Source organism: Hemiscyllium ocellatum, chromosome 51 (assembly GCF_020745735.1).
Source record: "Hemiscyllium ocellatum isolate sHemOce1 chromosome 51, sHemOce1.pat.X.cur, whole genome shotgun sequence".
NCBI lineage: Eukaryota > Metazoa > Chordata > Chondrichthyes > Orectolobiformes > Hemiscylliidae > Hemiscyllium > Hemiscyllium ocellatum.
In genome coordinates, this window is record NC_083451.1 from 2,568,094 (window position 1) to 2,640,182 (window position 72,089).

At 44.1% G+C, this 72,089-nt stretch overlaps 2 long non-coding RNA genes across 7 annotated transcripts; one reads left to right on the forward strand and one right to left on the reverse strand.

Annotated features, from left to right (window-relative positions):
* Positions 1-21,138: 21,138 nt before the first annotated feature.
* Positions 21,139-38,279, reverse strand: LOC132805667 (uncharacterized). 5 transcript variants are annotated; one of them, XR_009640940.1, is made up of 7 exons: positions 37,533-38,279; positions 28,657-30,025; positions 26,955-27,129; positions 26,256-26,341; positions 25,437-25,588; positions 21,816-21,981; positions 21,139-21,660 (listed from the first exon to the last, which is right to left on the reverse strand). It is a non-coding gene; the product is annotated as an uncharacterized LOC132805667 (long non-coding RNA). The 5 variants fall into 5 exon arrangements; XR_009640942.1 differs by lacking the exon at positions 26,955-27,129 and adding an exon at positions 32,424-32,520; XR_009640941.1 differs by lacking the exon at positions 26,955-27,129 and having other exon boundaries at positions 28,657-29,261; positions 29,863-30,025; positions 37,533-38,276.
* LOC132805668 (uncharacterized) lies at positions 37,792-45,647 on the forward strand. Of its 2 annotated transcripts, XR_009640945.1 has the most exons (4): positions 37,792-38,538; positions 43,156-43,221; positions 44,124-44,328; positions 44,504-45,647. It is a non-coding gene; the product is annotated as an uncharacterized LOC132805668 (long non-coding RNA). The 2 variants fall into 2 exon arrangements; XR_009640944.1 differs by lacking the exon at positions 44,124-44,328.
* Positions 45,648-72,089: the final 26,442 nt, after the last annotated feature.

A 72,089-nucleotide genomic window follows, 5' to 3' on the forward strand; every position in this document is an offset into this window, starting at 1 on the left:
CTTTTTTCTGCCTCTCTCTCTTCCTCTAGCGCCCTCACTGTCTCTTTCTCTCTTTCTGCCTCTTAGTCGCACACTAACTTCCTCTCTCGCACACATATTCTTTGTCTCTATCTGTCTCTCACTCCCTTTCTCACTCTTTCCTTCTCTGCCTCTCAGACTTCGTTTTTTCTGTCTGCCACTGTCTCTGTCTCACCTCTTCTCTCTCTGTTCTTCTTTCCCACTCTGCATCTTTGATTGTCTGTCTCTCTCTGTCACACACACACACAAACTGTTTCTCTCATTGTCTGTGTCTGTGTCTCTTTCTCTCACTGTTTCTCTACGTCTGTCTGGTTTTCTCTCTCACTCTCTCAGCCCGCCTCTCTCTCTTCCCCTCACTCCCCCCCCCCCCCCCCCCACCCACCACCACCACCACCCAGCCCATTTGTCTCTCTCTATCTGAAGCAGGTTGCTGAAGGCATAACATTATATTTATAATTACTGGGTTTCACAAGGTAATGTAAGAGGAGTGTGGAAAAGGTCCTGTTTGAACCAATTAATTCTAATTCTTCAAGCACAATATTTGGATAGATGGTAAATGATATTTTCCAGCTGTATTGTGGGTAGGGTGGTGCACACCAGTGTGATCGATACCAACAACACTCAGAGAAAATGCCTGCAGGTCAAGGAACATCAGCTCTGTGCTAATGTAATGGAGTCTGAACTTCGATCATTCTGATGTCTCATTGAGGGGGTGATTATCTGGACATTGTTTTCCAGGAGGCAGAAGCATATGCTTGGATTTGCACTTTGGAAGTATCTGTGCTCAGAGATAGTACGGTGTCTGGAGGGAAGTGCAGTTTTCGAACCTCTGAGGTAGCAGTGGAAAAACCTCAGCTTTTGCACTTTGGTGTATTCACTGGCTAAATCAACCTTTATTATCCACCCCTAACCACCTTTGTAATGAATATGGTGAATCGCGAATTAATGGCAACATTTGTGGGATGACACCAGAGTTAATGCTTCCAATCTGTTGACCCTTCATCAGAACTGATAGCAGCAGGGAATAAGGGGTATTTATGGTGAAGAATGGGTTGGGTGTGCTGCGGGGAGAAAGGGGAGATCTGATTGGATAGATGGAGATGAAGCCCAGAGGGAGAGAGAGAGAGAGAGAGATGTGTGTGATAACATGCGCATTTAAGAGGGATTGGTTCTGTTCTGTTTCTTTTCAAGAGATGTGTTGTAAACACGAGGGTGGGATGTCTTCTCCATGGAAAGCAGAGTAAGTAGCTTTTATTTTGTTACAGACCAGGCCAGAACTCCTCAAAATGTTTTAAGAAGGTAGCCGAGACCCTAACTTCATCCTGTTTTAAAGGCAGATGTGAAGTGGATATTCCCGGTGAAAAGCAATTGCTCAAATAACTGAGCTTTAAGCAAAACAGAATTTATTTAAATCCTACAGTTGAAACACAAACTAAACAAAACGGAATTTAAAATAACCGAACTATGGAAAACATTAACCGACACAATACAGTAACTCCTACTAGGTAACTAGTCCAGTACAGCAACACTTCGTTAACACACCCCTTGGCAAAAAGGTAAATTGCAGCACAGCTTCTTACAGAGAGGAAGGAATAACTTCCAAAGCGATTTCAGAGAGAAAGGCAATCAGGAATCATCTGCCGAAGTTTTCAATCTTCCCTGGAATCCATCATCTTCAGACTGCCTGCTAAACAAACTCGAAAAAAAAACCCTGAGCTGAGAGAACTGGCCACTTCCCAGCCGTTGTTAAACTCGGCTCTTTCCAGACCCATCCACACCTCTGCCTTTAAGACGTCTCGTGAAAAAAAACCCGAGGACACAACGACCTTGTGAAAGTGAGGGCAGTGTCACAGTTTAAGGGAAAGGACAGAAGCATGAATGAGCCTCATGCACAGACCCCGGATTTTAGGGGTTGCTTTCAGTTGTTGAAGTTGGGGGTTTTGGAATTGAAGCTGCCAGATACAGGTCTCCCTCTCTCCCTGCTGCCAGATTCCTGCTGTTACTGTTCCTTCTCCTGGACTAGAATCTGCTTGATTTGCCTTGTCCAAGGCTGCATTTATGTGATGTTGCTATACTAGGACGCTGATGAGTATTCGTTAAATAATACATTATTTTGTTAAGTATTTCGACAGAATTAAAATGAGCCATTTTTTTGTTTTGCAGTTTTTCTAACTGTGGTTAAGAACGAAGTGTCTTTTGCTTAAATCCGATGAGATTGACCACTCAAATCCGGAACGAAGCACCTTAAACTAGCCTTAAAATAAGACAACAGTTACGGTCTAGGCTATCTCCTTGATAGTCTTCAGGGCATTTGGTCTGTTCCATAAAATACGAAAGGGCTGGGTAAACAAGGAGATAACGGAGAGCAGGCCAGGATAGAAGAAAAGTTGAATATGTGATAATAGATGCTAGGAATAGGAGAGAATGGGCAATGAAACAAAGGGTGACCTTCCCATCAGCCCTGCTCCATCTTCCGATATGATTCTGGCTGATCCTTTATCACGCAGTCACATACCTGTTCTTTTCTCAGACCCACTGACACTGTTAGCTCCTGGAAATCAATATGTTTCTTTCTTTAAAAAAAACAGTGACTTTTGCGGTAGAGGTCTCCAGATGGTCACCATTGTCTGAGTGAAGACATTTCTCAGCATCTCAGTCAGAAATGGTGTCCCGTGTATATGCTGTGACCCTGGCCCCTTTCTCTGGATTCCCAGGCCGGGGAAACATCATCATTGCATCCTGAGCCCTGTCAGAATCCTATACACATCAGTGAGAGACTTCACCTTCTGATACCATCCACTGAATGCCGGCCCACCCAACCCCAACACTCCTCATAGGACCAACCTGGTACAGCAACAATTATTCTGATAAACCCTTACTGCTGTCCCCTCGCAGTAGGTATCAATTTCCATAGGTACTTGAATCAACAATGTACAAAATACTCCAGCTGTGGTCTCACCAACTGTATAAGCTTTCAAGCTGTACTGAAATCCACAGCCAATGAAGGCCAACATGCCGTTTGTCTTTCTAACATGTTGCTATCCAGCTGCACCTTCATTTTGAATTTCAGTGACCTCTGGAAAAAGACGTCCATAGATTCATACAGCATGGAAACGGACCCTTCGGTGCAATGTGTCCATACTCATCAGGTTTCCCAAACTAACCTAGTTCCATTGTGCTGCATTTGACCCATATCTCTCTGAACATTTCCTATCCATGTATCTGTCCAATTGTCTTTTAAATGCTGCCACTGTACATGCATCTCCCTCTTCCTCCGGCAGTTCAATCCACACACGAACTACCCTCTGTGTAACAATGTTGCCCCTCAGGTCCCTTTTAAATCTCTCTCCTCTCACCTAAACACTCTGCCCTCCAGTTATGAACTCCCCATCTTCAGAAAAAGACCGTTGCTATTTACCTCATCTACGCCGCTCATGATTTTTCAACCTCTCTAAGGTCACCCCTCAAACCTCGTACATTCCAGTGAACAAATGTCCCAGCCTATCCCTCCTCTCCTTATGGACGCCAATATTGCTCCATTCAATCACTATTTGAATAATACTCTACAAATATGTATCTTATTTCCTATTGACGTGGACAATTTCCCATTTGCACCTTCCATGTGTTCCCCCATTTACTGAAATTGTTCATATTCTGAAGCCCTCTTACCTCCTGTCACAATGATGCACAAGTTTGAATTGTCATCACAGAGAATGTTTCACCTGAAGTCCGTCCCTTGACTCACACCCTGACTTTACCCATTTCAGTTTCCGCTTGGTCTGGGCACTGGGCATCTGATTATGGGAGAGAACACTTCGCCTTCCTGGTGGCATTACCTGCTTCCCAGTGCGGAAACTCCAATAGATATATAGACTTGAACACCAGCATATCAACACATCCTTTCATTACCTCCGATGTGAACTATTTCCAAAACTACCCAGGTAGAAATTACCTCGCTGTCTTCCCGAACAACAGCAGTCGTTGCCCAGAAAGTAAGTTGCTGAACCCCGCCCAGATCAACGGGAACCGCACCGCAGCTCAGCTTTTCCAAACTCTGCTGAATAACAGAACCCAGCACAATAACCAGCTAATGGGCTGTATCATTCTCTACACCACCTACAGCCCATGTCTAGATCAATGCTTCAGTAACACGGGGAATTGTCAGTTCATCCATGCCTTGCAAAAATCCCCATTTCCGGACATATGGACTGAACCAGACATTCACAAGTATTTTGTCTTCAGTAAAATATTTGCACACGATGCAGATCAGAGGTGACACCAGGAAATCCGAGAAAAGCTGGCTGCAGTAGAGAATACCGGGTTTCATGTCAGAAGGTGTGCTATAGAATACCCAATCAGGTGTAAAGAATGCTCCGCTCCAGAATACTGCATCGAACAGACTCCAAGAATTGACTTAACATACTAAGGGATTTGGGAATTTCTGTAAATGGGTGGAGTGCGTATTCAAATACATCTATCACATTTCAAAACAATATAAAAATCCAAATTTACCAACATATCCTTTCTGCTTAACATTCAATGAATCAAATGAGATGTCATCAGAGAATAAAAGTCAGTTATCAACTCAATAAATTCAAGAATCCCTCACAGTCAAAATCAATTCCATTCACAACCTCTTTTTCCTGTCCAACAACACATCTGCAAATGCAACCCAGTATCAGTCTTATTCTAACCCTGCTGCTCACTGCAGACAGAGATAGAACATAGATACAAAATGTTTGAGAGACTGAACAAGCTTACAGAGATAGGGTGTGTTAGAACATTAGAACATTTCAGCGCAGTACTGGCTCGATATTTTGCCGACGTGTGAAATCAATCTGAAGCCCATCTAACCTACACTATTCCATTATCATCCATATGTTTATCCAGTGACCATTTAAATGCCCTTAAAGTTAGTGAGTCCTGTACTGATGTAGGCAAGGCATTGCATGCCCGTTGTACTCTCTGAGTAAAGAATCTATCTCTAATATCTGTCCTATATGTATCACCCTCTCAGTTTAAACTATGCCCCCTCGTGCTAGCAATCACCTTCCGAAGAAAAAGCTTCTCACTGTCTGTCTTATTTATTCCTCTGATCATCTTGTGTGCCTCCGTCAAGTCACCTTTTAACCTTTTTTTTCTCTAAGGAAAACAGTATTAAGTCCCTAAGCTTTCTTCATAAGACCTACCCTCCGTATCAGACCACATCCTGGTAAATCTCCTTTAAAACCTTTCCAAAGCTTCCACATCCTTCCTATAATGCAATGACCAGGACTATGCACAATAACTCCAAGTGTGGCCACACCAGAGTTTTGTACAGCTGCAACATGACTTCATGGCTCCAAAACTCAATCCCTCTACCAATAAAACCTAACACATCATATGCCATCTTAACAATCCTTTAACCCGGGTGGAAATTTTCAGGGCTCTAACATGGACACCGAGATCTATCTCCTCACCCACACTACCAAGTATTTTACCATTAGCACATTACTCTGTATTCCTGTTACTCAATCCAAAGTGGATCACCTCACACTTTTCTGCATTAAACTCCATTTTCCACTTCCCAGCCCAGCTCTGCAGCCTATCTATGTCTCACTGTAATCTACAACATACTTTGGCACAACTCCACCAACCTTAAGGGCATCTGCAAGTGTACTAACTCATCATTCTATGCCATCATGCAGGTCATTTATAAAACTGATAAACAGTAGTGACACCAAAACAGATCCTTGCAGTACACCACTAGTAACTGAACTCCAGGATGAAACAATTCCCATCAACCACCACCCTCTTCTTCCAGCCAGCCAATTAATGATCCAAACCACTAGATCACTCTCAATCCCATGCCTCCGTATTTTCTGTGATAGCCTACCGTAGATAATCTTATCAAACGCTTTACTGAAACAGAGATGTTGGACAACAGTACAGTAGCGCCTCGACTTACGAACTTAATCCATTCTGGGACCCAGTTCGTGAACTGAATCAATTTTTTCCATTGCTCGCATAGCATAAGAATGCTAGGAAGGTCGTTCACAGCGCACGTGCCAAAGATGAACTGAATGAGATCATGCGGGGCCCGAGAGCTTTTGCGTTCAACAAGCACGTAGCAAAGCAGAATAATGAAGCCACATGGTCGCACACGGGCTTTTTGCATTCGTACCTTGAATTTTGTATGTACGTTGAAGCAAGATTTTACGTACAATCCTGTTCGTAAACAGGATTTGTTTGTGAATGGGGTTGTTCGTATGTCGAGGCGCTACTGTACTTGAAAAGGTTCAGAAAAGATTTTCAAGGATGCTGCCAGGGTTGCAGGGTTTAAGCTATAGGGAGAGGATGAATAGACTGTATTCAATATGAGTCTAGATTAGAGTAGTGCTGGAACAACACAGTTCAGGCAGCATCTGAGGACCTGCTGTGCTTTTCCAGCACCACTCAAAACTAGACTCTGGTTTCCAGCATCTGCAGTCCTTGTTTTTACCCTGTGTTCAATGTGATCTAACCTTGATCTAACAGTCTACGGGTGAGCAGTAGAGGAACCTTGACTAACCTCTGACTGATGCTCATGTAGATCATATTCACTGCTCTTTAAAGGCATCTGAATGAGTATGTGACTAAGAGGGGTTTAGAAGAATATGAGCTAAATGCTGGAAATGGGACTAGATTTATTTAGGATAGCTGGTTGGCATGGCTGTGTTGGACAGAAGGGTCAGTTTCCGTGCTGTATATCTCTGTGTCTCTATGCCTGTGACTCTAAAAGGAAGGGTATGCAGTAATGTTTAAACCCAGTGCTGGAGATGGATGTGAAGAAATCTGCACTGAGGCTTGTGGCCTTCTCCAGGTCCCCCTCTATTTACACATGAACTGTCCTTGACTTTATCACTGCCTCATTCAGAGACCGCATCTCTGACATTGACCCTTCTCATCTGTCAGCCAGGGCTCCCTGCTTGGTCCAGATTAACAGCCCCAATCAGGGAACTCATATTCTGAGGTCCAGCTGGCTGTCCTGGTCACAACCATTGGAATTCATATTTCCCCTGGAAATAAAGCACACACTAAAGAGAAACAGTTACATACCCGGGAAAAAGGAAGGGGTAAGGCCATACTGGAAAGGAAATGGAGTCACACATTTGAGGTGACCCATAGAGTGGAAGAAAATGTAATGGGAAGGAGACCAGTAAAGACAGATTTAATCGCCTGAATGAAGTATTTCCTTTGTGAAATTGATTAAGAGTTTTGGTGCAGAGCATGCCTTCAATTTCCCTTTAATTGATCTGCAGTTTTTGTATCATTTCCAAATGTTCTCTCTCCAATGTTGTACTATTGGAATGGTTTGAACAGCAGAGATATCATTTCTTTGCACAGCTGTATTCAATGAAATGAGTTGCATGCAGAACTACACGTGATTCTTTTGATTTTAATTTATACACATAAAATAAAGTTAATCTCACCATTGAACAGCAATCTGCTTGCAGATGTATGATTTATCTCATTCACCCGCCACTTATTCCTGTCAATGAGTTATGTTTCTGTTTTGTGAAGAAATATGAACGAGCTGGAAGAGTAATGGCAGCGTCCATTGTGGGGGTTCCCGAACATTGCAGCTGGATGGTGGGTTCAGGGAGGGGGTTGGGGTTCACAAAAACTAGTCAGGAGGGAAAGGGAAAGACAAGTGGTATACGTGGGCACACTGAGACAGTGAGGAGAATGAAATGCGGCCTGGAGAGACCTCTGGCTGCATTCTCAAACGCAGGGTCTAATTGGAAGGGGACACAAAGGATTGACTCAAAGGAAGTAAGGATGAGGCTAGGCTGACTGTGAAACAGGCAACAGACACTGGTAGAAGGGTGAACAATACAGGCTCACTGTGAGACTGTTTCCAGTCACCATATAGTTTCTGGGACAAACGTTGACTGAGCCTGGAGGATCATCATCTCAGTGAATGATGCTCTTTAGTCTGCCTAGAACTTGTTGGTCTTCCAGAGTGAGGAGTTGACCCTGACTGAGTATTGCAGACTGACACATCCTAATGTCCAGGACTACGTGCTGAGGGATGGACTACAGCTTGGGGCGACTGCTGCCAAGGTGCAGTGGGGGTAAGACCATTGTCTGAGATCTTCCTGCTGAAGGGAAATGGGGGTCCGTTCAGTTATCGGACCCTCCCAGTGTCTCCCATATATATAATGACGTACGTGTAAGCGACCTTTTTTGGGTTTTTGGTTCGTCCAAAGTCCAATGTTTGTTTACTTGAATAGAATATTCTTTGTTGCATATCACGTGACAATAAAGGATATTGCAACTGGAAAGGACCAAATTCCATTTGTGCCTATGTATATACAGAAAGATATTTTTGATGAATCAAATATAATTTTGAAATTTAAAAAGAAAAAGACAAGCTCAGTGTTAGATTGTTCACAATCACCATGTAGTAACTGAATGGCGTGCAGATGAGGCCAGACTCTCAATGAGACTGTTTACAGTCACCATATCGTAACTGGGTGGTGCGTCAATGAGGCTAGTTTCACTGAGAGACTGTTTTACACTGACATTATACTGACTTGGAAGTGTGTAAACGAGGCCACACTCAGTGTGAGACTGTTTACAGACACAGTACAGTTACACAGAGGTGTGTAGATGAGGGCAGGTTCACTGTCAGACCCTTTACAGTCAGTGTATAGTTACTGGGAGGTGTGAAGATCAGGCCAGAATCACTGTGAGACTCCTTACAGTCAGTGTATAGTTACTTGGAGGTGTGGAGATCAGGCTAGCCTCAGTGTGAGACAAAAACAGAAATTGCTGGAAAAGATCAGCAGATCTGGCAGCATCTGAGAAGAAACATCTGAATTAATGTTTCAGGTCCGATGACGCCGCGAGGGGGAGGATGGACCGAAACGGCAAGACAGCCGTGACATACCGCAAGGAGGAAGAGGAACAGAGTCGCGGCCGCAACATGCTACGAGAGTGGTGGAGGGTGAGGGGAGGGGGTGGGGGTCATGTATAAGTCGTGCCCTGGTTTGCCTAACCAGAATACGACACATCACATTCATCTCAATTAAATTCCATCTGCCGCTCCTCAGCCTATTGTCCTGTTGTACTGTCAGACAACCTTCTTCACTGTTCAACACACCACCAATTTTGCTGCTATCTGCAAACTTATATTCACATCCAAACCATTTTTATAAATGACAAAAAGCAGTGGAACCTGAACTGATCCTGGTCACAGGCCTCCAGTCTGGAAAATAACCCTCTATCACCATTCTCTTTCTCAGGAAAATAACCCTCTATTACCATCCTCTATCTCAGGAAAATAACCCTCTATCGCCATCCTCTATCTCAGTAAGGTGCCCAGCAATCTCTTCTCTCGCTTCCTAAAAATTTCTGAAATTATCTGATCAGGTCCTGGGGAAATATCTATCTTTATTGATGTTAAGGTGCCCAGCATCTCCTCCTCTGTAATATGGATAGATTTTATGACATCACTATTAATTTCCCCAAGTTCCCGAGCTTCCATTTAAACATGGTAATTAAACATCCAAGGATTTACAACTTATCGAAAAGACAGTGAGGTGGGCAGAGGGGGTGGGGTTCCTTGTTCGTTAAGAATGAAATTAAATCTATGGCACTGAATGGCATAGGGTGAGATGATGTGGAGTCTGTCTGGATGGAGGTGAGTAACCACAAAGGCAAAATAAAACAGAGTGGGATTTATGAACAGACCTCCCAGCAGTGGTCAGGTCCATGGATGTAAGATGTACCAGGAAATAGATAGGGCGTGTCAGAAATGCAAGGTCATGGTGATCATAGGGGCTTCAATATGTAGATGGTCTGGGGGAATTATGTTGCCAGTGGATCCAAAGAAAGGGAATTCATGGAATGCTTACAGGATGGCATTTGGAATAGCTTGTGAGAGAGCCCACAAGGGAGCAGACTAATTTTCCGATAATTGGCATTTGGATAATCGAGGTTCCTCTGTAGTCAATAAGCCAAAAGCTCTAAAAATGGGCTACATCGTAGGGTTCTGAAGGAGGTAGCTCAAGAAATAGCAGAAACAATGGTTGTAATCTTTCAAAAATCACTGGAGTCAAGGAAAGTCCCAGATGATTAGAAAATGGCTGTTGTTACCCTCTTGTTCAAGAAAGGATCGAGACAAAGGATGGAAAATTACAGGTTGATTAGCCTAACCTCGGTTGTAGGTAAAATTCAAGAATCCATCGTTAAGGATGAGATTTCTAAATTCTTGGAAGTGCAGGGTCGAATTAGAACAAGTCAGCATGGATTTGTTAAGGGGAGGTCATGCCTGGCAAATCTATTAGAATTCTTTGAAGAGGTAACAAGTAGTTTAGATCAGGGAAACCCAGTAGATGTTATTTACTGAGACTTCCAAAAGGCCTTTGATAAGGTGCCTTTCGAGAGGCTGCTGAGGAAGGTGAGGGCCCGTGGTGTTCAAGGTGAGCTACTGTCATGGATTGAGGATTGGCTGTCTGACAATGTACACTGGGATCCGGGAGTACTAGTGCAGGATTCTCTAAAGATTGACTCGCAAGTTGAGTCCATGGTTAAGAAAGCAAATGTAATGTTGTCATTTATTTCAAGAGAATAGGAATTTAAAAACAGTGAGGCGCTACTAAGATTTTATAAAACTCTGTTTAGGCCCCATTTAGAATACTATGTGCAGTTTTGGGCCCCACACCCAGGCAAGACATACTGGCACTGGAGCGTGTCCAGCAGAGATTCACACGGATGATCCCTGGAATGGCAGGCCTAACATGCGATGAACGGCTAAGGATCCTGGCATTGTATTTGTTCGAGTTCAGAAGGTTGAGGGGAGATCTAATAGAAACCTCAAGATAATGCATGGCTTAGAAAGGGTGGACACTGGGAAATTGTTTCCATCAAACAGGGGTAGTAGGACTCGTGGGCACAGCCTTAGAGTTAGAGGGGGTCATTTTAGAACGGAAATGATGAGACATTTCTTCAGCCAGAGAGTGGTGGGCCTGTGCAATTCACTGCCATGGAGCTCAGTGGAGGCCGGGACGGCATAAGTCTTTCAGGCAGAGATTGGTAAATTCTTAATCTTGCAAGGAATTAAGGGAGATGGGGAGAGTGCGGGTAAGTGGTGTTGAAATGCTCATCAGCCATGATTGACTGGCGGAGTGGACTCGATGGGCTGAATAGCCTAACTCCCACTCTGATGTCTTATCTTTTTATGATGAAATTTAAACTATGCATACTGGTTGGTGTGAAAAGGCTGGTCCTTTTGGAAGCATTCTGGTCACAACAAGTTAACCCGAGGATGGCAGATGTATTCCTATTATTTGTTTGGTGCCCATTAAACACTGCTGAATGCTAACCAGTTGGGTACCCACAGTTACATGCTCTCTGTCATATTGGATACCAAACCCTCCCTATTTACATTGTAAGCGTTCTGCCAGTTAATTCTTCCAAGGAGGAAACTCAACAGAGTTTGTGAAATAATGTCTATCTTTATAAATTTGCGTTGACTCCATCCAATCAGACCATTGTATTTTTAAGTGTCCACTTACATCATCGTTTACAATGCATTCTGATATTTCACTGGGGTTGATGCCATACCAACATCACAGAATTTGGAAAGATAACCAGCAACATATGTACGATTATGCACGATGACTGCAGTCGATAATGAGACATTGGTTTTCAGATTCCAGGATTATTTTCTCCAGTATTACTTCTGTTCGCTCATGACCAATTCGTTTATCTCCTGATTTTGACGAGGGTATTGCTTCTATTGTATTGTTGAGAAACTTAGCAAATTTTCAACTCTGAAGACAGACCCAAAATAATATTTTTTTTCTCTGTTATTCACTTTGTCCCAATTGCAGATTTTCTTCTGCTGCCAAATGAGTGCACATAGTTGACTTTTCTGAGCACATTTTGCTTTATCTATAGAAAGTGGTTTCAAACACATGTTTATATCTCTCACCAGTTTAATTCCATGCATGTTAGTCCCTGCTTTACGGAATTAGAAAATATTCTGAGTCCCAAGGCCCGGTGTTTAACGTCACCTTTATATATTTTTTATACACTTAGCACATTACCACTGCACCAGAAAACGCTCCCCACAGCCCAACATCAGCTTTGCACAACTCTTCTTTGAATTAACAACACTCTTTACCTTCCCCTGTATTCCATGATTGGATCTCTTTCCGGCTTTTGCTCATGATTTGAACTCAAATTTGTTACAAATGATGAAATCTTCAAAATTTTCGATTTAACTGCAAGCTAACCAGACTACAGCGTATACAGACTGTCACATTATCAGGAGCTGGGGGGAGGCAATGCTTCACTGTCAGGTTGTCCACTTGCCAGATGTCAGCTGGGTTATGCCTTTGAGTAAAATGCACAGTATCGCTGATCTTATGAGGGAAGTTATGCTTCCATTGGAGAGATCAACATAAAAGTATTTCTTCAGATGAAGTACTGCCTTCTGACAAGTTCTTATACAGAGGCATCTTATTTCCACCGAATGTTTGAACAATGAACAAAAATGTATTGCTTTAGGACAGTCTGAAACCAGGTAGCAGGTTATAGAAATGAAATGGGTCAGAAGGAAAGGAATATACAACTGCAATCTAAATTATCTTTTGCACTTGGCATTCAAACCCTATTGACGCAAGAGGTGGCTGGATGTTCATGGTTCATCTGGCCAAGATGGTTGTTTTGCAATATGTAAGTGTCTGGCCAAATCAAAAGAATGAATGGGCCAACAGGGGGACAATGACATCAATTGAGGGTTCAAGGGCAGAATCATTTTGCAAACACAAAGGCAGAATGGGAATACTGCAGGGAGGAATAAAATGGAATTTAGAGGGATGAAAAAGTTTTAAAGTGATCCTAATAAAGGACAAACAATAACTGGGAACCAGAAGCAGAGTGCCATGAGTTGAGTCTGAGAGATAAACAGGGAAACAGTGACATGTCTGGCTGCAAATGATCAGGGACAAACATGGGAAGGAACGGCGTCAAATATTCAACAAAAAGGCACATTCTGTTAAAAATCTGTTAAAAATCACACAACACCAGGTTATAGTCCAACAGGTTTAATTGGAAGCACACTCCGAAAGCTATTGTGTTTCCAATTAAGGTGGTAAAAACAATGACTGCAGATGCTGGAAACCAGATTCTGGATTAGTGGTGCTGGAAGAGCACAGCAGTTCAGGCAGCATCCAAGGAGCAGCGAAATTGACATTTCGGGCAAAAGCCATTCATCAGGAATAAAGGCAGTGAGCCTGAAGCGTGGAGAGATCAGCTAGAGGAGAGTGGGGGTGGGGAGAAAGTAGCATAGAGTACAATGGGTGAGTGGGGGAGCGAATGAAGGTGATCGGTCAGGGTGGAGAGGGTGGAGTGGATAGGTGAAAAAGGAGATAGGCCGGTAGGACAAGTCATTAGGACAGTGCTGAGCTGCAAGTTTGGAACTAGTGTGACTGCAGGAACTGTAAAACCTGTGCCCACACCTCCTCCCTCACGTCTATCTAAGGCCCTCAAGGAGCCTTGCACATCCATCAGAGTTTTACCTGCACATCCACTAATATCATTTATTGTATCCGTTGCTCCCGATGCGGTCTCCTCTACATTGGGGAGACTGGGCGCCTCCTAGCAGAGCGCTTTAGGGAACATCTCTGGGACACCCGCACCAATCAACCACACCGCCCTGTGGCCCAACATTTCAACTCCCCCTCCCACTCTGCCAAGGCCATGGAGGTCCTGGGCCTCCTTCACCGCCGCTCCCTCACCACCAGGCGCCTGGAGGAAGAACGCTTCATCTTCCGCCTCGGAACACTTCAACCCCAAGGCACCAATGTGGACTCATTTCCCCTTCCCCCACCTCACCCTAGTTCCAAACTTCCAGCGCAACACTGTCCCCCATGACTTATCCTGCTTCCAATTAAACTTGTTGGACGATAACCTGATGTTGTGTGATTTTTAACTTTGCACATCGCAGTCCAACACCAGTATCTCCAAATCTTTAGCTCTGGGCACTCTCACCATCTGTTCCCCTCCTTCTACAATCCAAACCCCAGTATTTTCCAGCAGTTCCTTCCAGTTCTGAACAAGAGTTAGATCAGACTCTCGACATTAACTGTTTCTCTCTCTCCACACAATGTCCCTCAGCAACTCAATTCCCACAACACAAACTGGTAAACTACATTACCCTGGTAGAGAGCGCCTGCGCAGCAAGGGCTGGTTAGCTGGGTATTGTGGAGGATCGGCCTACGGGGTGTAATGGGAATTGTAGTTCTGACGCGACGTGCGGCGGTTGGTGGCCAACGGCGGGGAGTTCGAATGGGCGCGCATGGGATTCCCCCCTGCGGCTGGATTTGGGGGCGCGCTCCTGTAAATAGCCTGGGGGAGGGGCGGGGTTTATAGACTCAGAGACCTCCCCCAATCAAAAGCCTCCCTCCGAACCTGGGGATATGGGAGAATAGGGAAATGGCACAGATGTTTTCTCTAATTTCTAGGTGGAATACAAAAAGAAAATTACTAATTACTGAGCGCAAAGATCCTCAGAATTATAGACTAGTAAACCTAGCGTCTATGGTGGGTGAATTACTTGATACAATTGCGAGGGATAAGATGTACACGCATTTGAAAAGATAGGGTTTGATTAGGAACAGTCAGCATGGCTTTGTGGATGGGAGATCAGGCCTCACAAATTTGTTAAGAGTTCTTTGATGAAGTGACCAGCAAGACGTAGTCTGGATGGAGTTTGTGGAATGCTTTTGTCAGGGTTTGTTGGAACAACAACATTGTTCACTGACTAGGCATGTACCTGTTTCAGATCCAGCATTGCATCATGAAGCGGAGTAAATGAATCATGTCACACTAAGAGATCCTCCAGGAAATTGGGAATAAGATGGAATTCAAAGGGATGATGAAATTTTGAAGTGATCCCCATAAAGGTCAAACAATAACTGGGAAACAGAAATAGAGCCTTACGGCCTTTGATAAGGTTCTACATGGTAGGCTGTTCTGGAAGGTTGGATCTCATGGAATCTTGGGCAAGCTGGCAAATTGGCTTTGCAGTAGGAAGCAGACGGTAGTAGTCTAGGGATGCTTGTCTAATTGCAGGCCTGTGACTATTGGAGTCCTTCAGGAGTGGTTGCTGGATCCATTACTGTTTATTATCTATATCAGTGATTTGGATGAATGTACAAGCCATGAGCAGTCAGTTTTGTTGATGACACTAAAATAGGTGGTATCGTGGACAGTGAGAAAGATTATAGAAAATGCAGCAAGACCTCGATCAGCTGGAAAAGTGAGCAGAAAAATGGCATACAGAGTTTAATCTATATATCAGTAAATCCCCAGGACCCAATCAGGTGTACCCTAGAACTCTATGGGAAGCTAGGGAAATGATTGCTGGGCCCCTTGCTGAGATCGTTGTCTTATCAATAGTCACAGGTGAGGTGCCGTAAGACTGGAGTTGGCTAACGTGATACCACTATTTAAGAAAGATGGTAAGTATAAGCCAGAGTGAGCGGTGAGCTTCACTTCAGTGGTAGGAAGGTTGTTGGAGGGATTCCTGACGGACAAGATTTAAATGTATTTGGAAAGGCAAGGATTGATTAGGGTTAGTCAACATGACTTTGTGCATGTAAAATATATCTCACAAACTTATTTGAGGTTTTTGAAGAAGTCACAAAGAGGATTGATGAGGGCAAAGTGGTGGACGTGATCTATCTGGACTTCAGTCAGGGTTTGACAAGGTTCCCCATGGGTGACTGGTTAGCAAGGTTAGATCTCATGGAAAACAGGGAGAACTAGTCATTTGGAAACAAAACTGGCTTGAAGGTAGAAGATCTGGTGGTGGAGAGTTCTTTTTCAGACTGAAGCCTGTGACCAGTAAAGTGCTACAAAGATCTGTGCTGGGTCCACTACTTTTTGTCATTTACATAAATAATTTGGATGTCAACATAGGACGTATAGTTAGTAAGTTTGCAGATGATACCAAAATTGGAAGTGTAGTGGACAGCAAAGAAGGGTACCTCAGATTACAACGGGATCTTGATCAAATGGGCCAATGGGCTGAGGAGTGGCAGATGGAGTTTAATTTCAATGAATGCGAAATGTTGCATTTTGGCTAAGCAAATCTTAACAGGACTTATACACTTAACAGTAATGTCTGAGAGAGTGCTGCTGAACAAAGAGACTTTGGAGTGCAGGTTCATAGCTCCTTAAAAGTAGAGTCGCAGTTAGATAGGATAGTGAAGAAGGCGTTTGGTATGCTTTCCTTTGTTAGTCAGAGTATTGAGTATAGGAGTTGGAAGGTCATTTTGCAGATATACCAGACGTTGGTTCGGCCACTTTTGGAGTATTATGTGCAGTTCTGGTCTACTTTCTATCAGAAGGATACTGTGAAACTTGAAACGATTCAGAAAAGACTTACAAGGACATTGCCCGGATTGGAGCGATATGGAGAATTTGAAATAGGCGGGGGCGGTTTTCCCTAGAGCTTCGGAGGCTAAAGTGTGACCTTATAGATGTTTATAAAATCGTGAAGGGCATGGATAGGGTAAATACACAAGGTCTTTTCCCTGAGGGTGAGAAGTCTAGAACTAGAGATCGTAGATTTAAGGTGAGAGGGGAATGATAAAAAGAGACCTAAGGGGCAACTTTTTTACACAGAGGGTGGTGCATGTTGAATGAACTGCCAGAGGAAGTGATGGAGGCTAGTACAATTGCAATATTTAAAAGGCATCTGGATGAGTACATAAATAGGAAGGATTTGGAGGGATATGGGCCCGGAGCTGGCAAGTGGAACTAGATTGGGTTGGGATATTTTGTCGGCATGGCTGTGCTGTACATCTCTACGATTCAAAGTTTGAGGTCTTGCATTTTGGAAAGTCAAATTAAGACAGGAGTTTCATGCTGAATGTTAGGGCTTTAAGGAGTGTAGTGCAACCTTGTAGTTCAGGTGCACAATTCTCTGAAAGTGAAGTCACAGGTAGACAGGGCAGTGAAGGCGGCATTTGGCACACTGACCTTCAACAGTTACAGACTGGATATAGCTGTTGGGAAGTTATGTTGCAGTTCTGCAAAACGTTGATGAGGCTGCTCTTGGGAGTATTGCATTCAGTTTTGATGACCTTGCTGCAGGAAGGATGTTACTAAACTGAAATGTACTAGGATGTTGCCAGGATTCAATTGTCTGAGTTCTAAGGAGAGGTTGGACAAGCTAGGACAGTTTTTTTCTTCAGAGTGTAGGAAACTGAGGATGGACCTTATAGAAGTGTATAAGATCATGAGAGGCACAGAAATGCTGAATGCACTCAATCTTTTCACCAGGGTTGTGGAATTGAGGACTAGAGGGCATCAGTTAGTGGGTAAAGAACGAAAGGGTAACTGAGGGGAAACGGTTTTACACAGGCGGTGGTACGAAGATGAAATGAGCTCCTGGTGAATTGCTTGAAACGGGTACATTAACAATATTTTGGTCAAATACATGGATAGGAAAGATTTAGACGTATATGGGCAAAGAACAGCGAAATGGAGTTAGTTTGGAAGACTAGTGGAGGTTAGTGTTGGTCAGCATGAATCAGTTTGGGCCAAAGGACCTGGTTCCATGCTGAAGGACTCCATGAATCTTTGATATGGTATTGGGTAAATTGATGGAAACAAATAAATTCTAATAAATCCTCATTGCCTTGTGCTCTCCACCCTTAAGGATGTCCTTAAGGAAGTGGCCCGAGAAATAGTGGATGCATTGGTGATCACTTTCCAGCATTCTGTAGACTCTGGAAGAGCTCTAAAAGACATCACAGTGGCTTGGTTGTAGCATTGGTGCTTCACAGCATTAAGAACCTGTGTTCAATTCGAGTATCAAACACTGTCTGTTTGCACATAGTCTGTGTGGGGTTTTTTTGGGTGGTCTGGTTTCCTCCCACAGTCGAACAATGTGCAGGTTTGTTGAATTGGCCATACTAAATTTTTCTGAGATGGGTAGGCTAGATGCGCTAGTCAGGGAAATGCAAAGTAATAGGGTAGGGGAATGGGTCTGGGTGGAGTAGTCTTCAGAGGGTCGGTGTGGACTTATTGGGCCAAATGGCTTATTTTCACACTGTTGTGATTATGACAGGAGGGGAGCAAATGTAACTGTACTCAAAGTTTGGGAGAAGATTTGTAGCTCAGGTGCTCGTTGTTGTGGTTCTGTTCGCTGAGCTGGGAATTTGTGTTGCAGACGTTTCGTCCCCTGTCTAGGTGACATCCTCAGTGCATCGACCTGGACCCAATATACCGACCACTGCAACAGACAGCTGGAAGCGGCAGATTCAAACCACTACAAATGCCGCAGAAAAGATTACAGGAGGCTCCCAAGCACTGAAGATGTCACCAAGACAGGGGACGAAATGTCTGCAACACAAATTCCCAGCTCAGTGAACAGAACCACAACAGTAACTACTTTTCAAAAAAAAAGGACCGAGTGAGAAAATGGGGAATTATAGGCTGGTTAGCCAGAAATCAAAAGAGTGGAAAATGCTGAAGTAAATGTTAAGGACGTGATAACTAAGCATTTGGAAAGAAGTGACAGGATTGGTCTTAGTCAGTATGGAATCACGAAAGAAAATCATGCTTGACAAACTGTTTGGAATTTTTGAGGGCGTGTCTGGTCGACAAGGGTTGACGTTGTGACTTTGGGCTTTCGAAAGGCTTTTGACAAGGTTCCACACAAGAGATTAGTAAGCAAAGTTATGGCTCATGGTATCAGAGGTAGTGACTTGATGTGGATAGAGAGCTGGTTGACAGAGAGGAAGCAAAGAGTTGAAGTAAGTGGGTACTTCTCAGAGTCATAGGCAGTGAGGTACCATAGGGTTCAGTACTGGGACCCCAGCTGTTCACAATACACATTAATGCTGTGAGCGAAAGAATTGAATGCAACATCTTCAAATTTGCAGACAGCACAAACTGAGTGGTAGTGTATGTTATGAGGAAGATGCTGAGAAGTTGCAGAGTGACTTGGATAGCTGGCTGAATGGGTACATACTTACATTTATCCGCATTATGTTGCATTTGCGTGTCTATCCACTTTGTGACAAAGACAGGAAGGTAGATTATGATCTGAATGGTGGCAGTTTAGGAAAAGGTGAAGTCCAACAAGACCTGGGTGTTATTGTGGAACAGTCACTGCTGGCATGCAGGTGCTGGAAGTGGGGGAAAGCTCACAGCATGCTGACCTTCATAGCGAGAGGATTTGATACAGGATGACTGATGTCTTCTTGCAGTTATATAAAGCATTTGGGAGGCTATGCCTTGAGTACTGTGTGCAGTATTTTGGTCTCCTAACCTGAGGAAGGACATTCTCGCTAATGAGGGAGTCAAGCAAAACTTCAATAAACTGATTTCAAGGATGGCAGGACTGACATATGAATAAAGACTGGAACAACTGGGTTTGTACTCACTGGAATTTAGGAGAATGGGGGTGGCCATTGAACCTATGGAATTCTCTACCACAGACAGCTGTTGGGAACAGGTCATTAGATATATATTCAGGAACCTGGAAATGGCCCTGTGGCCAAAGAGATCAAGGCGTTTGGAGAGAAACCAGGAATGGGATACTGAAACTGGATGATCAGCCATCATATTGAATGATGGTGCTGGCTCGAACGTTGGCCAGGTTCTCTCAGCAGAAGCCCTTTTGTTGTCCCCCATGCATTCTTGATACCCACATGGACCACAATATGCAAGGCAATTTCTTTTTATTCACAGGATATGGATATGACTGGTCAGGAATCCAGTGACCCAGGTAATGTTCTAAGATCTGGGTTCAAATCCTAACATGGCAGATGATGGAATCGGAATTTAGTAAAATCTTGGAATGGAGAGTTTAATGATGACCATGAAACTATTATTGTTTCTTAGGAAAAATAAAACCACCAGTTTCATTGACGCCCAGGGAAGGAAACTCATCTTATCTGCATGTGACTTCAGATACACAGCAACTCTTAATTACACTCTGAGCAATTAGGGTTGGACAAAAATTCTAGTCTGGCCAGCCAACCCGTTATCCGTTGTATCTGTAAATAGGTTAAGACACCAAATATCAAACAAGTTGTGAATCCCTGAAAGTAAAGCAATGCTCCAGTAAGAGACACCATCACCAGTGAAGGCTCAGTGAGCCTGCATTGTCTTCTGAAACAAAACTAAATATTTTCCGAAAAGCTCAGCAAGTCTGGCAGCATTTGTTGAGAGAAATCAATGTGAACGATTCGGGTAGAGTGACCCATCGTCAGAACTGATTTCCCTCCACAGATGCTGCCAGACTTGCTGCACTTTTCCAGCAACTACTATTTTTGTTTCTTATTTACAGCATCCACAGTTCTTAGTTTTTATTCTGCACGGTTGTCTGATTGTCACTGGCATGTTGTCTTTTACAACCGGTTCCTGTATTAAGACCACACATCTTTTGACAAAATGCGTGATCAGAATGTTTTGTTTTAATATCTGGTTCTCATTCATGCTTGGATTCTGCCATTTCCAGACACTATACTATCACTGATGGAATATTCTCTTCAAAAGAAAAAGCAATACTGCAAATACTTCAACATAATGCAACAGAGTGAGGAGATCATCCTAACAAAGTATAGGAACGTTCTGTCACTCTGAGAATTTACTCCTGCAGTTACCCAGGAAGCTGAGGTTTTGTGCTCAATGTTCCATGCTCAAGCTTATCCTTTAGTTTTCTCTCTCTCTGGAGCTGCTTGATTGTGAAGTCCAATTCGAGGAATATCCAAAACAAAGCTGTCACTCTGAGTGAATCCAGAGAGTGGATGTTATTGGAAGGGGAGTCCATCTCAAGTGAGAGGCACAGTCCCCTTTCACTCTGACACAGATTCACATGGCGGCACAGTGGTTTGCACTACTGCCTCATAGCGCCATAGACCCGGGTTCAATTCCCACCTCAGGGAACTGTCTGTGTGGAGTTTGCACGTTCTCCCAGTGTCTGCATGGGTTTCCTCCGGGTGCTCCGATTTCCTCCCACAGTCCAAAAATGTGCAGGTTAGGTGAATTGGCCATGCTAAATTGCCTGTAGTATTAGGTGAAGGGTTAAATGTTGGGGAATAGGTCTGGGTGGGTTGCTTTCGGAGGGTCGGTGTGGACTTGTTGGGCCGAAGGGCCTGTTTCCACTACTGTAAGTAATCTAAACCTTCCTTACTGCGTAAGGTACTGAGCAGGAACCTGGAGTAATCTACCCCACAGACACACGAATATTGAGTGTAACTGTCACTGTTCCATTGCAGCCCAGACAGAGTCCAACTCTGGCTCCTTGATGCCAATGTATGTCCCCAGCAGGTCACAATGAGGCAAAGATATCCTGTAGAAGCCACACTGAGTGCTGAGTCCCTGAGTCTAATGACTCTATGACTGGGCCCTCTGACCTCACAATGAGAGATGACCTTAGCTCAAGTGGAGACTGGGAAATCGTCAATAGAATTTCAACCTTGAACACAGCCGGTTGAAGGAAGGGGGGGGGGGTGGGGTGCAGAATCAGCGACAAATATTCAAATAACAACAGTAGTGATGCTATAACTTCCAAGATTCACACAGTCCCTCTCGGTCTGGATCGGAGCGACTTCCCATTTGGAGTGAACTCCATTTCCTCACAATCTGAAACATATTGAAGATTAAACAGAAACTAAAGAGATGGAAACACCGTGTAAATAATGGAGAGACTGGGGTTAGTGCTCAATAATAAATATAGAAGTGTATTGAACATAATCTATATTGAATTTTTAATACTAAAGCAGCTCATAAACACTCACTTGATCCATTGCAGACTGTGCAGTTTGTACACCATGCAAAAATGAGGGGACAGAATTGTTGGTGAAGATGTTTAATGAGATGGACAACTCCATCAGTGACTGGTTTGTACTGAAAGCAAGGGCAAGTTTCTCAGCACAAAGCTCTGAGAAGGCAGCAGCACATACCCTAGGGGAGACAAAGAAAGAACAAGAACTAAAGTTTATTAACAGCAGTATTTCTGAAACAGACATAACTGGAAAATATGGGATATTCTGTTCCAGTAAAGTGAAGAGAAGCAGCAGGTGGAATGTTCCCAGGCCTGACTGACATAGATGACAATGAGAAGCCTGGGACCATTCCATCAGAACTCAAGCAGTGCCTTCCCTGACATCAAGAGCAATAAATCACAATTCCCAATGGAGCTTTTCTCTGTTTTCAGTCATGGGAATTGGCATTGCTGGCTGGGCCAGCATTTATTGCTCATTCCCAGTTGTCACCTTCAATACATGGGGATGAGCTTTTTGAATCGCCGCAGTCTAACTGTCCATTGTGGGTTGACCCACAATATCTTAGGGAGGGAATTCCAGGATTTTCACTCACTGACAGTGATATTTCCAACTCAGGATGGTGAGTGGTTTCGAGTAGAATTTTCAAGGGTAGTGCTCCTATGTATCTGCTGCACTTGTCCTTCTAGATGGAAGTGGTCACGGATTGAGAGCTACTGTCAAAGGATCTTTGATTAACTTTTCCAGCGAATCTTGTAGATAATTCACACTGCTGCTACTGAGCATCAATGATGGAGGGACTGGGGATGCATGCAGATGTGGTGTCAATCAAGTACACAAGGATATAGAAACATGTACTAGGATTTATATTTAGCTCTTAGTCCCACTTACAGAACAAACTGCTTTAGTTCTCCAACCTCAAAATGTTAAAATCAGGGTGAGTTAATATTTGAGTTAAATGCAGAAAATGTCTGCATTACCAACAGGAGAAAACTTTGAAATGTCATTACTGAGGGCCAGGTCAAAGGTTACATTAATACTTTCCTTAAATCTCATCAGATTGAATTCAAAGGAATATTTCAATTTTCTTGATTATTCTGTGCATAGTGAAGGTAACCAATTCTAAAATTAAGTAGACAGCAAAAATATTTTCAGAACTTAGTGCATCCATTAACTTAGAATACATGGGTAAAAGCATTCCCATTGGCGAAAGAATAGAGAACCAGAAAGTATTTATTTCAGGTAAGTGGTAAAAGAAGCAATGGCAACATATGGAAATTATTTTCTGCATTAAATGGCTAGAATCTGGAATGTTCTGCCTGTGGGCATGGTGAGGTCGATACAAATCAGGCATTCAAGACAGCATTGGATTATTTTCTTAAAAGCAAAACGTGTAAATTGACAGCGAGAAGGAAGACAAATAAAACTTTGCAGGTCTTTGTAAGGAAGCTGGCACCGTTTGAATGGCATTCTTTCTTACAGTGACAGGTTCAATGATGCAAATGATGTGGCTCAAATATTAATCTACAACTGTAGCCACCCAGTTGTTATGAATGAATGCCCAGTACTTCTCTCTCTCTTTCTCTCTCCCACCCCCCCACCCCTTATTGCCTGCGTTTTTCAGTTTGGTGTCAACATTTCCACTCCTGAACCTTCCAGTTTATTACTGATCAGCTTCAGAAACGTTAGTGACTGATTTGTAGTGACAGCAGAAACAAGATCATGAGCACCAGAATTTGAGAGGCCAGCATTTGACAGGCTTGGCTTTAGGGATGGAGAGAGAGGAAAGAAATGGAAAATTGAAATTAAAGTGAAGCAGACATGAAATCTGCCATGAGCACTCCAATACAAATAAACATGTTCATTTTGGAAGGAAAACAATAGATCAGTATTATTTAAATAGGGAAAAGCTGCAGAAAGCTGTAAAACAAAAACTGAAGGGAGCTTGCGCAGGAAACACAAAGCTAGCAAACAGGGATAATGTTAATGGAATGTTTGATCTAATTTCAAGTTGGTTGACATACAGGAGTCAGGAAGTCTTACTGCAGCTGCACAAGATGCTGATGAGACTACATTGGGAGTACTGTGAGCAGCTTTGCTTCCTTTCAGGAAAGATTTCATTTCATTGGATGCGGTTCAGAGAAGATTCACTTGGATGATCTATAATATGGGGAGATTGTCTTAAAAACAAAAGGTTTAACAGGCTGGGACACTATTTACTGCAATTTAGAAAAATGAGAGGTGATCTCATGGAAACATTCCAGATTCTTAATGGACCTGACAGGGTAAATACTGACAGGAGGTTTCCCCTCATGGGAAAGTCTAGAACCATAGGACAGTCTTAAATTAGCACCTCTTTATTCTAAGGCAGAGATGAGGAGAAATGTCCTCTCTGAGGGTTGTCTTTGGAATTCCATGCCATAAAGAGCTGTGGAGGCAGAATCACAGTCATCCCTCATGGTAAGAGACCCTTCAGTCCTACCAGTCCATGCCAAACATAATCCCAGACTAAACTAGCCCCATCTGCATGCTCCTGGCCCACATCCCTCCAAACATTCCTTATTCATCTACCCATCCAAATGTCTTTTAAACATTGCAATTGTACCCACATCCATCACTTCCTCAGGAAATTCATTCTACATGTGAACCACCCTCTGTGGGAAAAAAAGTTGTTCTTAAGTCTTCATAAAATATCTCTTCTCCCTGAAAAATATGCACCCGAGTCTCAAAATCCCCCATCCTTGGTGAAAAAAAACTACAAATTAATTCATTATCTTATGAAATTCTGTCAGGTCACTTCTCAACTTCCTATGATCCAGTGAAAAAATTCTAACCTTTCTTTATAACTGAAGCCTTCCATACTACGCAAAAGCCTAGTAAATCTCTTCTGAACCATCTCCAGCTTAATAATATTCTTCCTATAACTGGGCTAGCATACACAGACACATCATTCCAGCAGAGGCCTCACCAATATTCTGCACAACTTCTGAACCCCTCTACTCAAAAGGCTAAGCAATGAAGACAAGCATGTCAAACGCATTTCTAAACACCCTACGTATGATGCAAACTTCAATGATGCAGTCGGGGAATCAAGGATTATGAAGAAAGGGCAGAAAAGTGGAAATCAGCCATGATCTTATTGAATGTCAAAGGCGGCTAAAGGGGCTGAATGGCCTGTTACTACTTATGGACTCATGTCTTAATGACATACAATGTATAACATTTTACAACACTATCACTGACCATAATAATGTACAGTGTCCCTTTAATGTGGAATATTTAAAATATTTTAATTACGGTCACTGACATGAGTACTATGGAATTTATTAAACACACTGGTACTAGCAACAAGCTAATTATTGTTAATGTGTAATAGAACTATTAATGTACAAAATGATTATTATTGACAATTTTGCTGATAAGAATTGTCACAGTGTTTAATGCCATGACTACTTCTGCTGGTTAAGTACTTTGTTTCAAAATACACAATCACTAACACAAATAACGGGCAGCTTAATTAATAAGTCATTACGGGGTCTAAAAATAATGCACTGTTGTTAATGAAATAATTACTGTCAGTTGTCATCACACTGTGCCAGATATTCATTTCTTATAATCACACAATCTGGAACTTACCTCAGAATCTATATTTTACAGTTTGGAATCCCCAGAGCTACAGAAATGACCCAATTTATCATCACTTTGGGCCAGGTCCATCACTGATCAGTGTGCCGTGAGAGCAGAGATGAGGTCCTAGGTCCCAGAATCTGTCACGGACACCATTAATGCTAAATTGGATCAAACAAGGGAAATAATGGAAAGCAGGAAAGATAGCATGCATAAAATTCAGTATGGACAAGGATACTGCAACTACGTACAGTCTTTACAGAATAATGTTACTGATTGGAGTATATTTGTACGATTATCAATTCTAACAAAAGTGCACCTTATTTAACAATACCAATACTATACCATTTTTATTAATTGCAATGTACCAAATTTATCATTCTCACTGAGCACTGTGAATAAAGTATTGTTGATATTTAGAAATGCAGTGCTTTTTAATCGTTGCTGATACAGTACATTGTCTGACAATGTCAAACACAATGCCACAAAGTCTGGTACCTCCTGCAGTGTGTGCATTTTACAGTTTGTATTCCTCAGTCTCACACAGTCCTTTCACTAGTACAGACACAGAATACAGGAGATTGCCCAATTCTTCTGTACCATGCACAGCCGGTTTAGGTTCAATCAATTCAGAGTTTGATTACTGGGTGGGCCTGGAAAAGCTGGCAAATATGATGCCATCTAATTTACCTCTCCACTTTTTTCCAAATTCACTTCCACTGTTTGCTATTAATGTCATTCCTGATATGCTTAAACTTGCACACATTTTATTAAGTGTACATTGTCAGACATCTAGCCATTATAAACATCTCACATTCTGTTACTTACTCCAGTCCCTGTATTCTGCAGTTCGGTTTCCTCTCAACCACAGATGTAATTTTATTTCTGAATCTTCTGGGTCATTACTCTGGAGACTAAACAAAGGTAGCGAGAAACATATACAGTCAAACCAAAACATATGCAAAGTTTGTGTCTTGAATATTACAGGAAACAAGAAAAAGTCAAATAAAATCTTCTTTGATGTAAAAATACAATTTACCAGGACAAATTGGAAGGTTCTACTGTAATTAATAAATGGCAAGTAACAATGATATTTGACTCAAGACCCATCACTGGAGATATACCTCACCCAATTTCACTTTCAATGAAATTTCAAGTTCCCAAGCCAATGGAACAGAGAAACAAGAACAAAGTGGACTGGCTGTCAATTCACTATCACTGGTTTTATGCTGTGTTGAAGTCTGATATCACGCAGAATCACAGAAGTGCAGGAAGAGACCATTTGGCCCATTGTGCCTGCACTGCCTTCTCTATGAGCATCATTACTAGTGTTAATAGCCTCCTTTTCTCCCCCCATATCATTGCACATCATTTCTAGCCAAATGATCATCAAATGCCTTGTTGAATGCCTCGATTGAACCTGCCTTCACCATATTCCCAGACAACATAGTTCATACACCAAATAGGGCTGCTAGCTCAGTGAAGATGTTTTTACCACACTTCACCTTTGCTTATTTTGCAAATTACCTCTTTTGTCATTTATTAAATACTTGGATTTTCTGCAAAGCAATAATCAATGGAGAGCCAACTGCTCAAACGTTTCCATTCCTGGATGTTATTTGGTATTTCTAGGAGTGTCGTTTAAGCCTGGCTTCTCCAGAAGTGAGACGTCTAGCATCCCTTGGACATCTTTGTTGATACGCTGTAGGTTCAAGGGAAGCAGAAGACAAAACTCATTTTGGCACGTGTGTCTGAGTGTCTGCCTGAATGAACAAGTGAATCAGCAAATGAGTGAATGGACTGCAACAGTTCGAAAATGCAGAACACTACTAATCTCCTCAGGGCAGCTAGGGATGGATGCTAAATGCTCACATCTTGTGAGTGAGTTCACAAAAGGGCAAGGTGGGCATGTGGGTGAGGTAAGTGGCTACAGTGGCAGGTTAAGAGGGTGGTGGATGCAGAGGGTGGCAGGTTCCTGAGGTTAGTCAAAACTAGTCAGTTTGGGTCAGGAGATAGTCAGTCCAAGGGCTTGTCAAGACTGATGAAGGGGTGCAGTCAGACTGAGAGTAAGTTTTGTGTGTTTGTGTTAAAGTTCACTCACATTCTTGTCCATGTTGACCTTTCTCTAACTGGTGTAAAGCTCAGTTAAAAGGAGCAGGATAAAATTATCAGAGCTTGCGATCTTCCCTGAGAAGGACCCATCAATCCCTTTCCCTTTCAGCTTCCTTCAACCACCTCTTGTGGGTCCCAGTGCCCTATTTGGACTTGATTCATTTCAGCTCATTGACACAGTCAACTGTTAAATAACAGTTCTGATCCAGAAATGAAAAAAAAAATCACTGCTCATGTGCTGTTGTAAGGGGTGTTTGTGAGGGTGCTGGGTATAAACACTGGAGCATCCCCACTTGGTGTTGGTGTAGGACGCATTGGTCTGGCTGCCTGTGTGTATTTGTTTTTGTTCCGGTCTTACTCAGCTACCTTGCTCCAGCCAGTACTTTCATTACTGTCTTTACGCCATCCCCTTCAATCAGCTGGATATGGAGCAAATTCATTGACCTATTTTCAGTTTCCACAAATGCCCTTTTTTCAATGGACCTTCTATGGTACCTTTCTCCTGTCTTCACTTTCTCCTGTCTCATTTCAGACAATTGCCTCCTTGTCAATTGCATGTATAAGCTCACAGACTCCGATGACTATCATGCTCCCCACCCCATCGCATATCCTTGTCTGTTGATACTACTGCCCATGCTAGTGCTTCAGAAATAGTGCTCAGCCCCTTCCTTACACCACTCTCTTTGTTAGTATGCTCAATAGTGAACGAAGTTATCTGAGACTACAAAGGGATCATGATCAATTGGGAAAACAGGCTGAGGAGTGGCAGATGGAGTTTATTGCATTTTTGTACAGTAAACAAGGGCAGGATTTAATCAGTTAATGGTGGAGCCCTGGGTAGTGTTTCGAGAAGAGACCTAGAGATCTATACAAATGTACCGTCACCTGTAAAATCTCTCAATCCCCCTCAGTTCACTCTAAATCCCTTATCGGAAATACTGTCCAAGATATTAATGATCACGACTGGAAAATTTGCTCTATTTCTGTTCCTTCTTTAATTCCAATCTCTGTTAAAATGAGACAACACAACCCTCCCATCTGGCAGTTCTGGCTACAGGAAGGATACTACTTTACTAGAGAAGATTCAGAAAGGATTTAAGAACCAGCATAGCATTACCTCAATACTTGGCATTCAGGAGCCAGATATTGGAATCCTTCAGAATTGTCTTGCACGTTGAGGTGGTTAATTGTGTCATAGAATTCACTGACATTCCACTATCCACCAGGAGCCAGCCTCAATCCATCAAGCTCGTTTTCCTTGCTATGGGCTTCACTGCAGAGCTTCAAATGTCCCTGGGATCTGGGGCAAAGGCAGCGACAAACTCTTGGCTGGCGAGGTGTGGGAATGTGTTAACCACCCAGTGCACAGAATCATCTCTCTCCAATAGTTCCATTAGGAAAACAGACAAGAATTACATTCCTGAACACAACCTTCCTCTTCAGAATCCTGTGAAAGCCATCTCACCAAGCTTCAGTTACACAACACAGGGGTCTTCAATCTCTCAGCCATGGTTTTTCACAACGTTGTAACTATAGTAAAAATATAGTTGGGTGATAATCTTGGGAAGTTGCTGCAGCTTCCTGTCTTGTTATGTGAAAAAGGGACTCAGTAACAGATCGAGGATCCAGTAGTACAAAACGTTGTAGACCATGGTACATAGGATCTTGTTCCCCTTCACTTGTTTGAAAACAGCGGCTGCCATCATCTGATCTTCAAAAAGCCTGTTGAAATATTCATTCCGCTCATCACCAACAAATCGCAGGATTTCAGCCCAGACATGATCTCAGCTATTTCCATTAAATGGGACAGCTGGCCACGAGCACTGAACATCCCGGGAGCAGCTTATGCTGGATTAGAGTGTACACAATGTCAGACACTGTCACACCAGCATTCAGAATCAGTGCACATGAACTGAGGGTCTACTTTTAAGACCATCAGAAAAATCGATACTGTATTTGATTTCTTACAAACCATCAAATATAAAGAGCAATCCCTCTGGGTTCTTCCAGACCTCTCCCATATCATTCCCAAAATAAGGATACTGCTCCAGCATTCCTGAGTGAATAGCATACAAATCCCGAAATTTAAAACGGAAAACAGATAAAAATTCTGGGTATATTTTCCCAGTGGCCCAATCAGTCTTTTCTACCATTGTTGTTTTTCCAGTCCCTGGGTCCCCAATCACTGCTACCACACTCCCAGATGTGGAAGTTCTCTGGGGAGAAAAAAAAACCTGCTCTTGGACAACTGATCAGTTTGTGTTTTGTCCAGTTCTCTCCAGGGATGTTTCTCTCTACACTCTTCACGGACTCAGCCTCTTACCAGATGTTCATCTTCTCTAAATGTCCAATTTCGTACATTAGCGATTAGCATTAACTCAGCATATCGATCAACCAGCTGGAAACTTGTTTCTTCGGATAGTGATCACACAGCTTTTCAGTTTGTACCTGGAGTATTTCCTTGTGTTTCTGCTGAATACCTTCACCTAGAACAAAGAGATAGCAGTTCTCAATGTTAGCTATATTATCATTACAACAATTTCCAAATACCATTTCATGACTTTGGCAATTACTATTGAATAAATTGGTGCAGATTTTATTTTCACCTTCAATAAACCTGTGAGCAGCAACTGAATCGATTAAGGAAAAAAATTTGAAAGTGGACAAGGATCAAGAACTGTTTCAATAATCAGCTGATTTCACTCTGAACTCAACATGAAGAGTTCAATGTTGGTGCTACTTTCCCTTGGATCTTTAATTAAAACCACCCACCCCATACTCCAGTTATCTCATTGTAAATCGACACATGGTCCTGACAATGCCATAGCAAATACAAGCAAGAAGCCAATTGGTTCTTCAAGCCGTGCCACTATTTAATAAGTTCATATTGAAAGAGTCATTCTCAGGTTGTCAAGGTGTGACCAGAAGGATCAGTGATTGGGGCCCTGTTCTGGGGACTGATTGTAATATTTCCAAGTTTGCAGATGACATAAAATTTCGTGAGATTGCAAATATTGAGGAAAGTGCCAAGAGGCTTCAGGTAGACTTAAATAGGCCGAGTGAATAAAGAAGAGCATGGGAGATGGAAGAGAATGTGAGTAAGTACAAGGTTGGAGGCCTGATAATGCAGACCATTTCTTAAAATGGTAAAAGTTTGAAAATATTGAGGTCTAGAAGGACCAAGATACTGTTCACAAGGTACAGTTCACAAGGTACTGAACGTTAGCATGACAGTGCACAAAACAATTCAGAAGGCAAATTTTGCGTTAGCTGTTGGTTTCCTTTGTACAGGTGAGATCTCACCTGGAGTACTGTGTACACTTCTGGTCCTCCTGCCTATTTACCTAAGAAGGAGTATAGGGATGTTCTCTAAACTGATTGCTGGGTTGGTGGGACTGTCCTATAAATTAGCGATTGAGGAGACTGGGCATGTTTTCTCTGAAGATTAGAAGAATCAACTATGTTATAATGTTCTTAAAGAGATAGACAGATTAGATGTAGAAAGCATCCACCATCCACAAGGCACAAGTCAGGAATGTTATGGAACTTGCCTCGATGAGCAACACTGAAAAAGTTTGACATGTGACAGGTCAAACCAATATCACATGTTTCACGCCATCCACCACCTTCAAAATTCACTCCCTTCACAACCAACACTGAATGGCAGTACCTTCACCATTGACAGGAAACACTGCAATAACTCATCTAGGCTCCTTAGACAGTACCTTCTAAACCTCTAACCTCTGTCATCGTGAAGGACAAGGGCATCAAATGCACGGAACCATCTGCAAGATTCCCTCCAAGTCATCCACCATGAAAGCTTGGAAGGAATTTGCTGTCATTTCACTGTTGCTCAGTCAAATTAGTGCTTGGCGACAGGAACAGTCCTCACCAAGAAGATGGAGAAACACCAAGAGGAAGAGGGACCCAACACTTGAACAGAAGACTGTTGCCACAAGCAACACATCCACACCATATGCCTGTTTATTCTCAGAGATCAGTAAACCACTCTCAACTGACACAGATCATACATTTTTCCTCTCTATGTATCATAACTAAACAGTTGATTTGCCACAAATGTAAGAAGTTAACTGAAAAGGAGTTACCAGTTCTCAATCGCTTACTCCGGCTCCTAATCTTTCCTCTCACCCACAGCACACACTCCTATTCCTATGTTTCTATATGCATCCAATCTCTAACCCTATTGAGATGCCCTCCTTCTCTCCAGTGACACAGAAAAACCACAGCACCACATCAACAGCTCTCCTTCAGATGGCTGTACATGGACAGTCATACTCAACCACTCACTACCTCGCAGCCTCCCCCTGCTCGCCAAATCTCAGCTTCTTGCCTTCACCTACCCAGGTGGCCTCCTGGCCCTCACTCACCTCTCATTGCTCCGCAGCCTCAAGCACTGCTGCACCTCACGTCCAAATCCCAGCCTGACCTAAAGAAGGGAGGTTCATATAGGCCTGATGCTTTTCCAGCCTGAGACCTTTTCTCTCCCACAGTTGCTGTTGCTACTGGGCTCACGGGTAAAAAATGGCCCGAGTGAAAGAGCAACTCCTTTCAGAATCATTCATCTGTATTTGGAATGAATGACTAATAGAGGCTATTGAGAACATCTTGGAAATGGACAGAATGATAAATAAGCAATGTTGTTCTTGGGTCTATTGGTGCAGAGGGAAGTGTCTCTACAGCTGGGACAGAAGTCTACATTTATTCCAGTCATTGGGCCAATTGATAGACAAGCTTATTCTAAATGGCCACTTCCTTCACTCATCCTGCTTAGTACCTAGCCAATTGCCTCGTGCTATGTCAACTTTTTGCTTAAGTTCAGCAGCCTTTTTCGAGAGGAGAAAACATTTTTCACTCAGAAAATACCTTGTGTCTATTCCCATTATTGTTGAAAATATCTAATTTTCTCTCTTACTCAAACCTTCACCCATGGCAGCATTACACCTTCTCAAATGATGATGCCCTGAAATAAAAAAAATTGAAAGGTTTTTGAAAATATTAAGATTACCTATTCAACTTTCCTCCACGTCAGTGCAACTACAGTTAGCTCTAGAATAGACCAGTGAGCCTGTCATGAGTCGTGGACAAGTTGTTGGGGGGGTGGGGGGGGAATCCTGAGTATTTGGATGTATTGTATTTGGAAAAGAAGGACTGATTAGGGATCGTTAACTTGGCTTTGTGCGTGCAAAATACAGTCTGACTAAGTTGATTGAGTTTTGTTGAAGAATCACAGAGCATTGATGAGGGCAGAGTAATGTACATGATCTTTGGACGTCAGTAAGATGTTCGACAAAGGTCCTCATGGTGGACTGGTTAGCAAGGATAGATCACACTGAATAGAAGGAGAATTATTTGGATACACAAATAGCTTGAAGGTAGAAGACAAAGGGCGGAGATGGAGAATTGATTGTCAGACTGGAAGCCTGTGACCAGGCGAGCCACAAGGATCAGTGCTGGATCCACTGTTTGTCATCATTTATACAAGTGACTTGGATATGAACATGGGAGGTATGGTTCTTAACTTTGCAAACACCACCAAAATTGGAGGGGCAGTGAACAGCAAAGATGGTTACCATAGAGTATGGGCCATTGGGCCAAGGGGTGGAGTTTAATTTAGATAAATGTGAGGTGCTGCATTTTGGAAAAGCAAATCAGGATGGGTCTTAATAACACTTAATGGTAAGTGTTGCTTAACAAAGAGACCTTGGAGTGCAGGTTCATAGTTCCTTGAAAGTGGAGTCACAGCTCGATAGGAGAGTGAGGAAGGACGAGTTGAACCGAGGGGTCTGTTTTCATGTATATATCATCAGGTCTCTTTGAAATCTTTCCCCTCTCAACTTGAACTAATATCTTTCGATCCCCTAAGCGAGAGAAAAGACTTTGGATATGCCCCTCATGATTTGGTAAACCTCCATAAAGGTCACCCCTGAGCCTCCAACATTTCAGCCTATCCATTTTCACCTTATAACTTAAACCTTCTAATCTCTGTGACATCCTCGTAATTATTTTTACACACTTCCAATTTAATAATATCCGCCATAAAGCAGGCAAACACAATTGTACCCAGTACTCCACATGTGCCCTTACCATTGTCTTGTACAGCTGTAACATGATGTCCCAACTCCTGTACTCAATATTCTGAATAATGAAGGCAAGCGTGCCAAATGCTTTCCTCACTAGCCAGTCTACCACTTTCAAGGAACCTCAAGGTCTACCTCTTCAACTGTAATCCCCAAGGCCCTACCATTAACTGTGTTCCTTTCTGTTTTGAGAGAGAGGCAGTACCACTGTGCTGCAATAGTGCTACTTTAGTAGCTGCTTTGAAGTGACAGACATTAAATTGCACTAGGCATTTAATGGAAATTTGCACAGAGTCTCTCACCATCGGACCATAGAACAATACAGTACAGCAATGGGGCCTTAGGCCAACTGTGCTGTATCAGACATGACACCAAATTAAACTAATCCCTTCTGCCTACCTTTGCTCCATATCTGACCAGTCCTGGCAAATTCATGTGCTTATCTTATAATCTCAAACGCTCCCATTGTATCTGCCTCTAACACCATCCCTGGCAGCATGTTACAAACGCCTACCACTCTCTAAAAACCTTTTTCCCCACATCTTCTTTGAACTTTCCCCTCACATTACATGCATGCCTCTCTGTATTAGACATTTCAATTCTGGAATAAAGATTATTACTGTCAAGCCTATCCAAACAACTAACTTTTGTAGTTGAGAGTGCAGTGCGGAAAAGCACAGCAGATCGGGCTGCAGACTTCTCTCAAGTCACCCCTCAGCCTCCAGCACTCCACAGAAAACAATCCAAGTGTTTCAAGCATCTCCTGAGAGCTCATACCCTCTAATTCAGGCAGCATCCTGGTAAACCTCTACTGCACCCACTCTAAAGCCAAATGCAACATTAACTGTGACTTAACCAAGATCTTATGAAGCTGCAACATACATCCCGAGTCTTGTTTCAATTCCCTAACCAACAACGGAAGCATGTCATATGTCTTCTTACCACCATACCCACCTGCATGGCCACCTACAGGGAACTATGGACTTCAACTCTGTACATCAGTGTACTCAATGTCCTGGCATTAACTGCATGCTTTTCATTAACAATTGATCTCCCAAAGATCAGCACCACACAATTACCCAGATTAAACTCCACCTGCCATTTCTCTGCCTACATTTTCTACTGATCTATGTTCCATTGTAGCCTTTGACAATCTTCTGCACTATCCACAATTCCAACAATGTTTTTGTTAACTGCAAAGTTACGAACCCACCCAACTACATTTTCATACAAATCATTCATATGTATCATAAACAGTACAATTCTCAGTACAGATTTGTGCAGATCACCACAGGTCGTGGACCTCTGGCCACAAAAATACTATTCCACTACTACCCTCTGCCTTCGACGGGCCAGCCAACTCTGAATCCAAGCAACCAAGTCATAGTGGATCCCATGCATCTTAATCTACTAGATGAACCTACCATGAGGGACCTTGTTAAAAAAGCCTTATTAAAAAGCATGTAAACAACATCCACTGCTCTATCCACATCAATTACCTTTGTCACCTACTCAAAAAGTTCAACCAAGTGAGTAAGACATGACCTACACACAAAACCATACTGATTGTCCCTAATTAGGCCACGCTTTTCCAAAAGCACATACATTCTAAGTATTCTCTTGAACAGCTTCCCAACCACTGATCAGAAACTCACTGGTCTATAGTTTCTTGGATTATCCCTGTCTCCCTTCTTGAACAGAAAAACAACATTTGCTACTTGCCAGTCTTCCAGGAGCTGTCCAATGGCTAGCAAGGATGCAAAGCTCATCAAGGCCTGAGCAATCTGCTCTCTTTCCTCTGAGGTAGAAACCATCAGGCTCTGGAGACTCCTTCACCTTAATGCTCATCAAGAGATCGAACACTTCTTTCTTGGTCTCAGTATGCCTTAGCATGTTTGCATTCTCCGCATTAATCTCACTATCCACCATATCCTTCTCCTGGAGAATACCAATGAATGCTCCCTCCTTTATCCTGGAGTGGTCCTACCTTCTCCCCAGTTATCCTCTTATTAATAAATGTGTAGAATACTCTTGCGATACTCTTTAACCCCAATTGCTGAAATCATTTCACAGCATCTTCTTGCTCTCTTAATTCCCTGCTTGGATTCTTTCTGCTTTTTTATATTCATCACAGGTGTGACCCAATTTTAGCTTTCTAAAACCTTCCATATGCTTCTTTTTCACCCTTGGACTAAATTCACACTCTCCCTTGTTATCCAAGGATCCCTTACATAGCCTTGCTCTTCCTCCTCCCCGGAACATGCTGTTCCCAACATTGACATCCTGCGAGCTCTATCCCAAACTTTCCTCGAACTCAAAAAATATCCATTAGCCGTCACTCTCTCTCTTTCCCATCACATAGTTAATGTTGTATCCATGTTGCCCCTCCCTGTTGTACCATGAATGACAACCTTCCTCAAGTCTGTTGCGTGGTACCTTCACGAAATTCATGTAGATTGCCCTCATCAGCACTTTGTTACTTCATCAAAAAACATCAGCAAGTTAGTTCTGCACAATTTCACCATGATTTTTCCTAACCAACCCGCCTTTATCAGCCTGACTACAAGCTTTATCCCAAATAATTGTTGCCAGAGGTTTCTCTGGAATTAAACAGACAAGACAGGATTAACTTTACAACTCTTTTTAGAAAAATAAAAGATTGCCATGCTAACAATCCTACAATCTCCTGGTACTCATCAGATTGCAGGGAAGAGTGTAATCTTCTGGCTAGTGCCCCCATAATTTCTCCTCTCACTTCATGCAAAATCCTACGATGCATCAGATCCAGTTCTGGTGTCCTGTTACATCTGATTGCAACATAAACTGGACAAGTAATTGGATTGGATCTCTTCATTGTGGGACCAGGCCATTCGGCTCAACGAGTTGACACTGATCCACCCAGCCACATCCCCTACCCAATTCCTGTAAACTTGCATATCTCATGGCTACCATACCTATAGGCCCCTGAATACTATGGGTTACTTAGCATGGCCAATTTACCTAACTTGCACATTTTTGGACTGTGGGAGGAAACTGGAGCCCCAAGCGGAAACCCACACAGACAGGGGGACAATATACGAACTCCACACAGTCGGTCAAAGGTAGAATCAAATCTGGGACCCTGGTGCTGTGAGGCAATGCTAACCATTGAGCCACCATGTCACCCGAAAGGAAAAGGTTCAGAGGGATACTTCAGCTAGTTCATCTAGTTCAGTTTAGGAAATCCGGACGGGATAGATGGATTAACCAGCATCTGCAGACCTCATTTTTTACCCGAGGATTAACCAAATAGCCTATTTGTGTGCAGTGTGACTTTGTTCTTATTCTTTCAGACTTGAAAGTGTTCAGAAGAGATTTAGAAGGATTTTGCTAGGGTTGGAGGGTTTGAGCTATGGGGAAGAATCTGAATAGGCTGGACCTGTTTTCCCTTGAGCGCCTGAGGCTGAGGATGACTTTTTAGAAGTTTAATAAAGTCATGAGGAACATAAATAGGTTAAATAGACAGGGTCTGAGGGTGGAGGAGTCCAAAACTAGAAGATAGCGGTTTAAGGACAAATGGGAAAGATTTAAAAGGGATTGAGGGGAAGCTTTTTCACGCAGAAGGTGATGCATATGTGGAATAAGCTGCCAGAGGAGGTGGCTATCATTACAACATTTAAAAATGGAAAAAATGAATACGGGTTTAGATGAATATGGACGAAGCGCTGGCAAATTGGACTAGATTAATATAGGATATCTGGTTGACATGGACGAGCCGGACCAAGGGTCTGTTTCTGAGCTGTACAATTATGACTATTGATTTCATCGAGCTCCTCCCCTCGCCGGGAATTGTGTGATCTCCTACCCAATGTGTACACAGTTAATTTGTTAACTAATATCAAAGATGTTTTCTCACCCTCATTGGAAGGATGATAATACTCAGTCCGCTCAGCCGAAACCACGCAGAAGACATTCCCAGTTCCGGGTTTAAACACCACGCGTGTGCACTTCCTGGAAGCCAGACGCCCCGCCTCCGCGCAGACTCAGATCAACAGCAGCGCCTCGAGCCTGCGCAGGATCCCTCAGGGCGGGGGTTAGCACTATCTCGGGATCCGAATGGTCAAGTAACCTGTCAATCGCCGTGGTTCCGGCCAATCCGGAGTCCGATCAGCACAGAGGGGTTGGGCCAAAGGTACCTTTGAGGAAGGATCAGAGTTGGTGCTGGAAACGCAACAGCAGCTCAGACAGCGTCCGCCTGGCATGAAAATAAACATTTCGGACAAAAGGCCTTCATCAGAATGTCCCACGCTCCTCGGCACCACTCTAACCCTCAGCATCTGCAGTAACCACCTCCACTTCTGAGGAAGAATCTCTCCACCTAAAACGTGAACTCCGCCAGATCCGCTGGGCTTTTCCACTAAGTTCTGATTGTGTGTCTGTGGGGCATTTCTGCCCTCCCTGCCTCCATCAGTCCGTCCGTCCCTGCCCGGGGAACATAAGCTGGTTGGTGTTCCCTCCCCCACAGTCTATATCCGAACATTAACAGTGTTTTTGATTTTAATACCGTCACGGGACGGATTTTTGTTTTAAACAAGCTCTCTGCGTCCAGTCCAGCCGAAATCCCAGGGAAGACTAACCAACGGCCGTCACGCGGGTCCCGGTTTGAAATGTTACGCATGCGCAAGACCCACCCTCGCGCAGTGTCGGTTAAACGGCCGCGCTTGGAAAACCTGAAGGGCGGGAATCGACTCCACCGCTGCCTCCGATTGGGTAAGGGCCCTGTCAATGTCATGGTACCGGCCAATAGGGATTGCGGTCCCGCTTGGGTGCCGCCCCCTGGAGGTGAATCCCTGGAGCTCCTGTGGGATTAAAGCAGAGATAACGGTTCCCATCCGTTCACCCTTCGACACAACTAACAGCAGGTAGGTAAAACAACCCTTCTTATTTAACTTATTGTGCAGACAATCAAAAGATTTCACTGTTTTGGAAAATCTCCCTGGACATTTATTTTTGTGAATAATAAGTGTTCAGAATAAGTGTCCTCTTGGAGAACTGGGAATGTGATCTTCCAACGTGAAGGACAGGGATTTTATTCAGTAATGGGGTGGGGGGAGGACAGCGGGGTATGGGGATGGGGAAAGGAAAGTTGGGTTGAGAATGATCAGATCAACCATGGTCTGAGTGAAAGGTGGAGCAGACTTTGGGAGTGAATCACTTCCTTCTGCTGTTCCATCTTATGACGATCCCTGTTCCATTGGGACAAGAACCTTTCACACTCAGTCCCCTCAATGTAACCGTTCACCTGTTTGGTCTAACACCATTTCATACCGTGGCTGATGGATCCGAGGGTCAGCGTGCCCCAGGGGAGGGGAGAAGTTGAGAAGGAGAATCCTTCATGGTGTGAGAAACAGAACTCACTCACACATCAGCCTGAGACAAAGCCTTGGAAACAAGAACAATTTATTACGGCCTTGCAAGTACCGGACGCCTCTGCAATAAAGCAAAAAATGCACACGAAAGCAAAGCATGTAAGCATTCTTATTGAGTTTGCAAGTTGCGGAATCACGCCTCCCTCTTCCCATCCTATCATTAGCCGATTACCCCACTTGTTTTTTCCTCTCTCGTTATTTTCTTATCTGGCCATCCTGCTGTCCTTGTATGTCTACATTCTTTGTTCCTTGTTTGTTACAGCTTGGTTCTTTTATGCAGTTTCTCTTATCAAACTATAAGCTGTATTGTGAAATGCCCCTACTGTTTCTTTTGTGGTCAACTATAACACTTTAAAGTTATTTCTTAGTTTAAAACTATTTTGTAAGCAAAAACCTCTATATTCGTTAAAATCTTAGCCTTAAGTATGCTGCAAGAATCCTGCGACTGTTTGAGTAGTGTTCCCCTTCCCCTCCATCTCCCCGCCAACACCCCCTCCCCCTCTTGCAGAAACTACATCTTTAATCTCCCACAATGGTAACCCCAGCTGGTTGTGGGAATTGAACCCACACTGTTGGCATCACTCTCCATTGCAAACTAACTCTCCATCCAACTGAGCTGACCAACCTCACTTCAGGGGGCACACCCTGTACAACACAATTATAGCCAGTCTTCACTTCAATTCAATAGGAACCATGAGCAAGGCCATTAGGCCTGCTCGAGCCAGAAGGGAGGCCACGGGAAGCCAGTGAAGGAAATAGTCTCTCCATGTGTCCTTCCCAAACTGTGCTGGTGGAGAGAGCACATTGGGCCCACTATTTGTTTCCCTGTGACTGGCCTGCTCCACCTTGCAGTGAGAGACTAAAGGGAGAATCAAGCGGATTTCACTTCTCACACAGAGCCTGGAAGTCTAATCCGGAAAGGCTGATTCACTCTGAAACTCTCAGACGATGGATCACTCTTCAGATCAGTCCTGTCTCATCATAGCCAAGAGCTGGAAGATTACATTGAGGACATACGACCATCCAAAATAGGAATAGAAGCAGCCATTCAGCGTCTCGAGCCTGCTCTACCATTGAATAGGATCATGACTGATTCAATGTTTGAATTGGGAACTGAAACTCTGACAATACAGTGATAGAGAGAATCAAATTATTCTGCTATAAGGAATTTTTTTAGATTAGATTAGACTTACAGTGTGGAAACAGGCCCTTCGGCCCAACAAGTCCACACCGACCCGCCGAAGCGCAACCCACCCATACCCCTACATTCACCCCCTACCTAACACTACGGGCAATTTAGCTTGGCCAATTCACCTAACCCGCACATCTTTGTGACTGTGGGAGGAAACCGGAGCACCCGGAGGAAACCCACGCAGACACGGGGAGAACGTGCAAACTCCACACAGTCAGTCGCCTGAGTCGGGAATTGAACCCGGGTCTACAGGCGCTGTGAGGCAGCAGTGCTAACCACTGTGCCACCGTGCCGCCCACAATTGTCAGACAAGAGCTGTCTCCTTGTCCTTCATTAACACAAGGAGAAATCAGTTGTGGGGTTCAGGCTGTCTCTGGGATTTATACCATAAGGGACAAGCTGTGGAAAGGGTGAGTTAAAGGGGCAAAAAGATAGCAAAGGGGCTGCTGCATAGTCTAACCCCACAGATTTCACTGATTCCCTCTATCTTTACTTCCACGTTCCCAGCTGTCTCTCCCACGTCTTTCCTTCAATCTACCTCTCCATATTCTGCACACCTCCATCCTGTTCACATTGCCCTGCGAATTCCCTTCTTACATTTCTCTGCTTGGTTGTCACCTCACCATTTTTTTTAAAGGAATGCTTAATCGTTCAATATTTCCAAAATCAATATCTTTGTTCATCTCTCTCTGCATCTTTGTCTCAGCTCTGTAGGATCTTACTGTTCTTGTCTGTAGACCATTTTATCTGCATTGCAGTGGCACACCCACTCTCTCAGCTCTACCTCTCTGTTTTTTGCAAATATCTGTCTGTTCCTATCCTATGCCTGTCCCTGGGATTTCTCTCCATCTTCCCTACTTTCTTTCTTTTCCTGTGTTTTCCATCCCTCTATCCCCACTTTCTTCCCATACCTGCTGACATTCTGTTTTGTCCCGAAGGATTTCACTCTCTATCTCGCGATCTCCGTCTACCTTTCTCTCACTCCCTCCCTTTCTCTGTCCTTCCATCGTTTTCTCCTTGCATTTTAGATTAGATTCCATTCTCTACATTGTGGCAATAGACCCTTTGGCCCAACAAGTCATCACCAACCCCGGAGAGTAACCCACCCAAACCCATTTCCCTCTAACTAATGCAACAAACCTTATGGGTAATTTAGCATGGCCAACTCACCTGACCTGCCCATCTTTGGATTGTAGGAGGAAAGCCATGCAGACACAGGGAGAATATGCAAACTCCACACAGAAAGTCGCCTGAGGCTAGAATCTAACCTGGGTCTCACATAATGTGAGGCAGCTGTGATAACCACTGAGCCACCATGCCGCCTTCACTTTTTTTTCCTCCATGAGCCCTCTGCTCTGTCCCAGTGACTGGGGAGGCAGCATTGGGAAATCTTGGACTCAGTGACACAGGGTACTATACAGTTATAGAGTCATTGAGATGTACAGCATGGAAACAGACCCTTTGGTCCAATTCATCCATGCCATCCAAATATCCAAACCTCATCTAGTCCCATTTGAGAGTACTGGCCCATATCCCACTAAACCCTTCCTATTCATATACCCATTTAGATGCATTTTAAATGTACCAGCTTTGACTACGTTCTCTGGCAGCTCATTCCATACACGTGTAATCGTATGCGTGAAAAAGTTGCCCCTTAGGTCCCTTTTCTATCTTTTCCGCTCTCACTCTAAACCTATGCTCGCTCGTTCTGGACTCCCCAACCCCAGATAGAAAACTTTCTCTATTTATCCTATCCATGCCCCTCATGACTTCATAAACTTCTATAAGGTCACCTCTCAGCCTATGATGCTTCAGAGAAAACATCACCTGTCTGTTCAGCCTCTCCCGCTAGCTCAAACTCTCCAACCATGGCTAAATCCTTGTCCATCTTTTCTGAACCCTTTCAAGTTTCACAACATCCTTCCGACAGGAAGGAGACCAGAATTGCAGATGATATTCGAAAAATGGCCTAATCAATGTCCTGTACAGCTGTAACATAACCTCCTAATTCCTATACTCAATACTAACTAAAAAAAGGAAAGCATTCTTCACTATCCTATCTAACTGCAACTTTACTTTCAAGGAACTTTACTTTCAAGGAACTATGAACCTGCACTCCAAGGTCTCTTTATTGAGCAACACTCCCTAGGTCCTTACCATTAAGTGTATAAATCTTGCTATGATTTGCTTTTCCAAAATGCAGCACCTCACATTTATGTAAATTAAACTCCTTTTCCCAGCACTCAACCCATTGGCCCATTTGAACATGATCCCGTTGTACTCTGAGTTTACCTTCTTCACTGTCCATTACACCTCCAACGTAGAATAAAGAGGTTGTTGGTGGAGGTTTGCTTTTCAGACTGGAGACCTGTGACTAGTGGAATGTCACATGGGTCGGTACTGGGTCCACTACTTTTTGTCATTTTTTATAAATGATTTGTATGTAAACATAGGAGGGGGGACAGTTAGTAAGTTTGCAATTTTCCCTGGAGCATCAGAGGCTGATGGGTGACTTTATAATGGTTTAGAAAATCATGAGTGATTTTCTAAGGACACGATGAATAACAAACTTGTTTTCCCCAAGGCAGGGTAGTTCAAACTCAGACACAGGCTCAAGTTGAAATAAAAAAGATTTATAAGGAACTGAAGGGGCAGCTCTGTCATGCAGAGGATGGTGTGTGTATTGAACAAGCTACCAGAGGGAATGATGGAGGCAGATACAAATGACATTTAAAAGGCATCTGGATGGGAATATGAACAGGATAGATTCGGAGGGATATAGGCCAAGTGCTGGCCAATAGGACAAGATTAATTGAGGATATCTGGTCGCCATGGGCGAGTTAGATCAAAGGGTCTGTTCCTGTGCTGTACAAATATGACTCTATGACAAATATGGAGACATGCTGATACATTTCCAGGCAGAAGCAAACCTGAGGTGAGAATGCGTGTGAGAAACTATCGAGAGAGCTGGGAACAATGGAATAGTGAGTATTATCCCTTCAATCTGACCATGTCTTAACTCCTTTTTGTGTCTGTTGGAGTTTACGTTGTCTCTCTCAATTTCTGTCCTTCTTTCTCCCAGTCTCTTGTCCTCTCTCCCACCCTGTCGGTCGTTCTCTCCCTCTTTGTCTCTGTTCTCTCTCTCTCCGTCTCTATCTGTCTTTCTCTCTCTCCTTCTCTTTGTCTGTCCTTCTCTCTCTGACCCTGTTTCTCCATCCTCTCACTCTTTCTCTTTGTGTCATTTCTCCCTGTCTCTCTTTTTCTCACACTCTCCCTTTCTCGCTGTCTCTTCTTTATCTGTGTGTATCTCCATATCAGTATCTCTGTGCAATGCTGTCTCTGTTGTCTTGGGACTGAATCCTGTTTGTCCTCACTTTTTCTCTGTCTATCCACCTTGAGTTTAAAATGATAAAATGCCACCCTCCACTGGACATTCCACATCACTTCACAAACAGCAGATTTTGTTTGGGAGAAAATATCAAAGTCTGTGTTCTCTGACATTGCAAAATAAAAACTGAAAGTATTGCCGATGTTATAAATCAGAAGCAAAAAGAGAAGGTGCTGGAAAAGCTCAGCAAGTCTGGCAGCATTTGTGAAGAAAACTCAATAGTTAACCTTTCAGGTCTGGTGCACTCTTTTTAATGTCAGGAATATTGTGCAAAGACAAATCATTTCCACATTGCAGAGGGAGCACAACATTTCTCCATATATGCATGTTCCACAACAAGGGACCTCAAGCCCAATTGTAACCCTCTGTATACCAGCCTTGTGTGTATGTCTCCGTGTTTGTCTCTGAGTGTATTTCTTTATTGTTTGTGCTGATTGTTTGGATGGTGCTGTGACCTGATGCTCTCCCTCTCTCCATCTCTGACTGAATCCTTGAGAGTTTTCACCCTCCAACACCCATGTGCAGTGGTGTGGGGCTGCCAGCAGAGGGCATATCACTTTCAACACAAGGGAGTATTGTTGCGCTATTTTCACTCTTCACCACATGACAGGAAATTTCCGATAAGACTACATTGGAGTAACAGCTCATTGGAATTGGGAAGTTTGATGCTGAAAAATAGAGAGCCCAGACACTTATATATTCGGTAAGTAGGTGACGATAATTTCATGTAATTGGCTGCCACAATTTCCTAAGTTGAAACAGTTGATATAACTGTTTGTGACATAAGCATTGGATCTGATGTTATGTTACTGAGAAGTGAGACCATGTATTTGATAGTGAAACATTTTCTGATTAACTATTCTATTTAATTTTATCAGAACACTCAGAAGAATTTGATTTTAAAGGAGACTTACGGAGGGTTCCAAGCTGAGAGGAATTATTTAGCAGGAAATTCCATTTCTTAAGCACAATCCAAAGGAATTGTCCATGATGGAGAATCCACAGGTTTCCAAGTTAAACTCTCTCCTTGCACTGGTATAAGGATTCTGTGTCGGGATGTGATGAAATATCCTGCACTTGCCTGGATTAGTGCAGCTACAACAAACACTCGAAGCTTGACACCAGCCTGTTTGATTGACACCACATCCACAAACATTCATTCCTTCCAACACCGACTATCAATAGCAGTAGTGTACCATCTGCATGATGCACTGCAGAGACTCACCCAAGTTCTTCAGTCAGCACCTTCCAAACCCACAACCATTTCCATCTAGAAGTGCAGGTGCAGCAGATACGTGGGAGCACCACCCATTGCAAGTTTCCTTCCAACCCTCTCACCCTCTTGACTTGGAAATATATTACGTCGTCTTTTGTGTTGCTGCATCAAAATCCTGGAATTCCCTCCCTAACAACGTTGTGGGTCTATGTACAGTCCATGGGCTACAGCAGTTCAAGAAGGCAGCTCAGTGCTACGTTCTCAAAAAGCAGCTAGTGATGGGTAATAAATGCTGGTCCCAGCCAGTGATACTGACATCCCACAAATGAATTAAAAATACTAATTTCATAGTCTGGAAACAATGGCATCCTCCTGTGGGCTACACTGAGGTGTTGTATTTGTTCATAATGTAAGGAATTCATGGATTCAGTTATTTTACTGCATTTCTGAAATTTGCTGCATACCTAAACAACAATGTGTTTGTGCAACAACTTAGGTTTTGCAGCACGAAACCAACTGCACTGAAGTCATATGGAATAGGTAGGTAATCATCAAGATTAAATCCATGAATGACAAAACGTAAGAAATATAAAACGTTGATTGAACACAGGAAGACAGAGCTCTCAGATTTGTTGAAGAGCAAAATCACAGACATCCGTCAGCTTTCCATCTCTGGGTCCCTGCGATCCTCTCCTTGTTCTCACCGTTCAGCCTCTTCTGAACTTGAGTGGTCACTAAAACGTGTCTGATTGTCAGAGCATTGCGCAGCAGAATTAAAGCGAATTAAAGAGGTTAAGACCATATGAAGACAATCTAATGCCACCCACCAAGTCTCAATAAAGTAGCTTGATTTTGTGTGGGGGAGGTTGGGTAAATCGAGAGGTTAGGGTATGGAATGTGTTGCCTGAGAGTGTAGCGAAAGCAGAGTGAATTAGAACGTTGAACATTACAGAGCAGTACAGGCCCTTCGGATCTCAAAGTTGCACCACCGGCATACTAATCTGAAGCCCATCCCACCCACACTCTTCCATGTACATCCATTTGCCTGTCCAATGACGACTTAAATGCACTTAAACTTGGCGAAGCATTCCATACCCTTGCTACTGTCTGACTAAAGAAACTACCTCTGATATCTGTCTGATAACTATCTCCCCTCACTTTAAAGTTGTGTCCCCTCGAGTTTGCCGTCCCCCTACTTGGAAAAAGGCTCTTCCTGTCCACCCTATCTAACCCGCTGATTATCTTGTATGTCTCTACTACGTCACCTCTCATCCTTCCATCTAACGAGAACAGCTTCAAGGCCCTCAGCCTTTCCTCGTAAGACATTCTCTCCATACCAGGCAACGTCCGAGTAAATCTCCTCTGCACCCTTTCCAAAAATTCCACATCCTTCTTAAAATGCGGTGACCAGAACTGTACACAATACTCCAATTGTTGCCGTACCAGAGCTTTGTACATCTGCGGCATAACCTCCTGGTTCTGGAACTCAATCCCTCTAATTAAAGACCAAAACACTGTATGCCTTTTAACAATCCTGTCAATCTGCGTGGCAACTTTCAGGGATCTGTGTACATGGACACTGAGATCTCTCTGCTCATCTGCACTCCCAAGAATTCTACCATTAGCTCAGTACTTTGCATTTCGATTACTCTGTCCAAAGTGTATCACCAACACTTGTCCACATTAAACTACATTTGCCAGCTCTCAGCCCAGCTCTGCATCCTATCTATGTCTCTCTGCAACCTACTACATCCTTCGTCACTATCCACAACTCCACTGACCTTAGTGTCGTCCTGAAAGTTACTAACACACCCTTCTAAGCCCTCTTCCAGGTCGTTTATAAAAATGACAAACAGCAGTGGACCCACCACCGACCCTTGTGGTATACCGCCAGTAATTGGACACCAAGATGAACATGTTCCATCAATGACAACCCTCTGTTTTCTTTCAGCAAGCCAATTATTGATCCAAACTGCTATGTCTCCCACAATCCCATTTGTATAATAGCCTACTGTGGGGAACCTTATTGAATGCCTTGCTGAAATCCATATACACCACATCAACCGGTTTACTCCCATCTACCTGTTTGGTCACTTTGTCAAAAAACTCAATGAGATTCATTAGGCACGACCTACTCTTCACAAAACCGTGCTGACTGTCCCTGATCAGATTATTCTTTTCTAGATGGTTATAAATCCTATCTCTTATAACCTTTTCCAACACTTTACCAACAACTGAAGGGAGACTCACTGGTCTGTAATTACCAGGGTTGTCTCTACTTCCCTTTTTGAACAAGGGAATCATATTTGCTATCCTCCAGTGCTCAGACACTATTCCTGTAGATAATGATGATTTGAAGATCAATGCCAAAGGCTCGACAATCTCTTCCCTTGCTTCCCAGAGGATCCTAGGATAGATCCCATCCAGCCCAGGGGACTTGTCTATTTTCACACTGTGGAGTACTTCTAATACCTTTTCCTTGTGAACCTCAATCTCTTCTATTCTGGATGCAAGTATCTCTGTATCTTGCTCACCAACAATTTCATTTTCCATAGTGAACACTGTGGAAAAAATATTTATTTAGTGCTTCCCCTATCTGCTCTGACTCCACACACAACTTCCCACAATTATCCTTGATTGGCCCTAATTAAACTCTCATCATTCTTTTTTTCCTGACATACCTATGGAAAGCCTTAGGGTTAACCCTGAACCTATCCGCCAACAACTTCTCATGTCCCCTCCTGGCTCTTCTGAGCTCTCTTTTTAGGACTTTCCTGACTTCCTTGTAGCCCTCCAGCGCCCTAACTGAGTTTTCACAATTTGTCCTAACATAAGTCTTCTTCTTCTTGACCAGGGATTTTAATTCCTTAGTAAACCACCGCTCACGCGTTCTATATCTTCATCCCTGCCTGACAAGTACATTCTTATCTAGGACACACAGGAGCTTTTCCTTGAATAAGCTCCACATTTTTAATGTGCTCATCTCCTGCAGTTTCCTTCCCCACTCTATGCTTCCTAAATCTTTCCCAATTGCATCGTAATTTCCCTTCCCCCATCTGTAACTCTTGCTCGGTGGAATAAACCTACCCCTTTCCATCACTAAAGTAAACCTGACAGAATTAGATTGGATTAGATTAGATTACTTACAGTATGGAAACAGGCCCTTCGGCCCAACAAGTCCACACCGAACCGCAACCCACCCATCTACATTTACCCCTAACCTAACACTACGTGCAATTTAGCATGGCCAATTCACCTAACACGCACAAATGTGCCACCGTGCCGCCCATACCACTGTGCCACCATGTCTCCAAAGTGCTCATCTACTTTCAAATCTAACACCTGGCCAGGCTCGTTACCCAGTACTAAATCTAAAGTGGCTTCGCCCCTTGTAGGCCTGTCCATATACTGTGTCAGGAAGCCCTCCTGCACACACTGGACAAAAACTGACCCATCTATAGTACTCGTACTGTCGTGATCCCAGTCAATAGTTGGATAGTTGAAGTCCTCCATGACACTATCCTGCCTCACACACTCCTATCGAGAATCATCTTTGCTCTTCTTTCCGATACATCTCTGGGACTATTCGGCGGCCTATAGAATGGTGACTTTTATGTTTCTAACCTCAGCCCATACTACCTCAGTTAACAAGTTCCCAAACATCCTTTCTACAACTGTAATATTGTCCCTGATCAACAATGCCACACCTCCCCCTCTTTTAACATCTTCTCTGTTCTTACTGAAACTTCTGAATCCTGGGACCTGCAACAGCCATTCCTGTCCCTGTTCTATCCATGTCTCCATCATGGCCACAACATCGAAGTCCCAGGTACCAACCCACACTGCCAGTTCACCAACTTTATTTTGGATGCTCCTCGCGTTGAAGTACACACACTTCAAATCAGGTTCTCGCTTGCGAGTGTCAAATACTTGATTTGGGAACTCCCTACTCTCATCCTCTTCTGTACCTGTCCTACAATTTTGGTTCCCATCCCCCTAGTTTAAATCCACCTTAATTGCTTTTAGTGAATTTCCCACCTAGGATATTGGTACACCTCTGGTTTAGATGAAGACCATCCTGCTTGTCGAGGTCCCACCTACCCCAGAAAGAGCTCCAATTATCAAAAAACTAGAAACTCTCCCTCCTGCACCATCCGTGTAGCCACATGTTCAACTCCTTTCTCTCCCTATTCCTCACCTCACTAGCACAAGGCAAGGGCAGCAAACCAGAGAAAACAACTCTGTCCTAGCTCTAAGCTTCCATCCTAGTTCCCTGAATTTCTGCCTCAAGTCCCAATCTCTCTTCCGTCCTTTGTTGTTGGTGCCAATATGGACCACGACTTGGGGCTGCTCTCCCTTCCCTTCCCCCCACACCCCTCCAAAGGATCCCAAAAACACGATCAGAGAAATCACGGACCGTGGCACCTGGGAGGCAACACGCCAACTGTGAGTCCCTCTCGTCCCCACAGAACCTCCTATCTGTCCCCCTAACAATCGAGGCCCCAATAATGACTGCTCTGCTCCTCTTCCCCCTTCCCTTCTGAGCAGCAGGTGCCCCACTGCTTTTCCCTGGTAAGTCATCCCCCCTCAACAGTATCCAAAACGGTGTCCTTATTGTTGAGGAGAATGGCCACAGGGGATCCCTGAACTGCCTGCCTGCTCCCTTTCTGTCCCCTAACTGTTACCCATCTGTCTTTTTCTTTTATCTCGGGAGTGACTGCCTATCTGTAATTCCTGTCAATTACCCCCTCTGCCTCCCGAATGATCCAAAGTTCATCCAACTCCAGTTCCCTAACACGGTTTTCAAGGAGCTGGTGTTGGGTGCACTTCCCACAGATGTCGTCAGCAGGGACACTAGTGGTGACCCTTATTTTCCACATTCTGTACGAGGAACATTCCACTGCCTTACACTCCATTCCCACTGGAGTTAGGGACAGAAACACTGTGCCTGTGAGAACATGAGGCAGTTGTGGTCACTATCACCAAAATGCTATCCCACCGCAAGATCTGACACCTGCCCCAGCTATTGCCGAGCACCAAGTCCAAAATGGTCTCTCCCCTCGTCGGCCTGTCAACGTATTGAGTTATGAAACCCTCCTGAATTCACCTTAGAAAAACAGCTCCTTCCAAACTATCTGCTCAAAGGAGGTTCCAATCAATATTGGGGAAGTTAAAGTCACCCATTACTACAATCCTACTACATTCCCACTTTTCCAAATTCTGCCCACCTATGTTTTTTTAATCTCCCTGTTGCTATTGGGAGGCCTGTAGTAAACCCCGAATGAGGTGACTGCTCCCTTACTGTTCCTAATTTCCATACTGACTCTGTAGGCAGACCCTCCTCGACAAAGGTAACTTCTGTACCTGTGATACCCTCTCTGATTAGTAGTGCTACACCCCCTCATCATTTTTCCATCCTCCCTATTCTTTTTACATGCTCTAAACCCCAGAACATCCAGCAACTAATCCTGCCCCTGAGAAACCACGCCTCTGTTATGGCCACAACATCATAGCACCAGGTACTGATCCATGCTCTAAGCTAATCACTATTATGATGTGTGTGTATAGCGAGAGACGTTTGAGATTAGTTGGTTTATGGAGCAACAGTTAACACTGTAACAGCATCGCAGGGGAGAAAGTAATCAGATTCTCGGGCCGGCTGTTACTGTAGTGCGGGGCTACCATTGCATGGGCACTGCCATTGATGCAGGCAGTGAGTGTTTTACTCAGCAAACTGAAGAGGAAATAGAAAGGGAGACATTGACACAGAGAGAAAGAAAGAGGGACAGAGAGAGAGACAGTACGAAGCAGAGATAGCACATCACAGGAAGAGAGACGGAGATAATGGCAAACAAAGGTGGCGGTAACAGCATCTCAATCTCGAAAGCCTCTGGATTCTAACTGCAGATGTGCTCTTATTATCACCCAGTTGCTCTTTCATCCCAACGGTAGTCCCCTGGGTGGGTGGATGGTTTCAAATTGGGGAATGTGATCAGGAGCATGTGAGGGGACCACATGTGAATTGGTGAAGAATCAAGTTTTGGGTTTTTAGAAGGGGCCACAACATGGCAAATGCACAATGGATGGGGCAGGTGCCATGCGAGTGTAGTATGCGAACATACCCAACATCGCCCTCACCCTGATGCCTCCCTTTGTGTGCGGCTGCATCAAGCTGTGTGTAGACCCTTGGTACACAGGGTCACCATGTACTGAGGTTCTACCTGTCCCCAGTGTTGGGAAGGATAGGACTGGCCTCGTTGCCGTGCAATGCTCTAAATAGAGTCACAGTGTCATGGAGCTGTTCAGTACAGATACAGACCCTATGGTCCAACACATCCATTAAGACCAAATATTCTCAATTACTCCTGTCCCATTTGCTCGTATTTCACCCATACCCCTCCAAACTCTTCCTATTGACATACCCATTAAGGTGCCTTTTCAATGCCTTTTCCTGAAGAAGGGTTCATACTAGAAATGTCGATTATCCTGCTCCTTGGATGCTGCCTGACCTGCTGCCCTTTTCCAGCAACACATTTTCAGCCTTTTCAATGTAACTGTATAAGCATCCACTACTTCCTCTGGCAGCTCATCCATACATGCAACACATCTGCGTGAAGAAGTTGCTCCTTCTATCTTTCCCCTCTCCTTAAACCTACGTGCTCCAGTTCTGAAGTCCCCCCAACACGGGGGAAAAGTCTTTAGCTCTTCACCCTGTCTATATCCCTCATAATTTTATAAACTTCTGTAGGTCACGCCTGAGCCTCCGGTGCTCCAGGGAAAATAGCCCCAGTCTATTCAGCCTCTCCCTATGGCTCAAACCCTCCAACCCTGGCAACATCCTCATAAATCGTTTCTGAGACCTTTCAAATTTCACAGCATACAGCAGGAAGATTGGAAGTGAACACATTCCAAACATGGCCGAACCAATGTCCTATACAGCCAGAACATGGCCTTCCAACTCCTATACGCACTGTTCTGACCAATATAGGAAAGCATACCTAACGCATTATTCACTATCCTATCTATCTGCAACTCCACTATCAGGGAACCTGCACTCCAAGGTCTCTTTGTTCAGCAACATTCCCCAGGACCTTACCATTAACTGTGTAGGTCCTGCCCTGATTTACCATCCCAAAATGCAGCACCTCACATTTATCTAAATTAAATCCATCTGCCACTGCTCAGCCCGCTGGCCCATCTGATCGAGATCCCATTGTACTCTGAGGGAAAGCTTCTTCCCCGTCCACTGCGCCTCCAACTTTAGTATCATCCGCAACTTAGGAACTATGTTCACATCCAAGTCATTTGCATAACTGACAGAACCCAGTGGGACAACACTGGCCATGGGCCTCCATACTGAAAAATAACCAACACCCTCTGTCTCCTCCCTTTGAGCCAATTCCACATCAAAATGGCTAGTTCTCCCTGTATTCCACATGATCTAACCCCACTAAACAGGCTACCATGAGGAACCTTGTCAAGTGCCATACGGAAGTCCATATAGATTAAGACCACCGCTCTGCTTTCATCAATCCTCTTCAACAATTCTTCAAAAACTCAGGTCAGTGAGACACGAATTCCCATGCACAAAGCCATATTGCCTATCCCGAATCAGTCCTTGCCTTTCCAAATTCATGTAGAGCTGTCCCTCAGGATTCCCTCCAAAAACCTTCCCACCACTGATTTCAGGCTCACCAGTCTATAATTCCTGGATTTTCCTTCCCATCTTTCCCATCCAGGTTAGCCAACCTCCAGTCTTCCGCCACCTCACCTGTGGTTATCGATGAAACGAGTATCTCAGCAAATGGCCTAGAAATTACTTCTCTAGCTTCCCACAGATTTCTCGGGTACACCAGGGCGGCACGGTGGCACAGTGGTTAGGGCGGCACGGTGGCACAGTGGTTAGGGCGGCACGGTGGCACAGTGGTTAGCACTGCTGCCTCACAGTGCTTGAGACCTGGGTTCAATTCCCGACTCAGGTGACTGACTGTGTGGAGTTTGCACGTTCTCCCCGTGTCTGCGTGGGTTTCCTCCGGGTGCTCCGGTTTCCTCCCACAGTCCAAAGATGTGCTCAGGTGAATTGGCCATGCTAAATTGCCTGTAGTGTTAGGGTAGGGGTATGGGTGGGTTGCGCTTCGGCGGGTCGGTGTGGACTTGTTGGGCCGAAGGGCCTGTTTCCACACTGTAAGTAATCTAATCAAAACCAGATCATGTTTCAGGTGTTCTTCATCCTTTCCGTGATTTAAGATATCCAGCTCCTCCTCCCTCTCTAAGGTGGACATTGTTCAAGATGTCGCCATTTATTTCTTCAATTCTCTGGTTTTCATATCCTTTTCCGACGTGAACATGGAAGCAAAATATTCTTTTAGTATCTCCCCCATCTCCTGCAATTCCACACATAGGCTGATCTTACGGAGCCCTATTCTCTCCCTCGTTACTTCTTTGTTCTGAATGTATGTGTAAAAAATCCTTTTGGATTCTTCTTAACCCGATTGCCAAAGCTATCCCATGTTCCCTTTTTGCCCTCCTGAATTCCCTCTTAAATATACTTGCACTGCCTTTATACTCTTCAAGGGATTCACTCAATCCCTGCTGTCTATTCCTGATGTATGCTGCCTTCTTTTTCGTGACTAAAGCCTTACCTTCTCCAGTCCCCCAGCACCCCCTGCCCCTATCTAGGAAGTGAAAGTCAGTTTATTATCCAACAGCTCCCTAGTTTTGACAATGGACTTATGTGGTGAGACATGGTGTAGTGAAAAACACGGTATGGAGATGCTTCAGAGGCAAATAAAATTCTGATTTTATTAAAACATTGACAAGTAAATGAATATTTTGAAAAAAAACAGTGCGATGCATCAAGTGAAACGAGACTTATCTGACTGCTGTTAACTCCCCAGTTAACCCTTGCAGCCTTGACTTGGTACAGTGGGGTTTGAATTACAGAGAGCTGTTAATTACTGAATGACAGGGGAAAGGAGAGAGAAAGTGACAGAGAGCAAACACGAATCCCGGGATCCTCTCATACTTCCCTTCCCTGGGGACTGCCCTGCACTGTCAGCCCTGTAGCCCACCCTTTCTCCACTCCCTTACTGAACGGGGACAGAGGATCTCGATGAACTTCTGCTCGCCTCCAGAGTGGCTTGTGTTGGTTTGGAGAGTGGTGGGTGTCGCTGGCACTGCCCGAGTCAGTCTCTCGGCTCTCCACTCACGTCTCATCGGTAGGTGGAGGGTTGTGGAGAAGAAGTTTGCTCGCTCTCCTTCTTTTCCTGAGTCTGTGACTAGCTGTAACTGATTCCCATGATGCTGGCCGGACCTCCTACTGAACAAACCCCAGAGATTAGGGTTCCCCAGTTATACCTGCTGGAGGTTTCCCGTGTTTCCTGCCAAATCTGCATTGGATCACCGAGCTGCTGTTCCTCCTCTCGGAGCTGAATGAGCTTCCTGAGTATTCGATGAGTGTGAATGGTTCTCCAATTAAAGCCAGTGGGTGTATACCATAGTTTTGAACGTCCATTATTTCTCTTCAAGGGGTGCAGGTTAAGGTGTTGCTGATAGTGTGATAGCCTTCCCGTTCAAGACAAACAGGTTTGCAAAGGTGTGGAGTGTTCAGGATCTCTGAGTCTGAGCAAATGATTACAAGGTGAATAGTTATGTAATTTTGTAAATTGCAGAATGTCTCTGTTGTTTGCTTTGCAGACTGGTGCTCATTGTCTTTTAGAGTGTGTTGCTGGGAAAGCACAGCAGTTCAGGCAGCTTCCGTGGAGCAAGAGAGTCGATGTTTCAGGCATAATCCCCTCAACAGGAATATGGGGCTGGGGGAAGGGGTGTGAGAGATGAATATGACGGTGGGAGTGGGGCTGGGGGAAGGTAGCTGGGAAGGTGATAGGTGTGTGAAGGTGAGGGGATGATGATGATAGGTCGGAGCAGAGGGTGGAGTGGATAGGTGGAGAGGAAGATGGACAGGTAGGACAGTTCAAGAGGGTGGTGCTGAGTTGGAGGTTTGGTTCTGGCAAGAGGTGGAGTGGAGGGGAGATGAGGAAAGTGGTGAAGTCGATGTTAATGCTGTGTGTTGAAGTGGTCAGCCACAGGGCGGTGGGGTTATTTGGTGCATGTGTCCCAGTAATTTTCCCTGAAACGTTCCTCAAGTTGGCGTCCTGTCTCCCCATTGTAGAGGAGACACTATCAAGAGCAACAGACACAGTAGATGAGGTGATTGGATGTGCAGGAAAATCTCTGCGGGATGTGAAAGGATCCTTTGGGGCCCTGGACAGAGTGAGCAGGGAGGTGTAGGTGCAAGTTCTACACTTCGTGCTGTGGCAGGGCAAGGTGCCGGGAGTGGAGAAGGGGGTTAGTGGGGGTCATGGACCTCACCAGGGAGTTACGGAGAGAATATGGCAGCGGTCCACAGAGACTTTTCCCTCCGTGATTCCCTGGTTAGGTCCACACTTCCCACTAACCCATACTCCCCTCCACTTGTCACTGCAAGAGGTGTAAAGCCTGCGTCCACAGCATCCCCCTCACCTCCAACAAAGGCCCCAAAGGATTCTTCCACATCCAGCAGAGATTTTCCTGCACATCCACACACCTCATCTGCGGTGTCTGTTGCACTCGATCATTTCAGGGAACATCTCTGGGACACACGCACAAACAAACCCCACTGCCCAGTGGCTGAACATTTCAACTCCCCCTCTCACTCTGCCAAGGACATGCAGGTGCTGGGACCCCTCCACTGCCAAATCCAGGTACTGCCTGACCTGCTGTGTTTTTCCAGTGCCACACATTTCGACTCTGATCGCCTGTATCTGCAGTCCTCACTTTCTCCTTTATTGTCTTTGAGCTGAGGCATTTGTCGGGGCCTTCCTTTATCTTACCTCTGTTCCAGACTGCTTGTCCCTGAGCTTGCATATTGCCTTGTCTGTCGCAGCGACTCTTAGTTTAAATGTGAATTCCACAAACTCATGTCCCAAGTTCAGAGAGTTTTTGTCCAGGGTATCTATTGGGAATGTTTACTGCACCTTACACCTACCAGCCCTGTATTTCACCTTGTTTCTGTACTGTGATTATCTCATTTTTGATGGCTTCCTGTTTTTGTAGCTGTTCCTTTACCTGCGAGTATCTGCTCCCAATCAACTATTGAATGTTCTTGCCAAACACTATCAAAATTTGCCTTCTTCCAAGTAAGTACAACTTGCAAAACAAACTCTTGGCCAAAGGAGCCACAGCACATTTAAACCATCTCTTAAGTCACCAATGATAGAATGTAAAATGCAAATACAATCCAATCCTATTTGCATGATCCCTTGCTTTGGACCCATTTGATGACGACATTCTCGTGGCTGGTTCCAGACTCTCCTCGAGGCAAGATATTTATTCACTATCCAACAATTCAATGTGTGTTTTTAACTAAATAAACTACTTTTTAAAAAATGAGTGAAATAGGGTTTTGTGTACAAGGATGCAGTCCGAAAGGAATACTTCATCTGATCAGCGATAATGCACACTTTACTCAAAGACACAACCCAGCTGACATCTGGCAAGTGGCCAACCTGACAGTGAAGCAATGCCTCCCCACTGCTCCTGATAATGTGACAGTCTGTATACTCTGTAGTCTGCGTAGCTAGCAATGAAATCAAAGATTATAACTGTTGCATCATTTATAACAAATTTAAGTTCCAATCATGAGAAAACAGCTCAACAATATCTGATCATGGAATCCAGGGGAAGTTAAAGATTGTTGTTAATTAAAGGAAGACGGGCATAAAGCTGATGTTGGGTGGGATGGATGTTTTGTGGTACAGTGGTGGTGTCCCTACCCATGCTCCAGAGGCGTGTGTGTTAACATCTCTGAACAGGTTGATTCTAAAAAGGTTAATTTTTAAAAACATTGTACATAAAAACTGACGTTAAAGCCTGCGCCTGTGGATTCGAAACACTTTCGAATTCAGGAAAGCAGGATTAACAAAATAATGCATTGAGAGAGAAACCACATGAAATTAAACTAGTGAGCGACAAAAAACATGTGTTTGAAATAGCTTTCTCAAGATAAAGCAAAAGGTGATCAGAAAAGACAACTGGCAGAGGCAGGAAACCTGCAATTGGGACGGTGTGAATAACAGAGAAATAAAGATGATATTTTGGGTCTGTCTTCAGAGAGGAACATTCACTCCACTTCTCAATAATGCAATACAAGCAATGTCCTAGTGAAAATGAGAAGATCGCTGAATTGGTCATGAGTGAAAAGAAGTAGTACTGGAAAATTAATATAATCCCAGAATCTGAAGATCAACATTCAAAATCCTCAGAATATTGGTTGCAGTGAGCCGGTACATATTTGTGTGTTCTGATCATGTTTTGCTTCACCTGTAGAAAGCTTTTTCAAACATTTTCATCTCTCACTGGTTTAATTTGATGTTGTTTTCTCTCAATGCATTTTTTTAGTCCGACTGTACTGAATTTAAAAAGATATTCTGAATCCCCAATTTTAAAAGCACCTTGTTCATTCCCACGACTGACTGTGTGGAGTTTGCACATTCTCCCCGTGTCTGCGTGGGTTTCTTCCGGGTGCTCCGGTTTCCTCCCACAGTCCAAAAATGTGCAGGTTAGGTGAATTGGCCATGCTAAATTGTCCGTAGTGTTAGGTAAGGGATAAATGTAGGGGTATGGGTGGGTTGCGCTTCGGCGGGTCGGTGTGACTTGTTGGGCCGAAGGGCCTGTTTCCACACTGTAAGTAATCTAATCTAATGTCACCCCTTCCCCAACATCATCGTTATACCCGTCTTCCTTTAATTAACAACAATCTTTACGTTTCCCTGTATTCCAAGAGTTAATCTTGTTGAGATTTTGCTCATGATTGGAATTTAAATTTGTTACAAATGATGAAACAGTTAAATCTTTGATTTAATTGCAAGCGACCCAGACTACAGAGTATACAGACTGTCACATTATCAGGAGCAGTGGGGAGGCAATGCTTCACTGTCAGGTTGTCCACTTGCCAGATGTCAGCTGGGTTGTGTCCTTGAGTAAAGTGTACATTATCACCGATCTTATGAGGGAAGGGTATGCTGCTAGTGGAGAGATCAATATGAAAATATTTCTTCAGGTGAGGGAAGCCATTAGCGTCCCTGCTGAGTACACTTGCAAGAAGTGCACCCATCTCCAGCTCCTCCAAACCCGTGTTAGGGAACTGGAGCTGGAGTTGGATGAACTGCGGATCATTCGGGAGGCAGAGGAGGTCATAGATCGGAGCTTTAGGCAAGTAGTTACTCCGAAAGTTCAAGATAGATGGGTGACAGTGAGGGGGAGTGGGAGGAGGAAGCCAGTGCAGGGACCCCCTGCCGTCATTCCCCTCAAGAACAAGTATACCGTTTTGGATACTTGTGGGGGGGATGACTTACCAGGGGCAAGCAACGAGGTTCAGGCCTCTGGCACGGAGCCTGGCCCCGTTGCTCAGAAGGGTAGGGTGGAGAAAGGTAGAGCGATAGTTCTTGGGGATTCGATAGTGAGGGGTACAGACAGACGGTTTTGTGGGGGCAACAGGGACTCACGTTTGGTATGTTGCTTCCCAGGTGCAAGGGTACGTGATGTCGCTGATCGTGTTTTCCGGGTCCTTAAGGGGGAGGGGGAGCAGCCCCAGATCGTGGTCCACGTTGGCACCAACGATATAGGTAGGAAGAAGGGTGAGGATGTCAGACAGGCTTTCAGGGAGCTAGGTTGGAAGCTCAGAGTTAGAACAAACAGAGTTGTAGTCTCTGGTTTGTTACCCGTGCCACGTGATAGAGAGTCGAGGAATAGGGAGAGAGAGCAGTTAAATGCGTGGCTACAGCGATGGTGCAGGAGGGAGGGATTCCGGTTTCTGGACAACTGGGGTCCTTTCTGGGGAAGGTGGGACCTCTATAAAAAGGATGGGCTACACCTGAACCTGAGGGGCACCAGTATCCTTGGGGGGAGGTTTGCTAGTGCTCTTTGGGAGGGTTTAAACTAACTCCGCGGGGGCATGGGAACCAGGACTGTAGCTTTAGGGTACAGGACCTTGAGTGTAGGGAGGTTAGGAATAATGCAGCGATCTCTAAGGAGGGTGCCTGTAACCAGAAAGGTGGATTGAAGTGTGTATACTTCAATGCCAGAAGTATAAGGAATAAGGTAGGTGAACTTGCAGCGTGGGTTGGTACCTGGGACTTCGATGTTGTGGCCATTACAGAGACGTGGGTAGAACAGGGACAAGAATGGCTGTTGCACGTTCCAGGGTTCAAATGTTTTAGTAGGATCAGACATGGGGGTAAAAAAGGGGGAGGCGTGGCATTACTTGTCAAAGACAGTATCACAGCAGTGGAATGGACGATGGAAGAGGACTTGCCATCTGAGGTAGTTTGGGCTGAGGTTAGAAATAGGAAAGGTGAGGTCACCCTGTTAGGTGTTTTCTACAGGCCTCCTAATAGTCCTAGAGAAGTAGAGGATAATATTGCGAGGATGATTCAGGAAAAGAGTGAAGGTAGCAGGGTGGTTGTTATGGGGGACTTTAACTTCCCAGATATTGACTGGGAGAGCTATAGCTCGAGTTCATTAGATGGGTCGGTGTTTGTACAATGTGTGCAGGAGGGTTTCCTGACACAATATGTCGACAGGCCAACAAGAGGGGAGGCTATATTGGATTTGGTTCTAGGTAATGAACCAGGCCAGGTGTTAGACTTGGAGGTAGGTGAGCACTTCGGGGACAGTGACCACAACTCGGTGACTTTTACTTTAGTGATGGAGAGGGATAATCGTGCGCCGCAGGGCAAGAGCTATAGCTGGGGGCAGGGAAATTATGATGCAGTGAGGCATGACTTAGGATGTGTGGATTGGAAAAACAGGCTTCAAGAGAAGAACACTAATGAGATGTGGGGATTGTTCAAGGAGCAGCTACTGCGTGTCCTCGATAGGTATGTACCAGTCAGGCATGGTGTAAAGGGCCTTGTGAGGCAGCCGTGGTTTAGTAAGGAATTGGAGTCCCTTGTGAAAGGGAAGAAGGTGGCATATGTAAAGATGAGGCGTGAAGGTTCAGTAGGGGCGATTGAGAGTTATAAGGTAGCCAGGAAGGAGCTAAAGAGGGAGCTAAGAGAAGCGAGAAGGGGACATGAAAAGTCTTTAGCTGGTAGGATTAGGGAAAACCCAAAGGCTTTCTATAGGTATGTCAAGAATAAAAGGATGACTAGGGTAGGTATCGGTCCAGTCAAGGATAGTAGTGGGAAGTTGTGTGTGGAGGCGGAGGAGATTGGAGAGACATTAAATCAGTACTTTTCATCAGTATTCACTCAGGAACAGGACACTGTTGCTGATGTGAATATGGAATCACAAATAATTAGAATGGATGCCCTGGAAATATGCAGGGAAGAGTTCTTTGAGAAGATGACTAAGGAAGTGGATGAGGGTAAAGCAGTAGATGTTGTGTATATGGATTTTAGTAAGGCGTTCGATAAGGTTCCCCATGGTAGGCTAATGCTAAAACTTCGGAGGTATGGCATTGAGGATACATTAGAGGTTTGGATTAGGAATTGGCTGGCTGGAAGGAGACAGAGGCTAGTAGTTGATGGATTATGTTCATCTTGGAGCGCAGTTACTAGCGGTGTACCACAAGGATCTGTTTTGGGACCATTGCTTTTTGTTATCTTTATAAATGATCTAGAGGAAGGACTTGAAAGCTGGGTAAGCAAATTTGCGGATGACACAAAAGTCGGTGGAGTTGTGGATAGTGAGGAAGGAAGTGGTAGGTTACAGCGGGATATAGATAAGTTGCAGAGCTGGGCGGAAATGTGGCAAATGGAATTCAATGTAGCTAAGTGCGAAGTCGTTCACTTTGGTAGGAATAACAAGATGATGGATTACTGGGCTAATGGTAGGCTACTTGGTAGTGTGGATGAGCAGAGGGATCTTGGTGTCCATGTACACAGATCTCTGAAAGTTGCCACCCAGGTAAATAGTGCTGTGAGGAAGGCATATGGTGTACTGGGCTTTATTGGCAGAGGAATTGAGTTCCGGAGTCCTGAGGTCATGTTGCAGTTGTATAAGACTCTGGTGAGGCCTCATCTGGAGTATTGTGTGCAGTTTTGGTCGCCATACTATAGGAAGGATGTGGAAGCTTTAGAACGAGTGCAGAGGAGGTTTACCAGGATGTTGCCTGGAATGGTAGGAAAATCTTATGAGGAAAGGCTGAGGCACTTGGGGCTGTTCTCATTGGAGAAGAGAAGGTTTAGGGGAGATCTGATAGAAGTGTATAAGATGATTAGGGGTTTAGATAGGGTAGATACTAAGAACCTTTTGCCGCTAATGGAGTCAGGTGTTACTAGGGGACATAGCTTTAAATTAAGGGGTGGTAGGTATAGGACAGATGTTAGGGGTAGATTCTTCACACAGCGGGTTGTGAGTTCATGGAATGCCCTGCCCGTATCAGTGGTGAACTCTCCTTCTTTATGGTCATTTAAGCGGGAATTGGATAGGCATTTGGAAGTTATTGGGCTAGTATAGGTTAGGTAGGATTCGGTCGGCGCAACATCGAGGGCCGAAGGGCCTGTACTGCGCTGTATCCTTCTATGTTCTATGTTCAGATGAAGTACTTGCTTCTGACAGTAAGTATTGCATGCAAGGCTATTTGCCTCATTAAAAAAATACAGGTAAAGTTTATTTAATTAAACACACACATGAATGGTTGGTTATTAGATGAGATCAGATCCCCTTCGATAAGGAGACAGGCCCTTCGGCCCAATAAGTCCATACCAACCCTCTAAAGAGCAATCCACCCAGTCGAATGTTGAATGTGGGCGGCATGGTGACACAGTGGTTAGCACTGCTGCCTCAGCGCCAGAGACCTGGGTTCAATTCCTGCCTCAGGCGACTGTCTGTGTGGAGTTTACTCATTCTCCCCGTGTCTGCGTGGGTTTCCTCCCGGTGCTCTGGTTTCCTCCCATAGTCCAAAAATGTGCAAGTTAGGTGAATTGGCCATGCTAAATTGCCCGTAGTGTTAGGTGTAGGGGAATGGGTCTGGGTGGGTGCGCTTCGGCGGGTCGGTGTGGACTTGTTGGGTCGAAGGGCCTGTTTCCACACTGTAAGTAATCTAATCTAATCAATGACTGTATGGGTAACATAGCATGGCCAATTCACCTGGCAAGCACGTCTTTGGGTTGTGGGAAAAAACCAGAGCACCCGGAGGTAGCCCACACAGACACAGGGAGAATGTACAAACTCCAGTTGCCCGAGGCTGGGATCGAACCCAGGTCCCTGGCACTATGAGGTAGCAGTGCTAACTACTGAGCCCACACTGACACACCAAACAGTGCCTGACCTACACCCAGCCCATTCCCCCTGGCTACCTCACCGAGCTTCCACATCCCTGGACGCTGTAGGCATGGCCAATCCACCCTAATCTGTACATCTTTGGACTATGGGAGGAAACTCACACAGACATGGGAAGAATGTGCAAACTCCACACAGACAGTTACCCGAAGTTGGGATCAAACCCGGGTCCCTAGCACTGTAAGTCAGCAGTGCTCACCACTAAGCCACCAGACCACCCAAAGCAATGGTTGTTGAATCAATGTCTCACCTTGAGGAGAGTTTGGAACCAGCCACCAGAGTATTGGCATTAAATTGGTTTGAAGCAAGGGAACATGCAAATGGAATCAAATTGTTTTTACACTTTGCATTCTACACCCGTTGACATAAGATTTGGGTAGACGTGCAGTGGTTCATTTGGTCAACATGATTGTTTTGCAAGATGTAAATGTCTGGCTGACTCTAAAGAAGGAGTGGCCCAACAGGGACAGTGACATAAATTGAGGGCTGAAGGGCAGAGTCATTAACTGGTTCAGAGAAGAGGTGGTTCAGGTTGGTGAAAAGTTTTTATGCCTCTCTGTCTGTTTCTCTTCACTTGGCTCTCTCTCTTTTTCTCTCTCACTGTCTCCCACTCTGCCTCTCTCTCGCTGTCATTCTCCCTCTCCCTGTCTTGCTCTTTCTGTCTCAGTGCCTCTCTCCGTCTATCTCATTCTCTTTCACTGATTCTCCCTCTCTCACACTCTGTCTGTCTATTTCTTACGCTCTTTCTCTTCCTCTCCCACTGTATCTTTCTCTCTCAATGTCTCTCTCTCGCTCTCACTGTCTCTGTCACTCTTCTCTCTCACTGTTTTGTTGTCTCCCTCAATTAATCTCTCTCACAATCTCTCTCTGTTCCTTTTTCTTGCTCGTTCCCCCGCTCTCTCTCTCATATGTCCCTGTGTACTCTGCTTCTGAATTCCTCTCTCTCTCTCTCTGTCCTTCAGTATGTCTCTTCTCTCTCTCTCTTTTAAACTGTCTCTGTCTTAAACTGTCTCTCTCTCACACTATTGATCTCACTCTGTCCCTCTTTCTCATTCTTTCTGTGTCTCTCTCATTGTTTCTCTCTCTCTTGTGCTTTCTTTCCCTCTCACTCTTTCAGCCGCAGTAACTCTCCCTCTCTCTGTCTAACTAACTCTAACTTTCTCATTCTCTGTCTCCCTCTCTCTCCCTCACTGTATCTCTCCCACTGTCTTTCTCTCTCAGTGACTCTCTCTCTGTCACAGTCTCCCACTCTCTCTGAATCTCTCACTGTCTCTGTCACTAACCCTCCCTCACACTGTCTTGCTTTCTCCCTCAGGTTATCTCTCTTTGACACTCATGCTGTCTCTCTCACCCTCTCTCACTGACTCTTTCTGTTCCTCATTCTTACTTCCCCTCTCTCTCATGTCTTTCACTGTCTCTCTCTCTCTCTCTGACTCTTTCAGTTCCTCATTCTTCCTTCAGCCCCCACCCCCCATGTCTCTCTAACTTTCTCTCCTTCTGTATCTCTCTCTGTTTCTACTCTGTCTCTGACTCGCTCTATCTCTCACTCTTTCTGTCATTACCTCTCTCTCACAGTCTCTCTCTCCCATTTTTGATTTCTTGCTGTCGCTCTCTCTGTCTGTATTTCTTGTCCTTTCACCATCTATGTCTCTCTCACTCTTTCTTTTTTCTGCCTCTCTCTCTTCCTCTAGCGCCCTCACTGTCTCTTTCTCTCTTTCTGCCTCTTAGTCGCACACTAACTTCCTCTCTCGCACACATATTCTTTGTCTCTATCTGTCTCTCACTCCCTTTCTCACTCTTTCCTTCTCTGCCTCTCAGACTTCGTTTTTTCTGTCTGCCACTGTCTCTGTCTCACCTCTTCTCTCTCTGTTCTTCTTTCCCACTCTGCATCTTTGATTGTCTGTCTCTCTCTGTCACACACACACACAAACTGTTTCTCTCATTGTCTGTGTCTGTGTCTCTTTCTCTCACTGTTTCTCTACGTCTGTCTGGTTTTCTCTCTCACTCTGTCAGCCCGCCTCTCTCTCTTCCCCTCACTCCCCCCCCCCCCCCCCCACCCACCACCACCACCACCCAGCCCATTTGTCTCTCTCTATCTGAAGCAGGTTGCTGAAGGCATAACATTATATTTATAATTACTGGGTTTCACAAGGTAATGTAAGAGGAGTGTGGAAAAGGTCCTGGTTGAACCAATTAATTCTAATTCTTCAAGCACAATATTTGGATAGATGGTAAATGATATTTTCCAGCTGTATTGTGGGTAGGGTGGTGCACACCAGTGTGATCGATACCAACAACACTCAGAGAAAATGCCTGCAGGTCAAGGAACATCAGCTCTGTGCTAATGTAATGGAGTCTGAACTTCGATCATTCTGATGTCTCATTGAGGGGGTGATTATCTGGACATTGTTTTCCAGGAGGCAGAAGCATATGCTTGGATTTGCACTTTGGAAGTATCTGTGCTCAGAGATAGTACGGTGTCTGGAGGGAAGTGCAGTTTTCGAACCTCTGAGGTAGCAGTGGAAAAACCTCAGCTTTTGCACTTTGGTGTATTCACTGGCTAAATCAACCTTTATTATCCACCCCTAACCACCTTTGTAATGAATATGGTGAATCGTGAATTAATGGCAACATTTGTGGGATGACACCAGAGTTAATGCTTCCAATCTGTTGACCCTTCATCAGAACTGATAGCAGCAGGGAATAAGGGGTATTTATGGTGAAGAATGGGTTGGGTGTGCTGCGGGGAGAAAGGGGAGATCTGATTGGATAGATGGAGATGAAGCCCAGAGGGAGAGAGAGAGAGAGAGAGATGTGTGTGATAACATGCGCATTTAAGAGGGATTGGTTCTGTTCTGTTTCTTTTCAAGAGATGTGTTGTAAACACGAGGGTGGGATGTCTTCTCCATGGAAAGCAGAGTAAGTAACTTTTATTTTGTTACAGACCAGGCCAGAACTCCTCAAAATGTTTTAAGAAGGTAGCCGAGACCCTAACTTCATCCTGTTTTAAAGGCAGATGTGAAGTGGATATTCCCGGTGAAAAGCAATTGCTCAAATAACTGAGCTTTAAGCAAAACAGAATTTATTTAAATCCTACAGTTGAAACACAAACTAAACAAAACGGAATTTAAAATAACCGAACTATGGAAAACATTAACCGACACAATACAGTAACTCCTACTAGGTAACTAGTCCAGTACAGCAACACTTCGTTAACACACCCCTTGGCAAAAAGGTAAATTGCAGCACAGCTTCTTACAGAGAGGAAGGAATAACTTCCAAAGCGATTTCAGAGAGAAAGGCAATCAGGAATCATCTGCCGAAGTTTTCAATCTTCCCTGGAATCCATCATCTTCAGACTGCCTGCTAAACAAACTCGAAAAAAAAACCCTGAGCTGAGAGAACTGGCCACTTCCCAGCCGTTGTTAAACTCGGCTCTTTCCAGACCCATCCACACCTCTGCCTTTAAGACGTCTCGTGAAAAAAAACCCGAGGACACAACGACCTTGTGAAAGTGAGGGCAGTGTCACAGTTTAAGGGAAAGGACAGAAGCATGAATGAGCCTCATGCACAGACCCCGGATTTTAGGGGTTGCTTTCAGTTGTTGAAGTTGGGGGTTTTGGAATTGAAGCTGCCAGATACAGGTCTCCCTCTCTCCCTGCTGCCAGATTCCTGCTGTTACTGTTCCTTCTCCTGGACTAGAATCTGCTTGATTTGCCTTGTCCAAGGCTGCATTTATGTGATGTTGCTATACTAGGACGCTGATGAGTATTCGTTAAATAATAAATTATTTTGTTAAGTATTTCGACAGAATTAAAATGAGCCATTTTTTTGTTTTGCAGTTTTTCTAACTGTGGTTAAGAACGAAGTGTCTTTTGCTTAAATCCGATGAGATTGACCACTCAAATCCGGAACGAAGCACCTTAAACTAGCCTTAAAATAAGACAACAGTTACGGTCTAGGCTATCTCCTTGATAGTCTTCAGGGCATTTGGTCTGTTCCATAAAATACGAAAGGGCTGGGTAAACAAGGAGATAACGGAGAGCAGGCCAGGATAGAAGAAAAGTTGAATATGTGATAATAGATGCTAGGAATAGGAGAGAATGGGCAATGAAACAAAGGGTGACCTTCCCATCAGCCCTGCTCCATCTTCCGATATGATTCTGGCTGATCCTTTATCACGCAGTCACATACCTGTTCTTTTCTCAGACCCACTGACACTGTTAGCTCCTGGAAATCAATATGTTTCTTTCTTTAAAAAAAACAGTGACTTTTGCGGTAGAGGTCTCCAGATGGTCACCATTGTCTGAGTGAAGACATTTCTCAGCATCTCAGTCAGAAATGGTGTCCCGTGTATATGCTGTGACCCTGGCCCCTTTCTCTGGATTCCCAGGCCGGGGAAACATCATCATTGCATCCTGAGCCCTGTCAGAATCCTATACACATCAGTGAGAGACTTCACCTTCTGATACCATCCACTGAATGCCGGCCCACCCAACCCCAACACTCCTCATAGGACCAACCTGGTACAGCAACAATTATTCTGATAAACCCTTACTGCTGTCCCCTCGCAGTAGGTATCAATTTCCATAGGTACTTGAATCAACAATGTACAAAATACTCCAGCTGTGGTCTCACCAACTGTATAAGCTTTCAAGCTGTACTGAAATCCACAGCCAATGAAGGCCAACATGCCGTTTGTCTTTCTAACATGTTGCTATCCAGCTGCACCTTCATTTTGAATTTCAGTGACCTCTGGAAAAAGACGTCCATAGATTCATACAGCATGGAAACGGACCCTTCGGTGCAATGTGTCCATACTCATCAGGTTTCCCAAACTAACCTAGTTCCATTGTGCTGCATTTGACCCATATCTCTCTGAACATTTCCTATCCATGTATCTGTCCAATTGTCTTTTAAATGCTGCCACTGTACATGCATCTCCCTCTTCCTCCGGCAGTTCAATCCACACACGAACTACCCTCTGTGTAACAATGTTGCCCCTCAGGTCCCTTTTAAATCTCTCTCCTCTCACCTAAACACTCTGCCCTCCAGTTATGAACTCCCCATCTTCAGAAAAAGACCGTTGCTATTTACCTCATCTACGCCGCTCATGATTTTTCAACCTCTCTAAGGTCACCCCTCAAACCTCGTACATTCCAGTGAACAAATGTCCCAGCCTATCCCTCCTCTCCTTATGGACGCCAATATTGCTCCATTCAATCACTATTTGAATAATACTCTACAAATATGTATCTTATTTCCTATTGACGTGGACAATTTCCCATTTGCACCTTCCATGTGTTCCCCCATTTACTGAAATTGTTCATATTCTGAAGCCCTCTTACCTCCTGTCACAATGATGCACAAGTTTGAATTGTCATCACAGAGAATGTTTCACCTGAAGTCCGTCCCTTGACTCACACCCTGACTTTACCCATTTCAGTTTCCGCTTGGTCTGGGCACTGGGCATCTGATTATGGGAGAGAACACTTCGCCTTCCTGGTGGCATTACCTGCTTCCCAGTGCGGAAACTCCAATAGATATATAGACTTGAACACCAGCATATCAACACATCCTTTCATTACCTCCGATGTGAACTATTTCCAAAACTACCCAGGTAGAAATTACCTCGCTGTCTTCCCGAACAACAGCAGTCGTTGCCCAGAAAGTAAGTTGCTGAACCCCGCCCAGATCAACGGGAACCGCACCGCAGCTCAGCTTTTCCAAACTCTGCTGAATAACAGAACCCAGCACAATAACCAGCTAATGGGCTGTATCATTCTCTACACCACCTACAGCCCATGTCTAGATCAATGCTTCAGTAACACGGGGAATTGTCAGTTCATCCATGCCTTGCAAAAATCCCCATTTCCGGACATATGGACTGAACCAGACATTCACAAGTATTTTGTCTTCAGTAAAATATTTGCACACGATGCAGATCAGAGGTGACACCAGGAAATCCGAGAAAAGCTGGCTGCAGTAGAGAATACCGGGTTTCATGTCAGAAGGTGTGCTATAGAATACCCAATCAGGTGTAAAGAATGCTCCGCTCCAGAATACTGCATCGAACAGACTCCAAGAATTGACTTAACATACTAAGGGATTTGGGAATTTCTGTAAATGGGTGGAGTGCGTATTCAAATACATCTATCACATTTCAAAACAATATAAAAATCCAAATTTACCAACATATCCTTTCTGCTTAACATTCAATGAATCAAATGAGATGTCATCAGAGAATAAAAGTCAGTTATCAACTCAATAAATTCAAGAATCCCTCACAGTCAAAATCAATTCCATTCACAACCTCTTTTTCCTGTCCAACAACACATCTGCAAATGCAACCCAGTATCAGTCTTATTCTAACCCTGCTGCTCACTGCAGACAGAGATAGAACATAGATACAAAATGTTTGAGAGACTGAACAAGCTTACAGAGATAGGGTGTGTTAGAACATTAGAACATTTCAGCGCAGTACTGGCTCGATATTTTGCCGACGTGTGAAATCAATCTGAAGCCCATCTAACCTACACTATTCCATTATCATCCATATGTTTATCCAGTGACCATTTAAATGCCCTTAAAGTTAGTGAGTCCTGTACTGATGTAGGCAAGGCATTGCATGCCCGTTGTACTCTCTGAGTAAAGAATCTATCTCTAATATCTGTCCTATATGTATCACCCTCTCAGTTTAAACTATGCCCCCTCGTGCTAGCAATCACCTTCCGAAGAAAAAGCTTCTCACTGTCTGTCTTATTTATTCCTCTGATCATCTTGTGTGCCTCCGTCAAGTCACCTTTTAACCTTTTTTTTCTCTAAGGAAAACAGTATTAAGTCCCTAAGCTTTCTTCATAAGACCTACCCTCCGTATCAGACCACATCCTGGTAAATCTCCTTTAAAACCTTTCCAAAGCTTCCACATCCTTCCTATAATGCAATGACCAGGACTATGCACAATAACTCCAAGTGTGGCCACACCAGAGTTTTGTACAGCTGCAACATGACTTCATGGCTCCAAAACTCAATCCCTCTACCAATAAAACCTAACACATCATATGCCATCTTAACAATCCTTTAACCCGGGTGGAAATTTTCAGGGCTCTAACATGGACACCGAGATCTATCTCCTCACCCACACTACCAAGTATCTTACCATTAGCACATTACTCTGTATTCCTGTTACTCAATCCAAAGTGGATCACCTCACACTTTTCTGCATTAAACTCCATTTTCCACTTCCCAGCCCAGCTCTGCAGCCTATCTATGTCTCACTGTAATCTACAACATACTTTGGCACAACTCCACCAACCTTAAGGGCATCTGCAAGTGTACTAACTCATCATTCTATGCCATCATGCAGGTCATTTATAAAACTGATAAACAATAGTGACACCAAAACAGATCCTTGCAGTACACCACTAGTAACTGAACTCCAGGATGAAACAATTCCCATCAACCACCACCCTCTTCTTCCAGCCAGCCAATTAATGATCCAAACCACTAGATCACTCTCAATCCCATGCCTCCGTATTTTCTGTGATAGCCTACCGTAGATAATCTTATCAAACGCTTTACTGAAACAGAGATGTTGGACAACAGTACAGTAGCGCCTCGACTTACGAACTTAATCCATTCTGGGACCCAGTTCGTGAACTGAATCAATTTTTTCCATTGCTCGCATAGCATAAGAATGCTAGGAAGGTCGTTCACAGCGCACGTGCCAAAGATGAACTGAATGAGATCATGCGGGGCCCGAGAGCTTTTGCGTTCAACAAGCACGTAGCAAAGCAGAATAATGAAGCCACATGGTCGCACACGGGCTTTTTGCATTCGTACCTTGAATTTTGTATGTACGTTGAAGCAAGATTTTACGTACAATCCTGTTCGTAAACAGGATTTGTTTGTGAATGGGGTTGTTCGTATGTCGAGGCGCTACTGTACTTGAAAAGGTTCAGAAAAGATTTTCAAGGATGCTGCCAGGGTTGCAGGGTTTAAGCTATAGGGAGAGGATGAATAGACTGTATTCAATATGAGTCTAGATTAGAGTAGTGCTGGAACAACACAGTTCAGGCAGCATCTGAGGACCTGCTGTGCTTTTCCAGCACCACTCAAAACTAGACTCTGGTTTCCAGCATCTGCAGTCCTTGTTTTTACCCTGTGTTCAATGTGATCTAACCTTGATCTAACAGTCTACGGGTGAGCAGTAGAGGAACCTTGACTAACCTCTGACTGATGCTCATGTAGATCATATTCACTGCTCTTTAAAGGCATCTGAATGAGTATGTGACTAAGAGGGGTTTAGAAGAATATGAGCTAAATGCTGGAAATGGGACTAGATTTATTTAGGATAGCTGGTTGGCATGGCTGTGTTGGACAGAAGGGTCAGTTTCCGTGCTGTATATCTCTGTGTCTCTATGCCTGTGACTCTAAAAGGAAGGGTATGCAGTAATGTTTAAACCCAGTGCTGGAGATGGATGTGAAGAAATCTGCACTGAGGCTTGTGGCCTTCTCCAGGTCCCCCTCTATTTACACATGAACTGTCCTTGACTTTATCACTGCCTCATTCAGAGACCGCATCTCTGACATTGACCCTTCTCATCTGTCAGCCAGGGCTCCCTGCTTGGTCCAGATTAACAGCCCCAATCAGGGAACTCATATTCTGAGGTCCAGCTGGCTGTCCTGGTCACAACCATTGGAATTCATATTTCCCCTGGAAATAAAGCACACACTAAAGAGAAACAGTTACATACCCGGGAAAAAGGAAGGGGTAAGGCCATACTGGAAAGGAAATGGAGTCACACATTTGAGGTGACCCATAGAGTGGAAGAAAATGTAATGGGAAGGAGACCAGTAAAGACAGATTTAATCGCCTGAATGAAGTATTTCCTTTGTGAAATTGATTAAGAGTTTTGGTGCAGAGCATGCCTTCAATTTCCCTTTAATTGATCTGCAGTTTTTGTATCATTTCCAAATGTTCTCTCTCCAATGTTGTACTATTGGAATGGTTTGAACAGCAGAGATATCATTTCTTTGCACAGCTGTATTCAATGAAATGAGTTGCATGCAGAACTACACGTGATTCTTTTGATTTTAATTTATACACATAAAATAAAGTTAATCTCACCATTGAACAGCAATCTGCTTGCAGATGTATGATTTATCTCATTCACCCGCCACTTATTCCTGTCAATGAGTTATGTTTCTGTTTTGTGAAGAAATATGAACGAGCTGGAAGAGTAATGGCAGCGTCCATTGTGGGGGTTCCCGAACATTGCAGCTGGATGGTGGGTTCAGGGAGGGGGTTGGGGTTCACAAAAACTAGTCAGGAGGGAAAGGGAAAGACAAGTGGTATACGTGGGCACACTGAGACAGTGAGGAGAATGAAATGCGGCCTGGAGAGACCTCTGGCTGCATTCTCAAACGCAGGGTCTAATTGGAAGGGGACACAAAGGATTGACTCAAAGGAAGTAAGGATGAGGCTAGGCTGACTGTGAAACAGGCAACAGACACTGGTAGAAGGGTGAACAATACAGGCTCACTGTGAGACTGTTTCCAGTCACCATATAGTTTCTGGGACAAACGTTGACTGAGCCTGGAGGATCATCATCTCAGTGAATGATGCTCTTTAGTCTGCCTAGAACTTGTTGGTCTTCCAGAGTGAGGAGTTGACCCTGACTGAGTATTGCAGACTGACACATCCTAATGTCCAGGACTACGTGCTGAGGGATGGACTACAGCTTGGGGCGACTGCTGCCAAGGTGCAGTGGGGGTAAGACCATTGTCTGAGATCTTCCTGCTGAAGGGAAATGGGGGTCCGTTCAGTTATCGGACCCTCCCAGTGTCTCCCATATATATAATGACGTACGTGTAAGCGACCTTTTTTGGGTTTTTGGTTCGTCCAAAGTCCAATGTTTGTT